This window comes from Castanea sativa, chromosome 6 (assembly GCF_040712315.1).
Source record: "Castanea sativa cultivar Marrone di Chiusa Pesio chromosome 6, ASM4071231v1".
Lineage (NCBI taxonomy): Eukaryota > Viridiplantae > Streptophyta > Magnoliopsida > Fagales > Fagaceae > Castanea > Castanea sativa.
Window position 1 is genome coordinate 3,845,750 of NC_134018.1, and position 60,948 is coordinate 3,906,697.

The 60,948-nt window shown below is 34.1% G+C and overlaps 2 protein-coding genes and 1 pseudogene across 3 annotated transcripts; 2 read left to right on the plus strand and 1 right to left on the minus strand.

The window, feature by feature from the left end:
* Window positions 1–14,811: 14,811 nt before the first annotated feature.
* On the plus strand, window positions 14,812–27,453 carry LOC142638170 (cellulose synthase-like protein E1). Its single transcript, XM_075812179.1, has 8 exons — window positions 14,812–15,154; window positions 17,240–17,558; window positions 23,153–23,293; window positions 23,554–23,685; window positions 24,090–24,302; window positions 24,392–24,616; window positions 25,147–25,494; window positions 26,685–27,453. The coding sequence occupies exons 1-8, from the start codon at window positions 14,883–14,885 to the stop codon at window positions 27,237–27,239; spliced, it is 2,205 nt and encodes a 734-aa protein (XP_075668294.1). The 5' UTR covers window positions 14,812–14,882; the 3' UTR covers window positions 27,240–27,453.
* An 8,129-nt stretch (window positions 27,454–35,582) lies between these two features.
* LOC142640518 (cellulose synthase-like protein E1) lies at window positions 35,583–50,618 on the plus strand (annotated as a pseudogene).
* A 2,576-nt stretch (window positions 50,619–53,194) lies between these two features.
* Window positions 53,195–57,132, minus strand: LOC142640482 (protein NOI4). Of its 2 annotated transcripts, none has more exons than XM_075814606.1 (3): window positions 56,956–57,132; window positions 54,255–54,440; window positions 53,195–53,578 (listed from the first exon to the last, which is right to left on the minus strand). In XM_075814606.1, exons 1-3 carry the CDS (start codon window positions 56,959–56,961, stop codon window positions 53,534–53,536), a joined length of 237 nt encoding a protein of 78 aa, XP_075670721.1. In that variant the 5' UTR covers window positions 56,962–57,132; the 3' UTR covers window positions 53,195–53,533. The 2 variants fall into 2 exon arrangements, with proteins under 2 accessions (XP_075670721.1, XP_075670722.1); XM_075814607.1 differs by having other exon boundaries at window positions 54,255–54,437; window positions 56,956–57,127.
* Between the last annotated feature and the right edge of the window lie 3,816 nt (window positions 57,133–60,948).

A 60,948-nucleotide genomic window follows, 5' to 3' on the forward strand; every position in this document is an offset into this window, starting at 1 on the left:
GTAACTGCTAATGCACCTCGCATCCATCTAATAAGGCCTGGTCCTAGCTGGATGGATTCGATCATATCTTTTCTTAAAAATGACATTCTTCCCGAAGACAGGGTTGAAGCAGAAAAGGTACGTCGAAAGGCGCCGCGTTTTTGGTTGTTCGAGGATCAGAAGCTCTACAAACGATCCTTTTCAGGACCGTATTTGTTGTGCGTACACCCTGAATCAACAGAAGCATTACTGGAGGAATTGCATGAGGGAATTTGTGGGAGCCACACTGGGGGAAGGTCCTTAGCCCATAGAGCCCTGACTCAGGGTTATTGGTGGCCTAATATGCAGAGGGAGGCTCAGGACTATGCCAGAAAATGTGATCAATGTCAGAGGTTCGCCCCTAATATCCACCAATCTGGAGGGGTTCTTAACCCTCTCTCCAGCCCTTGGCCTTTTGCACAATGGGGCCTGGACATTGTAGGGCCATTTCCGAGAGCTGCTGGCAACAAAAGATGGCTGCTCGTAGGGACAGACTACTTCACTAAATGGGTTGAAGCTGAGCCCTTAGCCAATATCCGAGATGTTGATTCCAAGAAATTTATATGGAAAAATATTGTTACTAGATTTGGTATACCGCATACACTTATCTCGGACAATAGCGTTCAATTTGACAGCAACGCCTTTAGGCAATATTGTGGTGACATGGGTATCACAAATAGATATTCTACCCCAGCTTATCCTCGAGGGAATGGGCAGGCCGAGGCCGTTAACAAGGTCATAGTCAACGGGCTCAAGAAGAGGTTGGATGATGCGAAAGGCAGATGGGTAGAAGAGCTCCCTCATGTCTGTGGACGTATCGGACCACTCGCGCGGAGTCCACTGGAGAAACGCCATTCTCTATGACTTATGGAGCCGAGGCGGTGATACCATTGGAATCTGGTTTTCCTACTCTAAAGACAAGTTCTTTTAGCCCAGAGAATAACAAGGAACTTCTAGAGAGAGATCTTGATTTACTTGAGGAACGGCGTGAGGCAGCTATGGTCCAAATGGCTTATTATCAGCAGAAGCTAAAACAAGGATATGATGCCCACGTGAAGCTAAGGCCACTTGCACCTGGTGATCTTGTATTAAGGAAAGTTGTAGGCACTTCTAAGAACCCAGCATGGGGTAAGCTAGGACCTAACTGGGAAGGCCCCTATCGCATTGTTTCAATAGCAGGCATAGGGTCGTATAGGCTAGCTGACCTAGACGAACGAATTGTACCACGTCCATGGAATGTAAATAATCTTAGAAGGTATTATTATTAATCAAATGAGCTTTTGTCAATTAATGCTTCAAAGTTATGGCTAGCTCTGACATTTGAAGTTACTGTTCTAAAGAATCAAACAGAAACTTGGTTAAGTGTAGTCCTCGGACCACAAACCTTGTGGAAATTGATGTCTTATCATTTGTTAAACAGAACCTTAGTTATGCCGGGTCCTCGGACCTCCTACTTTGGGAAAATTAACATTTGAAGTTACTGTTCTAAAGAATCAAACAGAAACTTGGTTAAGTGTAGTCCTCGGACCACAAACCTTGTGGAAATTGATGTCTTGTCATTTGTTAAACAGAACCTTAGTTATGCCGGGTCCTCGGACCTCCTACTTTGGAAAAATTAACATTTGAAGTTACAATTTTTAAGAATCAAACAGAAACTTGGTTAAGTGCAGTCCTCGGACCACAAACCTTGTGGAAATTGATGTCTTGTCATTTGTTAAACAGAACCTTAGTTATGCCGGGTCTTCGGACCTCCTACTTTGGGAAAATTAACATTTGAAGTTACAATTTTTAAGAATCAAACAGAAACTTGGTTAAGTGCAGTCCTCGGACCACAAACCTTGTGGAAATTGATGTCTTGTCATTTGTTAAACAGAACCTTAGTTATGCCGGGTCTTCGGACCTCCTACTTTGGAAAAATTAACATTTGAAGTTACAATTTTTAAGAATCAAACAGAAACTTGGTTAAGTGCAGTCCTCGGACCACAAACCTTGTGGAAATTGATGTCTTGTCATTTGTTAAACAGAACCTTAGTTATGCCGGGTCTTCGGACCTCCTACTTTGGGAAAATTAACATTTGAAGTTACAATTTTTAAGAATCGACCAGTTTCGTGGTTAAGTGCAGTCCTCGGACCACAAACCTTGTGGAAATTGATGTCTTGTCATTTGTTAAACAGAACCTTAGTTATGCCGGGTCTTCGGACCTCCTACTTTGGGAAAATTAACATTTGAAGTTACAATTTTTAAGAGTCAAACAGAAACTTGGTTAAGTGCAGTCCTCGGACCACAAACCTTGTGGAAATTGATGTTTTGTCATTTGTTAAAACAGAACCTTAGTTATGCCGGGTCCTCGGACCTCCTACTTTGGGAAAATTAACATTTGAAGCTATAAATTTTAAGAATTAAACGTAAAATTGGTTAAGTCTTATCTTCGGACCACCATTTTGATCAAGGTTATCTCCTTATTATGTCTGGATGTTAATGCGTTACTGTTTATTAAACTCGGACCATAAGTTTCATATCTTTAAGTATTAAGCAATTTTGTGTAAGGAATGGTCCTCGGATCTTACATCCTACTAGAAACAGTGTTATGCATTATAAGGGTTTAATCGTTATATGAATTCTTCTTCTCTTTTTAATCAAGGCATTGTTTAGATATATTAACCATGTCACCTTTTATTAAATCTTTAATGATGCGTATAAGATTATGTGAAAGTTATGATTGTGCAATCCTTGGAGTTAGATTTGTTTACTCTGAGAAATTTTGGTTATGTGCTAATGGCAATCTTTATAACAAATACAAAAAAAAGTAAGGTAAATTATAACAGATACAACCCAAGTGAAAAGCAAATGAAATTGTTCTTCATTAATCAGTTAAATATGCATTACATAGATAGTTCAAAAATAGAAAAAGAGAAGCCCTAAGCTAAGTCCTAAGCTGTTGGAGGAGGATCTTGCTGAGAGGTACTAGTGCCCTCGGTCTTTCTCAACTCCAGCTCAAAAGGAGTCATAACCTGCTTTCCTTTATCCGCTGTCTTTATTGGAAGGACGTTGGGTTCCACTGTCTGGATCAAGTCCTTCTCTGCATCCACTCCTCCTTCCTTCTCTTTATTGGAACCAGAAGGTTCTGTGGGGTCGAATTTATGTCTGGGACTCTTGGAGGTAGCAGCAGAAGAGTTGTCTGGGGGTAGGAGTGGCGGGAGCCTCTTCCATCTCCTGTATTTCTAGGGGAAGCCATACGTTCTCGGACTTCCTCGAATCCGAAGATTGGGGAACTCCTACTACGTTTAAAGCTTCTCCCCGTACTTTGCCGGTATTCGCGGCATAAAGCCGCGAACTCCTGCTCGCTGCTCCTCGGTGGTTACTACCCCTTCATCGAAACTTGCCTGCTTGGCAGCTTGAAGAGAGAGTTGGAAGGAGCTGGCTTCTTCCTTCATCAGCGCCAGTTGCTTCTTCAGATCCGAGCACTCCCTTTGAGCTTGGGAGAGCTCTTCATCTCTTTCACGAAGGAGCTTGCGCTGTCCTTCTATCTGGGTCTTCATAGTCTTCAAGTTTGACTCGACCCCGTTTTTCTCTCTCCTCAGATCTGCTACCTCTGAGGTCAGCTTTTCGTTCTCGGTAAGGGCTGTACCCAAGGACTTCTCAGTCTCCACCCTAATTTCGAGCTCAGCTCTGGCTATTTTCCGAGTGTCTTCAATAAACTTTTCAGCTACAAAGACCTCCTGAATAGCCTGTAACAAAGTATGATGGAGTTAGGAATAACAAAAACAAACTTACTTATAAATATTGTTAAAAGGAGAAACACTTACCAGCGCTAAGTCTCTTTTTAGGGAGAGAAATAGTTGTGGCTGGCCCATTTTTTCCAAGGTCTCCATGTCCTTGGGCAGCAGGAGAGGGCGTTCCAGGACCTCGGCCAGGTGGTGGGCATGGCCTTGTTGAACCGCCCTTATACTGGACTGGCAGGAGATGGGAGCGCCGTCCAGCCTTAGATCGGGGGACCAGGTGGTCGGTGCTCGGCGCACTTCAGCCTCGTCCCTGATTTCTCCGATTTCAACCGAGCGGGCTCTACCCTTGCCCTTGTCTAGCTTCTGCTGCTGGGCCGGTGGGAGTTGTTGGCGTTGTTTCTTGGGGTCTTTATTAATTGTCCCCTCATTATCCCCCTTCCTCTTCTTCTTGGGATCCTCGGCTGGCAGTTTTGGCTCAGCTGGAGGAGGAGGAGGAGGTAAAGCTGGGGGAACTTGGGACGTCCCCGTTCTCTTTTTTTCTGCAACCTTGGCAGCCCTGTTGGTGAGGAGACCCTCCATCCTTCCCATGTCTTCTTTAAGTTCGTCCTCGGGAAGGGCAACTACAAACCCTGCAATTCCAGAGGCCTCGGTGGCTTCTTCCTCCTCGTCGGAAAGTACCACAAACTGGTTCCCGTGAGGTCTCTCGGTGTCTTCGAGATGGAATTGGTCTATTTCGTCGTCAAGTGTGTGTGAAGAAGACACCTGCTCTTCTGGAACGACAGTTGCTTGTGAGTGCACGGCAAGGGGGACTGCTGCTATCTTCCGGTTGTACAAAATGGTGTTAGGAGCGTCCGGGAGGTCACGGTCGTCCAAAAAGTGGGGCTGAGCTACGTTTATCCTCTTTCGTCTTCGGTCGCCTGCAATTATGGCGTCCTCTATCTCCTGGAAGTCTTTGGAAAGGGGGGTGTACCCTAGAATAAGGTGAGCAGCCCGGAGTTGTAGGTCTTCACTAACGAACACCTCGGAGCGAAGTACCCGGTTTAGATCTGCAATGTTACAGTGACTCAGACGAGGACGCACGTGTTGCTTATCTGCAAAAAAGACATCAAAACAAACAAACTTGGTCAGATTTACATAGATGTTTAACAAATTTAAGCAAGTACGAATATGCATTTCTGTGTGTACTAGAAGAAGTTGTGTTGTGGGAAGATTAATCCTACGGCGTCGCACCTGGATCCCCCCACTGAACTGGGCAGTGGAGGCCGTCGTGCCAGTTCCCAGACACGATCAAGTAGTCGTCCTTCATGCCTTTGTTTGATTTGGGCAGACAGGAAATTAGCCTAACGGTGCTGGACCGAGATTTAATATAATAACCTACCTTAGAAAGTTTATGGGACTCATATAGGAACACGACATCGTGCCATGTGAGGTTTAAACCCATCTGCTCGTTTAGAGCATCTACACTACCTAGAACTCTAAAAACGTTTGGGAGGCATTGATCGGGACACAACCGATGGTTGCGGAGGTACTCCCTAGTTACAGGTTTCATTGGTAGGGTCATCCCACCCTCTATAAAGGCTATCATAGGAATGATAACCTCTCCCTCTTTCCTAGAACCGGCCACGCTGATGGAAGGTATTTTAACCCTACGTCGCTGGGAATATGGTATTTAGCCCTAAAGCCCTCCATCCCAGCGGCGGTATCTACTAGACACTTAAATTTACCCATTAGAAAAGAACGAAAAGTTAAACTTTAAAGGGGAGGGTGTTTACGAAGACAGCCGAGGACTGTATCCGAGGAGAAAAGGTTAAAAATAGAGAGAGCAAGAACTTACAAAGTTGAAGGTACAGGTTTCCACGGTTTTCTGCTGGTAAAGAATGATTGTTGTTGTTTTGATGGGATTGATCCCTGATGACTTAAATGAAGGCGCAGGTTCCCGAAGCGTCACGACGTGCGAAAAGGCGGCCTCGAAATTATATTTGTCCCGCCTAAAATTTCGTGGAGTAACGAGGACCGTTGGATGCCCATCTCACCGTTGAACATGGGAGACAAAGAGTTACTTACAGTAATAAATACGCGCGTTGTTCAAAATAAAACCGCCAAATGGCATTTTCTGGGACGCGAAACGATTTCCACACGTGCCATTACTCGCAAAGTGAGTAGAGTAGGTTCTCGTCGGATCAAAACCCTATTTTTCTCCTCGGATGTCGAAAATTAGAGTTTTGAGGAGCTATTGTGGGGAGTAAAAAGATCTTGATAGGAATATGGGCCGTTGGGTCTTGCTAAGGAAGGCCGACCTGCTCTTGAGTTTAGGGCTTGTTAGTACTTTAGGTCGGCCCATACGCCGAGGATCCGAGGATCCAGCCGAGGATGTTTTCCCCTCGGAAGCTGACACCGAACCCGGGACTTCATGGTAAAGGTTAGGGAATGACACGGTCAAGACCAATGGTTAAAGGGGGTGAACCCTTGAATGTCCTAGAAGCACCAATGTTGGAAGAATGTCAAAGGTAAAGGCTGCTACCTCCACATTAAAGACCCTGCACCTACCACCCTGGCCGCATTAATGGGGAAGTGACACTTGAACGAGTGGAAGGGAAACTTCTAGTTCCTATTTTCAAAGACACTAAGAAAAGAAATATCTAGGCTAAGGGAGGAATTGGGGCAACACGTGTATAAAGTATTAAAAAGAGGAGTATTTAAGGGGGGACCTAGAACAGAAACGGGACGGACTTTTTGTAACCTAAAAAAGAAAAAAGACAAAGGGAAAGAGATAATATAAGAACAGCTCTCGGCTTACGTCCGAGGAGGCCTATTTACAATATTCCTTGTTGTTTCCAAGTACTGGCAATCTTTAGTTTGTCATTTAATCCCCATACACTTCTAACCTAGGTTGAAAGCCCACACTCTACAAATTCATATTGTTTAAGGCTCATTGGGCCTGAGCCCATAACTGTTCTTGGGTCCAGGTGCAATTGTGCACTTACAATATTTATAGTTGCCAAAACATGAATCATATCATAAATCAATTGTTTATTGTATTGTAATTTGTATCGTGTATCGAACATAGACAGACACTTTATAAAATTTTAGAAAAATTAATGATATATAGATATTAAAGGAATATTTATTATAAATTTGGAACATATTCAACTAATGATTAATTTAATTCTCACTTGTGCAAAATGTAATAATATTTAACAAAGTTAACTAAATAAAGCAAATTAAAATATATATATATATATATGTATATATAACTTATTCATTCAAATTGGTCAATCTCAAAAGTGATGATACGTAATATATAAGCTAAAATAATGTTTTCTTTCTCATCATAATCATATTCATCAATTTGTCTAATTAACTTCACCTCCATAGTCCAAGTCAATGTTATCATCATCTTCTAAAATCACTTCATCAGTGACATCTTCTTTTTTGTCATCTCAAACATTTATTATCTTGTTGCTCTATTTCAATGTCTTTTTCTTTAAAGAAAAGAGAAGACACTAACTAGCTGTTCATTAATATATTTCAACTCAATCATATATGATCTATCAAATCTAAACTCAAGGTTTTTTTAAAATCTTGAAAATCATATGTGATTGATTTTATATTGAGCTACCTAGCAATTTCTCTTTAATTTACAAAATTAGAAAATAACTTCCATTTGTTGCATGGCCTAGTTTTGACAATATCCATGGTTGAAAGTGAAAGTTCGTTTAGACCCTTTAAACAGATTGTTTAACCTAATTTATTAACCAAGTGATTACTTAGATTAATTATTCAAATTTAGGTTAAACACAAATAAATCATATCATGCAAAGATGCGGAAAAGTACGTAAATAACACTACGATATAATGACCTAGGAAAACCAATGAAACTAAACATTTCAAGATAAAAACCTAGAAAGAATTTGACCTAACTATTTTCAAGGTAAACCAAATCCACTAGAAGATAATTGAAATTTTACAAAAGATTTAACCTTAAATCTAATGCTACCTCCAGTAGTAACTTACTGATACGACTACATGCAAGCTCCAAATTCACAAACTCCTTCTTTTCTTGGATTTCCAACAACACAAGCCTCTTTACTTGTGACTTTGAGATCCCACTCAAAGGTTTCAGATCACCTTTACTTGTTGATCTTGATGCAGCAATTGATTCTACCAATCCTTGATTGTAGTTTTAGCTATGGTAAATTTCTATGTAATTAGAAGGTATAGAACTTTTCAAATCTCATAAAGAGTAACACACAAGTCTTCTTCAACCTCCCAAAACGTGGCTAGGGTTTTTCTTTTATATGTAGAGAAGTTTAAGTGAAAACCTAAACATTTTCACGGGCTTGAGCTTGTTTAAAATTCTGTAGAAAAAACTGGACCTGCGATTTTCGATCGGTCGAGCCTAATTTTCGATCGGTCAAGTCTAATTCTCGATCAGTCGAGAAGGCAAAACCTCACTTTTCTTTTCAGCAAACAGCTGGACTTCAAAACTTGAAACACCCTTATTTAAGTATTGCCTAAACACTTAGACTAGACATGTTTTGATCTCAATTTGCCAACACAATACAATGATGATTCTAAATATTTAATTCTAAAACTTTAAAACTTAACAGAAAGTACTCAAGTTGTTAGGGGCGTACAGAAAACCCACCAACCCGCCAAACCCGACCCGACCCAACCCAACCCAACCCGTCGGATTGGGTCGATTTTTAAGGCTTGGTGGGTTGGGTTGGGTTATAAAAAAAAAAAAATTATTGTAGCGTGTCAGGTTGGGTTTGGGTCATTAAATTACAAACCTGCCAAACCCGACCCAACCCACCCATATTTTAATATATATTTAATAAATATTTTTTTTAAGTTAAAACCCAGAGCACTTCATCAATTCTTACAAACATATATAATATAAAATCCTATTACTTTCTGTAATATATGTTTAAATATATTATATAATTAATAATAAAAAATATATGGGTTCAATTTAATAATAATAATAATAATAATAATAATAATAATAATAATAATAATAATAATAATAATAATAATAAAATGTCTAACCCATGGGTTCAACCCGACCTATGTGGGTTGGGTTGGGTTGGACATATGTAATGGGTTGGGTTGGGTTGGGTCACATTTTTTTTGACCCACCATGGTGGGTTGGGTCAAAATATTCCCTCAACCCGACCTAACCCGACCCATGCACACCCCTACAAGTCGTAGTTGCAGTAGAAATTGGAAGAGAAAATATAAGTATTACCACTCTACAAACAAGTTGGTAGGATATTGTTTTTATGATCATTCCTAGATGAAGTTAAACTAAGAACTCTAGATCCTAATCCCACTCACTAAAGGGCCGATTTAATTCTTGTAACTGAGAGTCATACGTCATATGCATTATAAAAAATAAAAAGCCAAACACGTTGCTGTCTTAGCCACCGACACAGTCATTTAAATATTAAAAAAAAAAGTCAAACATTTGATATAGGAATAGTTAAACACAGTCAAGTATAACTGTATAAGATTTGTTTTGTTTTGTTGGTAAAAGAAATTGGCTTTTGTTAACGGGTGCTGGACAACACCCGTTAAGTGCCTATTTGTTTCAACGTTTTCAACTCAAAAAGCACGTTTTGAAAAAGCAAACCCAAAAAGCCCGTTTGGTTAGTTATAAAACGCAACTTTTTGGAAAAATTTGCATTTTGAGTTTGTGAAGAGAACGCGCATTCTGCGAAGGGAGCTCTGAGGTGCATTTTACAAAAGCTTTGCGCATTGATGAATCTATCCATTGGCTTTATTGGTTCAGTTACCAAATTACCCTCACTTTGACTTAAAACTTATCATCTTCTTCTTCCTCTGATACACACAAATACACCCACACAGAACTTTCAAGAACACCACCACCAAAACGCAGATCCCACCATCCACCCAACATCGTCCAACCATCACCACCCAACCACCACCACCATCACTCGTTAAAACCACCCCGCACCAAAACCCATTAAAACAACGGAAACCCAAAATACAATGAAAATCAAACATAATCTACCCAAAATCCACAAAAAATCAACTTAAAATTAAACCATCAACTAAAAACTCATAACCCAAACCCAAAATCAAAATCAATATACATACTCAATGGTAGCAGAACACTTGAAATCAAATGAGATAGATTCAACCATGCAAGCTTCGACAGAGAAAAAAATATCTTCAGATCTATGAGATCAGTGCTTTGTGGTGGAGATTGGTTCTTGTGATGGAGAGTTGATCTGACCATGAGACAAAGTGCTAAGAAAAAGGGAAAAAAAAAAAAAAGGAAGAAGGAGAGCTCTGAAGATTGGAACGTTCTAGAGTTTGGACTTTAGAGGAATGGTAGAGAGAAAAAGGAGGAAAGAAGGGGAAAAAAAAAGTGTAAGAGTACGTGTGTGGAGGAGAAAAAAAGAGGGGGGAAAAAAGGAAAAAAAAAAAAAGATAGAAATGCCATGTGTGGAGGATAAAAAAAAGAAATGTTATCACAATATTTTCACAATACTTTTACAATAAATTTTAAGTGATAGGTTATTATTAGCTAATGAGAAAAAAAATTTAGAAAGAGAAAAAAATAATTTTAATAGTGCGTTAAAATTAAAATCAGTATCAATTTTTATCACAATATATTCACAATACTTTCACAATAAATCTTAAGTGGTAGGTTATTATTAGCTAATATTGGTAAGAAAAAATTAATTTTTTTAGAAAGAGAAAAATATAAGGCAAAAATACAAAACTGACCCTCTAACTTTTAGTTTTTGTCATTTCAGTCCTCTAACTTTCAGTTTTGTCATTTCAGTCCTCTAACTTTCAATTTTTGTCAATGTAGTATTCTATTAGTTCTCAGTTACTGCTGCCGTTAAATTTGACATTTAAAAAAAATTGTAATTAAAAGAAAATAAAATAAAATAAAAAAGCTGTAAAAAAAAGAGGAAACAAAAGCAAAGGAAAACAGGGAAGGTCCCTTGCTTCAATCTTCATCCTCAGGCCTCCCCGTTCTCTGCTCTCTCTCTCTGTAGCATACCAAAAATACCCGAGACCAAAACCGAGTAAACTTTAACCTGATAAAACTTAAACCGGCTCTAATTAAACCCACGGCAAAATCATATCCTCACTCCTCAGCCAAAAAGCCCTAAACTACCGAAGCTTCTTGAATCCAGCCTCTCACATCGGCAACACTGGCGGGGTTTTTTCCGGCTGGACTGTAGATGGTTTTGGGCTGGGTCGAGGTTAGGCAAAAAAACTAAGTTGGTTTTTTGTTTTTGGTCGGGTCTGGGTTTTGTTTTTAAGATGGGTCGATTAGGATCATCTTCTTAAGCTAAAGAAGGTGGGTAACTTAGATGGAGTTGTATTAGGTTACATTTTGCGAGCATGGGTCGATGGGCTTGGTGGTGCTGTGCCAGATCGCGACCATCGATGGGATTGCGGCTCTCTTTGGTGTGGTGTTTGCTTTGGGTTTGTTTGTGCGTTATGGGTTGGTTTGTTGAAATATTGAGGTTTGGTGGTTGTCTGCTTTAAAGCATTGCATATATAATGGTGGATTTGAGAGAGAGAGACTGATCTTGAGAGAGAGATCGAGATGGACTTTTCCGTTTTCCAATTTTGATTTCAAGGAAGGGGCACAACGTTGTTCCCCTTACATTTTTTTTTTACAGTTTTTTTTAATTTTCTTTTAATTACAAAAATTATTTATAAAAAAAAAAGTCAAACTTAACGGGAGGACTAACTGACACCCTAACAGAATATTACAGTGACAAAAATTGAAATTTAGAGAACTAAAATGACAAAACTCAAAATCAGAGGACTGAAATGATAAAAGTTAAAAGTTAGAGGGTCAGTTTTTCCAAAATATAATTTTAATAGTACGTTCAAATTAAAATCAGTATAAATTTTTATCACAATATTTTCACAATACTTTCACAATAAATCTTAAGTGGTAGGTTATAATTAGCTAATATTGGTGAGAAAAAAATAATTGTAATAGTACATTCAAATTAAAATCAGTATTAATTATCACAATAAATCTTAAGTGCTAGGTTATTATTAGCTAATATGGATAAGAAAAAAATAATTTGGAAAGACTGTTGGAAAGTGTATTTGAAAAAGTAAGTAGGCAAAAGGTAAAATGTATTGTTCACTCTCCAAACAGTACAAAAATTTGGAGAGGTTGTTGGAGATGCTCTTATAACTTCATTTTCATAACTGTGATGTTATAGAGTATGTGGTGGAGAAAAAATTGTGGGTACTAGAACAACTCAGTTAAAATATAACTATTAATAAAATTTTATTTTACAAAGATTAATTTAAATTAGTATTGTGAAAATATTGTGATATTTTATTATATTTCTAAACTTTTTAAGTTAGTACTATTTTTCTTTAGAAAAAAAATAGTACTATTGACAGAATATTTTTATAACAATTTCATAATAAAGTTTACATAGTAAGTTATTATTAGTTCTCATCTAGACCTACTAGTGACATTTTTTTTTCCTACCATTAACAACTTGTTATATAGACTTTATTGTGAAATTTTTGTGAAAATATTGTGTCCATAGCTTGCATTAAAAGAAGTAATTAAAACAAATAATTCTCTTTATATAGACATTGTCATTTTTAGTAATTTACCTCTCAAGCTACCACTTTTATGAGTGCTAGCCAAACACTCAGCTTTTTCAAAAAACACTTTTTAATAGTTTTTACCAAACACTCAGTTCAAAACACTTTTTCATACTGCACTTTTTGAAAACTCCACTTTTTCAAAAAGCCCAGTTTCAAAAAGTTGAAATAAACTCACCCTAAGTCTGCATGATTTTACTAAATTAGCCCTACTTTAATTAGGAAATCAAGAAAAACAACATCACATTAATGGTGCGTGTCAAGTGGTATAAAAAACAACAAATATTGCATGCTTTTACTTAAATACCCTTTCACCGATTTTTTTCCATCTCCTTTCTCTCATCCCACTAATTAAAATATCTCATCTTCTCTCTCTGTCACTCTCTATCTCTTCCCTCTCAGTCCTCCATGCTCAAGATCTCACTCATCTTTGCTCAAGATCTCTCGCCGCCTCACCTCACCGCTAACCTCCTTAGCCCAAGCTGCCGACCTCACCTTGTCGCCAGGTCTCTCACTTCTTCTCTCTCTGTCACTCTCTATCTCTTCCCTCTCATCCCTGCTCAAGATCTCTCGCCGCCTCACCTCACCACCAACCTCCACAACCCTCGTCGTCGACTTCCACAACCCTTGCCGCTGACCTTCAAATCTCTTAATCTGGGTCGTGAGTATTTGGGATGGGTTCCGATGTGTGGGTTTTGGGTCATTGATTGATCGATTGGGTTGGGATTTTGGGCCGGTGGTGGTGTCGTGATTGTGGCAGTGGTTGGTTGAGTTTTAGGGCGGCGATGTTTGTGGCTGTAATGGGCCGGAGGTGTTTGTTAAAGATTTTGAGTTTTTTTTTTTTTAGGTTTTTGGATTTGGAATTTGTTGTGGGTATTTGGTTGTATTTTTTTTTTTTTTTTTTGAGTTGTATTTTAGGTGGTAGAGGAAGCTCTTGGTTGTGGCGGTGGTTGTTGGTGGCGACTGTCACTGGGTGTGTGTTTGTATATTGGCTGGTTTTGAGTAAATATATTATTTAATGTGGTTTATATATTGGTGGTAGAGCTGATGGTGATGCCCCAAAGCTAATCGGTTTTAGATGAAGGTATTGGAAAAAATTAAAGGGTATTTTGGTCTGGTTACAAAATAACTTGATTTTTTCAATAAAAAGCTGTCACAGGCTTAAACATAGTCAACTTTTTCCTACTATCCATAAAAATTGAGTATTTTATTGTATTTTATACCACGTTAATAGGTGCTGTGCAGCACCCGTTAACAGAATCCAAATAAATTTAACAATTATTTTGGGATGGGACCACTGGCCACAGATATGGGCCAAGTAACCATTGTATTTTTGGGTTCAGAAGCCAACTTTCAAATTCAGATGGGGGATTTCAATTTTTGGAGGGTAGGTATAAAATTTTTGAACATAAACTCCCAAATATTATAAATTTATATGTAGTATTAAGGACAAAGTTTAGCTACAAAATTGATTGTAGCTTTAGGCTAGAAACTCACTTAATAAAATAAATATTACTGCATATTTTGAAAATCTAACCGTTGAATTGCATGTTCTTTATACTCTTAATACACATGTCAAATTTTATGTCAATCGGATATTATTTACTATATAATTTATATACTTATATTTTATGTATAATTTTAAATTACAAAAACTTGCAATTTAAAAATTTATTGATGACATAACTATTGGTCTTTAATTTTTTTAAAATTTTGCAAACATGAAAGATATAAAAAGAAGATGTTATCCAATAGTGGATTTGTCAAAATTCACCTCTAATAAAAAGATATTGAGTGAGTTTATAGCCTAAGGCTACAATCAATTTTGTAGCTAATCTTTGTCCTAATATTAAAAGAAAATTAGATTTGAGGGGGCCATGACCCTACTTCCTCCTCAAGTGGTACCCGCCATACTTGTAGTTCTATGTTATTGCTTGATCTTTCCATAAGTAGAATCAAGTTCAAATTCCCCACCCCTATTTGTTGTTAACCCAAAAAAATTAAAAATAAATATAGACTTGGCTCCATTATAATCAAATTGGCAAGGAATCCTCACGTAAATGTTTGGACTAGAGCCCTGGTTCCCCTGGCTACAACATATCCACAATTAATATTTAGAAAAATCACTGTTCACATTGAGCCCAGTCTACTTTGCATGGGCCTGCCATATATGGTTAGTATTATATTATTGCTGTAGACATCATTAATTGTTGAACAAGTACCAGGCATACCGTGTGCCCTATAAAGTTTCCTTGCATTGAACCTTTTTAAATACCATAGACAGTAGTAACTGAAGAGAGAGAGGGGGACAGAGACGGGAAGTAATGAGTATCTTGCATTGTTCGAGACAAGGACAGCTAAGGGTCGATAAAGACTCCTTTATTGAACGTGTACCAGGCATAAGAATTACAGATAAAGACTCCTTTAATTTAATCCACTTCAAAAATACATACAAGTACAATAATAGTAGGTGAAAAGCCTAACTGCAGAGAAACACACAGCCAAAGATGGGAAGTGATGGGTATCTTCCATTGTTTGAAACAAGGAGAGCTAGGGGTAGAGTCCTCTATAGGCTCTTTGTGGTCTCTGTGTTTGTGGGCATATGCTTGATTTGGATTTATAGAGTGAGTCATATACCAAGAAAAGGTGAAGATGGGAAATGGGGTTGGATTGGTTTGCTTGGAGCTGAGTTCTGGTTTGGTCTTTACTGGGTCCTAACTCAAGCCCTCCGGTGGAACCAAGTCTATAGGTGCACCTTCAAGGACAGGCTCTCTCAGAGGTTTGTTTTTGCCTCCATCTGATTTTAACCTAATATATTTAGACCACTCGTATCAAAGTTTTCAAAATGCTATAAAATGCTATTTTTTAGCATTACAAACAATTTAAATGCATCTACATCAATGATGCTAAAGCTGATTATCAAAAAAAAAAAAATCAATGATGTTAAAGCCAAAACATTTACCATCCTAAGTTACAATGAGATGTCTTCTTTGACAGCTCACTGTAACAACAATCTTTAAAAAAAAATTATTCCATTCTCTCTCTTCTCCTCTTGAATAATATTTGGTTCTCTTTCTTCTAAAAACTTCTTTATTTACTGGCTTCTTCTCCTCCATTCTTTTCCGTTTGTCTTTTTCTTAACTCTTTTTGCTCTTTCTTCTTCTCCTCTTGCTCAAGCTCTCTAAAAAAAATGCGATGGTGGTAAATGGTTTTGGGTCGTGGTTTGCTGTGCTATGGTGGTGGTGGTGGATTTTGGGTCATGGGTTCGGCGTGTTGTGGTGGTGGTGCTGTGGTGGGTCATGGTGGTAATGGTGGGTCACGGTGGCCGGTGGGTTTGCTCTCTCTCCAGGTCATGGTAGGCAATGGTGGGTTTTTTAATGGTTTTTCTTTTTCTTTTTCCGATGGTGGTGGTCTAGGTGGATTTTTTTTTTTTTTTTGGAGGTGGCTTGTGATTGTGATGGCAGTTGTTGTGGTTGGTGATATTGGTCTATTTTAATGGATTTTGTGGTGAGTTATTGATGATGGTGATTGTTGTTGTGTTCATGGTGTTGGTTTTGTTTTGAGTTTTTTTTTTTTTTTTTCCCGGTAAGTTGTGGCTGCCATGGTGGTGAAAGTGGTCGTGGGATGCTATGAACATTTTTTTTGGAAGTTTATTTTAATAAGTTGTTTATATTATTTTAATAAAATGAAGGTAAAAATAGAACTATTTTATTAAATAAATATTTTTAATTTTTAAATAATATTTAATAAATTTTTATACATTTTTTCACTCAAACATATTTTGAAAAAAATTAATAACAGTTGATTAAATACACGTATCATGTCCTAAATTTTTGGAAGTTTTGATGGGATGCCCTTACCAATATTTCTACTTAAAAAGCATAGTATTCTATGTATTTGTTAGTTGAGGGCGAACTTTATTTTGAAGAAATAGTTGAGGATGAACTTGTTTCATATGGCCCTATGAAATTCTTGCTCAACCTTAAATGGACTGTACTTTAGGGCAATGTACAAGCAGTAAACTTTCTTTCTACTTTTCTTGATGAAATAGTTATGATAAAGCAATTAGTGGTAAATGATTGAGGATACTTTATTGAAAAGGTACAATCCCTCCTCTATATATGTATTTGTCGTCACTCTGTTTTTTAATTTTCAAACATTCTAGCCATGACAAGTGACAACCATGCATAAAACCAATTTATTGGCGGTGCTAAATTTGCAGTGAGAACTACCAAAAACAAAATAGGTGAGTCTAAAAACTTTGTAACCATTAAAAGTTCCCTTCATCGTCTATATATACATGGAACTCCATTGCCATACTTTCATATCACTTACCTAGATGAAGTAAAAGTTACGAGCAAAAGGAGAAATATATATAGTGCAAGGGGAAAAAAGTTCCAGGACAAGATAAAAGATTTAAACTTCACCAACCAAAAGGTGATAATTAGAGGAAGATTTTGTAAGCCTTATCTCAAAGTTCATTTCTATATTTTATATTAAAGTAAGTCCAATGTCTTTGAGATTTATTATATTTATTAAGTAAACTATAAACCAAACTTGGAAGGAATTTATTGATCTTTTATTACTGAGTAATGTTACCTTACTTACACGTCAGTGACATCACACAATCCCACCACAAATATAATGTGTCATCTAATCAATAATGAACATTTTTTAGAGAGAGTTTCAACAAACAAACTTGTTAGTCCCAAAATTGTCCTTTTCAAAGCAATCAAAACTGTTGTCGCTGAACTTGTTGATCTCAAAATTGTCCATTTCATAACAATCAAAATTGCTCATGTCATAACAATCTGCGTAAAATTTATCTCACCTTTATTATAATTATGAATGTTTTGCAAAACAGGCATGAAAAAGAATTGCCCAAGGTGGACGTATTTGTGTGCACTGCGGATCCAGTGATCGAGCCACCAGTGATGGTGATCAATACTGTTCTATCAGTAATGGCATATGACTATCCACCAGAGAAGCTAAGTGTGTATCTTTCAGATGATGGTGGATCAGATCTTACCTTCTATGCTCTCTTAGAAGCCTCTCACTTTGCTAAGCATTGGCTACCATATTGCAAGAAATTCAAGGTGGAGCCAAGGTCACCAGCTGAATATTTCAACTCAAGTGATGACCCACTTGATGCTAATCAGTCCAAAGAGTTGGTGTTTATAAAGGTAAATTAGATTATGGCAAATGAATTTTCTTTTCTTTTTTGTTTTAAAATGAAGGCAGTGGTAGTTCAGATGCAAAGATTAGATTATATATATATACACACACACACAGGGAATGGTCCCAAGCCCATTGAGCCTTGAGGCCAAATCTTATGGTACTGCACATGATCCCATTCATATTGATCCTTAATCTTGGGCCGAACGCGCTTTAAGGCCCAAGTTGAGCTCGAGTACCATGATAAGCCCCTCCTGTCCTAAGTGTATCAGAAACAAGCTCCTACCGGTCATTTGTAGTTTGATCGGGAACGTGCTCACCGAGAATAGCATGTGTTCTTGGCTGCCCAATATTGCCTTGGGGAGTATTGCTACCAAGCAGTCTAGTGGAGGTTGGAACCAGTTTCAATGCCATTAACCACTGTTCCTAACAAAGCATCATTTTATGAGAAATGATGGGATTGGACCCCATCCACACGAGTGAGATTAAGAAATAATTATAACACCTCCACTCATCTTAAGCTATAAATAGGAGAATAGAATGAGAAGTGGGGGTGGACATTTCAAAAGAGAAAACATAGAGTAAAAGAGTGATAGTATCACCAGCAATGGAGGGAGAGCAACATGCAGAGGAAAAAGAAAGGGAATTTGTGAGATAGAGGCTGTCATTGAGTTGCTTGGTCAGGGATTACCCATAGTAGGAAACTCTTAACCCACTATACAAATAAGTTGTGAACTCAATCCTAAGCCCAGCCCATCTAGGAAAGTTTGGGTACGCACAATATATATATATTAAGAAGTGGTATCCAAGAATTTGGTTAAAATACTATACTTCGCATCTACGAAATTCTTTGAAAAGCCTATAAATCAATAGTCTAATAAATGAAATTTGAAACCTTCGAATTTATGACACGTTTTCCAAATCTATTGAGCTGACATCGCAAAAACCTCATTTTCCTTGTGACAATATTATAATAGTCACAATTTTAATGCTTCCTAAGATAATAGTGTAGTCCAAATATTTTTATTATTATAGCAATGGAGTCATCCATGACGCATAGGGCTGTCCACAGGTTAGGTCGGATCGGGTTTGGGTCTAACCTGCAACTGACCTGATTAAGTCGGGTGAACGAAAAATGGACCCATGGCCAACCGAACGTTCAGGTCGAGTCTGACGGCACGTGTCATCGGTTGAGCGGGTCGGACTGATTGGGTGATTTCAAGTCTCAAGCACAACATAGATTTCAGAACCCAGAACAAAGAAAGCAAAATCCAAACCAAAAACCCAGACTAAAATGAAATCAAAACTAGAACAATCTTTTCAAAAAAAAACCTAAAACAAAGAAATCAAATTCATACCCAAAATCCAGATCTATGACTAAAAGTCTAAAACGAAATCAAAACCCAAAAGAATCTTAAAAAAAAAAAAAAACAGAACAAAGAAATCAAAATCCAAACCAAAAACTCATCTATGACTATAAGACTAAAACAAAATATAGAGAGAAGATTAAATCAACACCAACACCGCCACTCCCTCCCCACCACCAACACATCCATCACAACATCAGTACATTTTTTTTTTTAAAAGAAACTTTTTTAACTAACCCACCATCAAACTGCACAGATCAAAGTCTCAAGAGGAAACTTCAAGTAGATCAAAGGAGGCTTGTGGGGTTTGAGACACAGTGAGTGCAATGTAAACTTTGAATCAGCGAGGCACAGTAGGGCCAACTGGACAACGTCGGCAAGGAGGCTAGGATTCGGGGCGGCGACGAGGCTCACCTTGGTGACAGCGGTAGCAAGGATGCTAGGGTTAGGGATTTGAGAGACATATCAGAGAAAGGGAGAGTGAGAGATTAGAGAAAGTGGAAGAAGATTCTGGAACCAGTGAGCGAGAACCTATGTTTTTTTCCATTTAAAAATTATGGGTCGGACGGGTTGGTTTACACGGGTTAGAAGCCAAGGGACCCGAAACCGACTCATAAAACCAAATTTTAAGATTAATTGCCCTGCATCCGACCCATATGAACAATTGGATTCGCCCATTGGCCTTCGGGTTGAGCAGGTGGGTCAGGCCATACGAGTTGATGGACAACCCTAATGACGCATTGTGAACAAGTTGATCAAGGGCAAAGATTTGACTCACACTTTTTTTCTTTTTTGGGATAATGATCGTGTTGACAACTATATATGCTTGTTATTAAAATATTATTATAATGGTAATTAAGTATTATTACTATCATAGCAATGGAGTCATCCATAAAGGCATTGCGATGAAACTCATTAAGCTCGGTTTAGAAAGTATATATAGTTTTAAGCTTGAACCGTACATTTTAAATAAATATAAATAAAAACGAGATGGGTTCAAGTTACGTGTAACTCTAAAGAATTACACATTTTTTAAACCATTGGATTTAAGTAGATCCAACGGTTAAAAAAATACTCTTATTAATGCTAATATTCTGATTAGGATCTTGTTAATTATCCCTCATTTATTATCTTTTATATCTATATCTAAACCCAAAAAAAGTGTTATATTTGATTCTTTCTCTATGTTTCTCTCTCTATCTCTTTTGCCTCCACCGTTGCTCCACCTTGATCCATGGATAGATTGCCCGGCAGAAGGTTGTGAAGCAATGGTCTCTCATCCTTGCAAATCATACATTGAAAAAAGAAATATACATGATGAATAGACTTTTCAACACAAACAAGCAATAGCCGCTAACCATTAACGCAAGAAAGTATAAAAACATCATAAAAAAAAATGTAGACTCCACCTAAAACCGTTACCCAAGGCTTGCAACAAATAATTTGTTGAGTTAGCAAAATCTCTGACACTAGATTGTTGAACAAATGACTGAACAAGAGAGATTTTATTAAGAACTTGACACTTTGAATTACAACACTTTACAAGCACTAATGTTTTTACAAGACACACACTAACTCTCTAGACACCTACACACTTCACCTTACATACAACTTCACTTGGTGCTTTATGACACTCACTCACTTCACACCTCTAGGAGTCTCACACACTCCACTTCACCTTACACTCTACTTCACTTCTCTAGGAGTCTCTCATTCCACTTCTCTAGGAGTCTCTCACTCCACTTCATTACACTCTCTACTTCTTCACTTCACACATCACCTCATCTATTTATACTAGGTGTACGTTGGTTAGGGAACCAACTTGAAGCTTCTAGATCTTCCTTTTTATTGGCATTAAACTAATGCCATTCTCCAACCTTCTAGACTATTCTATAAACATGTGACTATAATTCTCTAATGCAAGGAAGCTTCTAGAGAAAATATGAGAACTACCTTGGAGAGAATTCCGGAAAGAGAACAAGAGAGAAATTTCTGGAATTAGAGAGAAGTTTCTAGAGAGAGATATTGTGTGAGAAGTTCTAGAAATTTCTAGAGAATTCCGGAGAGAAGCAAATTAAGTGGAACTCTAGAAATTTCTAGAGACAAGAGAGTTAGTGTTGATTTCTAACATAATTTACAAGTAAATGATCAAAAACCGTCTATCGTTTTAGCTCCAAAAAAAAAAAAGATCAAAACCGAAAAGTCTATAGAATATGTCAAAATATTACAATAGGTATAACAAATCCACAACTCTATCAATTCATAGTATTTATAGGCTATCGGGAGAAGAGAGTGACATAGTCTGGACTCAAACTGGTACACAACTTCCTTATAAAAATATAAAATATAAAATATATTTTAGAAAAACAATTGATAGATTCAATTCAAATATCTATCAAACCTCTAAAGCACAAGTTGTGTTGAAGAACTGTTTGGCAACATTCTAGGCATGAAAATATAAGGAATCTTCAAAGGTTCCAAGGGAAAAATCATGAAAAGTTACACATTTGTCAGAATCTATTGAAACTTTTCTATTGATTAATGCAAGTTCTTGCTTTTGGTTTGCATTTACTTGTTTTCCTTCTCTATCTCTTTCTCTTCGTTTTCATTTTTGTTTTCCTTCTCACAAACCTCTAATGTTAGTGTTTTGCAGTTTTTTTTTAATTATTTTTTTTTCCTTCTTCTGCCGGCAATCTATCCATGGAGGTGGAACAACGGTGGAGAAGAAAGAGATAGAGAGAAACGTAGAGAGAGAGTTAAATATAACAATTTTTTTGGTTTAGAAATAGATATAACAATTTTTTAGGTTTAGAATAGAGAGTGAGTCAAATATAACAGTTTTTTAGGTTCTGCAGGTGTAACTTGAACCTATCTCAATAAAAACACTTGAACTGTAAATCCCTAAAATAAAATTTTGAAGTTTAAAATTTTAATAAAATTTTTAGATATAAAAAGTTTTTATTTAAAAGTTGTTAGTGCTCGACAAAACTATAATTAGATGTTTTAATGCTTTTACGTTAAATATATGATAACCAAATTGATTTAAAGCTTTTAAATGTAATGAATAACAATAGATAATATTATAAAAGTGTGTTATCGTCTTATTAATTTGTGAGTACTTATTTTAATACCTGAATCCAATTAGATCAATCAAAGGTCTAGGTGTAGAGAGGTGTTCGGTATCAACAGTACTTCAAATTCCCACTAGAACTTTTTTGGGCCCTAGAGCTCTTTAAGAGACATTTAAGTTTTAACACAGCCAACACACTCTAAAGCATACATTTATCTGTATTGTTGAGAGTCCATAATTTCACGAGTGATGTCTACTTTTTTTATTTTATATATATATATATATATATATATATATATATATATAAAAGATAAAATTTTTACTTTAGCCTAATTTAAGAGTATATGTGTGTGAAACTCCCTCCTGGAGACTTGAATCCCGACTTTTGCCCCCCACATCTCATAAGCATTTATACTTGTGGAGGTCACTGCACTAATGGATACTCGGTGGTATGTCTACTATTTTTTAGATGTCCATATTTTATGAAAACGTAATTGGGTGATGTGTGTGGACAATGTGTATAAAGAGCGTGCAATAGACAATGGCCTATATTTATTTTACATCTCTTGAAATAGAAAATGATTTATTATTTATCCTTATTCATTTGTTTAGGAGATAGTATTTGGATGTGAGGATTTAAAATCAAGGAATTTAAAGAAGAAATATTAGTATAAATTTCTGTAGTTAATATGGATTTTAAAAAAATTAGAGTGAATTTGAATTTTGAAAATTTTTCTCTAATGATATTTAATCACCATATTAATGGTTTCTCAAAAATAAAAAACTAAAAAGAATCCTCATATTAAAAATTTAAATATATTCATGAATATCAAGTCATCAGTAGAATATATATTATATAAGAGATTTGCAGTTCAATTTCTGTCTACACTAAAAACCAATCGATATCTTGGTCTAATAATAAAGAGCTATTATCAGAAACGAGCGTCATAGGTTGAAACTGTCTCAAAAAAAAGAATATATATACGTTTCATACTTTATTTAAACCATTTAAACTATTTCTGAAATTTAAGTCTATCTTTTTAATTACTTCCTTTCAAATCAATTATAAAGAATTTTACCCATCAAGATTTTACTTGTCTTTCAACTGTTGACACATTATTAATTGAAATTAATAGTCACTGCTATATCCATGTTCATGTTGTAGAAATTATATGACGAAATGGAGAATCGAATAAAAAATGCAGCCAAGCTAGCTCGAATCCCAGAAGAATTACGCTCAAAACACAGAGGATTTTCTCAATGGTATTCATATTCTTCTCAACGAAACCATGACACAATTCTTCAAGTAAGTTATTACTATCTCGTTAATTCTAAAGACCAATGTGTATTATTATTATTATTTCAAAAAAAAATGTAATATTATTTTTCTTTGGTCAGCATATAAAATTTGAACACATGTAGTTTTCTAGCTTTGCCAAACCAAAATTCTATCTTTTTTCATAGAGCACGAAAATCAAGTACACTATACACCTATGAATTATAAGCACTTTCAAGCAAATCATTTTTGCTTTAAGTACTGTTAAAATTTTGAACCTTTTTTTTCAGATATTAATTGATGGGAGAGACCCCAATGCCAAAGATAAAGATGGGTTTGTGTTGCCAACTCTGGTTTATTTGGCTCGCGAGAAGAGACCCCAACATCACCACAACTTCAAAGCTGGAGCAATGAATGCATTGGTAATGTGCATTCTTGCAGACAAATGACACACATTGTATGAAAGTACAGTAATTTTCTCAGTGAAATAAGTTAGTTATATAACCATACAATTTAGTTACATAAGATATAGGCACAGAATTCTAGACCTACTAGGAATGGTACTGCTAATCCTATGACTAATAAGACTACTAAAACAAGAATAATGATAATAATGATAGCACAATGGGCAGGCAAATATAACAGTAATACTGACAATGTTTTCAATTCTGTAATCTTTAATATTTTCTTTCAGTGAAAGTACTCCCAAGTTTGGCACTAAACTTGAAGGCGTGTTATCTTTCTCTTGAATGCAGTCATCAACCTAAATTGTGGTGAACTTTCAAGTATCACTGATTTATTTTTCCTGTAATCTTTCACTGTGCAGATAAGAATGTCATCAGAGATTAGCAATGGACCAATCATTCTTAATGTGGACTGTGATATGTGCTCAAACAATTCACATTCTGTACGAGATGCATTATGCTTTTTCATGGATGAAGAGAAGGGCCACGAGATTGCTTTTGTGCAGTTTCCCCAGAATTTTAAGAATGTTACTAGGAATGAAATATATGATGCTTCATTGAGAGTACTAACTGAGGTAAGTAAATACTTGTGGAATCAAAGAATCATTTAGATCATATTGATTAAATTGCTAATCTGGCTAAATTCTAATGCTTGGTGATAAAGGTGGAATTCCATGGTTTAGATGGTTGTGGAGGCCCTTCATATGGTGGAACAGGATGCTTTCACAGAAGAGACACTCTATGTGGGAGGAAGTTCAGTAAGGAATATAAGACTGACTGGAGTAGTTTGAACGGCATAAGGAGAAAAGACAATGTTCATGAATTAGAAAAAAATTTGAAGGGTCTTGCCAGCTCTACCTATGACAAAAACACTCCATGGGGAAAAGAGGTCACTCTCTCTGTCAACCAGGGACAGACATACACTAAGGGGGGGGGTCCCATTGCCCCCCCCCCCTCAAAAAAAAAAAAAAAAAAACTAGTGTATATATCTGTGATGAAATTTTAAATTTTAGTCCAAATAGCCCCCTATTAAAAAAAAAAACTGGTATACATATGTAATTTGAAAAATTAAGATTTGTCCTTAAATATATATATTTTTGGATCTCCTCTGAAATAGCGTCGAGTTCCATTTTGATAAATGTGTTGACATGTTTAAGAAACACTTATTTTATATGTTATACTTTGTTGACATTTTTATAATATCAAATGTTGAAAAAACACTAATTTTATATGTAATATTTTGTTGAATATGAAATAAATGTTAGTTTTTATTTTCATAAAAAAAAAAAAAATGTTTTTAAGCTTTGGCCCCCCTCAGGTTCGAATCCTAGTTTCGTCCCTGCTGTCAACCACACACACACACACAACAAACACAAACAGACACATTCTTACTTTGCATATATTGATGTTTGATTGCAGATGGGCTTGCTATATGGATGTCCAGTAGAAGATGTGATAACTGGGTTATCAATCCAATGTCGGGGGTGGAAATCAGTCTACTTTAATCCATCAAAAAAGGCTTTCTTAGGAATAGCCCCAACTACACTCCCTAATGCACTTGTGCAGCATAAGAGATGGTCTGAAGGCGGTCTCCAGATTTTGTTTTCTAGGTACAGTCCAGCATGGTATGCACAAGGAAAGATTAGCTTGGCCCTTCAAATGGGATATTGCGCCTATTGTCTTTGGGCTCCTAATTGCTTGGCAACACTATATTACACTTTTATCCCTTCACTTTATCTCCTCAGAGGAATTTCCTTGTTTCCACAGGTCTGATTCCTTGCTTCTTATTTGTTACAATGTTTTGACTTTTTTTATTTGTTTTACATTATAGGGGGGAAACTGTGGGCAACAAATTCAACTCTTCCCCTGTTCTTAATAGTGCTATCTGAAAAATAAATGTAGGAACACCCCCCCCCCCCCCCAAAAAAAAAAAAGAGTACAATATAGAAGTATAAATATTGGAAATAATAATTTACAAGTGAACATAAGAATGATAAATGTAAGAGAAATGATATGTCCATAATATTTTTATAACAAATCCTAAGTTGTTACTGATTGTTATTGTTGGGGCAAAAAAGTAATCTCAGTGATGAGTTCAAATATGAACCAATAATAACTAACAACCTATAATTTGTTGTAAAAATGTTATAAACATAGCACTTCTCTAAATGTAAATGACAAAGTAAACTGCAAACCTCTACATTTCTTTTTTCATGCTTTTTATAAGTAAAAAAAAATGAAAAAAAAAATTATTTATATCCTTCTATCTATTCTTCTTCTTCTTTGGATAAATTACAAGCTATAAACTTTGACTCATTTTTATTTATCGTTTCAATCATTAACTCATATTTGTCTTTTAATTTAGTCATTGTGTCTAGTTCTACACAATCTAGTTATTAGTTTTAGTATTTTTCACTTTTCAAAATGACGATATTTTGGTGGACTTGTTGAAATTGAATAAAAAGGAGGCTATGAGAGAGAGAGAGAGAGAGAGAGAGAGAGAGAGAGAGAGAGAGAGAGAGAGAGAGAGAGAGAGAGAGAGAGAGAGAGAGAGAGAGAGAGAGAGAGAGAGAGAGAGAGTTGAAAATAAGTCAAGTTAGAGGGGCTAAATTGAAATTTAGCCTCTTTTTTCTTTTTCTGTTTTATATAACATTCAAATTTATTACGTGTAACACACTTGATCAAAAGTCTATTTCTTTTTCTTTTCTCTTTTTTTTTTTTTTTTGAGAAACCACTTGATCAAAATTCTAGTTAAATAAAAGGTAAATATGATAGGGGTGTAGTGGAATATTGAGGATCAGGCAAAATATCATCCAGGTCAAACTCAATGTATAGAAATTGCATATTTATATTTTTAGATGAATAAAATTTCATATTTTGGTTTTTTAGAAGATTATTTATAGTTCTCATTTTTATTTTTTAAATGTGTGTGATATAGTTTTGTGTTGTCAATTCAGATCTCAAGCCCATGGTTCATACCATTTGCATATGTGATATCTGCTAAACACATTTGTGGCTTAGCCGAGTTTCTGTGGTGTGGTGGTACAATCCTAGGGTGGTGGAATAGCCAAAGGATGTGGCTTTACAAGAGAACAAGTTCCTATCTCTTTGCCTTTATGGACACCATTTTAAAATTACTAGGCTTTGCTGAGTCAGGATTTGTAATCTCAACCAAGATAGCTAACGAAGATGTGTCCCAAAGATATGAGAAAGAAATAATGGAGTTTGGAACTTCCACTCCAATGTTCACAATATTATCAACACTTGCAATGATAAATTTGGTATGCTTTGTTGGGGTGTTGAAAGAAGCATTGATGGGTAAAGGAATCATAAGAGTTTACGAGACAATGAGTTTCCAATTTGTTCTTTGTAGGATTTTGGTTCTCATCAACTTTCCTTTGTACCAAGCCCTTTTCCTGAGGAAGGACCAGGGTAAGCTGCCAAGCTCCTTAGCAGCCAAATCAATTGTATTAGCTCTATTGGCTTGTATCAGTTTTACATTATTGTACTAATCTTCTCAGTTTCATATGTGAAATAAGGGCCATTTGGCTGTAAGTGTGTCTTGTCCTGTTTAGGACAGAGCACTCATTTAGATATTGATGATTTGATGTAAATTTACATGTATGGTTTTAGTTTTACACGTGGAGAATAATTCAAAAATATGTACAAGTCAAACCTGATATTTATAGAGGTACAATTTTTGCATATCAATGTTGCATAACACCACCCCTTGATTTATGCATGAACATATTCTGTTATTAGTGATTACCCCTATTCTCAAAAAAAAAAAAAAAGTTATTGCCCCTACAAACCCTTTTTCTTTTTCTTTTTTCTTTTAGGAATCATTACTCCCTACAAATTGATTGGCGAAGGAGACATCGATTTAGAGTATAAAGTGGTGAATGTATAAATTGGTAAACCATTGGTGTAGATGTCAGTAGGATAAACTGAACCTGAAAGACTCTAGTTGACTATCTATTTACGAACAAAGTGAATACCGAATTATAAATATTGTCACTGTTACTAACGCTATCACTTGAATTCTAACAAATAAGAAGACTTGAAGTAAGCGATAGTCTTGCGGTAATAGTATAATTTATGAAGCCTAATATGCTTGGAGCAAGGATTGATAACCAAGTCATGCGGTAATAGTATAATTGTCACTATTACTCATAGAGTAAGGATCAGTGACCAAGTCTTGCGGTAATAGTATAAATTGTCACTATTACTCATTATGTCTCTCAGAGAGATAGTCTTGCGGTAATAGTATAATTTATGAAGCCTAATATGCTTGGAGCAAGGATTGATAACCAAGTCATGCGGTAATAGTATAATTGTCACTATTACTCATAGAGTAAGGATCAGTGACCAAGTCTTGCGGTAATAGTATAAATTGTCACTATTACTCATTATGTCTCTCACAGAGAGAGAGAGAGAGAGAGAGAGAGAGAGAGAGAGAGAGAGAGAGAGAGAGAGAGAGAGAGAGAGAGTAAATTTTTAGTGTTCTGGGAATACAATATATGTGTACTCCTCTCATGTAATAGTGGATCCTACTAATTAAATTCATGATGGGGCTTATTATATGCTAAAGAAGGGAGTACACATTTGTTGTGAACCAAAAGCACTAAATAATTACACATATATAGTGAAGAGGGGGAGATGGGTTTGAATCACAAATATAAAATAGGGGCAATTATACTTTACCACCCTAAACTATACTCCAAATTACACTTTACACTCTCAACTTTTCTAATGCACATTCTGTACCTTAAACTATAACCATTGTTACACTTTGCACTCTAACATCAAGTTTACTATTAACTTGGACAGAAATCTAAAGTTTAAGGTGAAAAGTGTAATTAAGAGTATAGTTTAGGGTGGCAAAATGTAATTTTTCCTTTTTTTTTTTTTAAGAGATTGATAAGAAGAGCAATTGAGCATTTTCATATGAAACCGTGCTTTTTCATCTAAGTTAACAGCAAACTTGACATAACGTGGGTTGTAAATTAGGGTGCAAAATGTATATTTGAAAAATTTATGATACAAAATATATTCATGAGAATAATTTTTAGTGGAAAATCATAATTTCACCTATAAAATACTAGAAATGATGCCATTACCTTAAACCTCAGCAACATTGATATTATTATCATAATATTTAGTAAATAATCTATTAAATATTCCTCAAGTCTTGTAACTCAAATGCTATTGAGTGGTATAATCAAAACAGCCAATCAAAACCGTCCAACACATAGACAATCATGTGAACCACAAGGCCATTCCATGCACCCCAAGTTCAGACAATCACAGCTTTTTTAAACATTTAGACATCGAACTAAACTCAAACAGTTCCTGTTCGAAATCTTTCAGGTTTGAAACACACAAACCTAGGATTTTTGTTTTGTAGCCCAAAAGGCAAACATAGGCCAAGGGGCAAAAAAATCCCACAAACCTGAGCTCAAGCTCTTGTCCCCTTTGAAACACTCTCGACCAGAGTGCTTATCTGATCGTTCAAATTTTGAATTTTTGTGCCTTTTACTTATTTTTCTCGTGATTCTTCTTATTTTCCTTCGTGTTCTCAGCCACCGTAATTGTGCATGAAATGAGAGCTAATTCTTGTGTTTTTAGTTTTATTATGAAAAAATTCTTTCTTTTGTTCATTTTGTGATTATATACTTTCTCATTGTTAATTGTGGGTTATTCTGGTTAAGCTCTTATATTCAACTGAATATCAAGGTAATAGATGGTTGTTTGTGGAATTTCTATTTGATTTTCTTGTGATTTTTTCAACTATTTGATTTTCTTGTGATTTTTTCAACTACTTTATGTTCATCATTGTGAACATGAAGTACGTTTTTATCAATAAAATTTCTATTACTTACCCAAAAAAAAAAAGATGGTTGTTTGTGAATTTTGGAGAAAATTATATGATGCACCTTAAGTTTGCTTGAAGAGTTAAAGTTAACATTTACTACTTATATTATGCATTGGGTACTAGATTTTCATTGATTAAATTTTGTTAGGTTCTAAGACCTTTAGGTTTAAATGTATTAGAACACTAATTTGTAATGTTGGCAAATCATGATCAAAACGTTTAAGTCTTGTTTAGACTGCTCAAAGTATGTGTCTTTTATATAAAGTTGAAATCGAGTTGCTGCAGAATTTACTGTGCAATTCAGCCCAAGCCCGTTTTATGCGTAGGGTTTTATGTTTTGCCCTAGGTATAAAAAGGAAAACCATAGCTACGTTTTATGGTTGTTTCTTATGCTGTGTGTGTGAATCTTTTGTGAGATCTAGAGATGTTTGCCTTCACACATACTTAGAGTTATCAAGAATCAAGACTATGTCAAGAACTTGATGATCATTCAGTTGCTGCATTAAGAGCTTAAAGATATACAAGCGGGAGTGCTTGTGCTTGCTGGGAATCCAAGAAGGAAGTAGTCCGTGAACTCGGAGCTATCATGGGGTCGTGGTAGTAAGTTCCCTACTCGAGGTAGCAATAGGATGTTAGTAGTCTAAGTCGCTATTGTATAAACTTCAATTCTTTCATAGTAGATTCAGTTTTACCTTAAGGATAGCTAGGTTAAATCCTCCTTAGGATTTTTACCGGTTTGGTTTTCCTGGGTCATCATATCATTGTGTTCTTTATATTTCTGCTGCTTTGCATGATATGATATATTTGTGTTAACCTAGATTTTCATAATTTACCTAAGCTAATAACTTGACTAAATAACTAGGTTATTCTGGTTGTTTTGAGGGATCTAAAAACGTACAAATTTTTTGTGTCATGGGCCTTGATTCTTTTTTATTTCATAAATTCTTTGAATTGTTAAGTTTTTTGTGTCTTAACCCCTTCCCCCTTTGCTATAGTGTTATCCTTTGTTATGACTTGGAAATCTCACTTTGTAATCTACAGATGACAATTGGGTTACCGGAATTTGTTGTGTTTGTGTTGTTGGCACTCTTGTCAAGCTTGCAAAATGTGTTTGGCAATAGGTTTGTGATTGATTGGGAAGAGTGCTTCTCTCACAATGTTCAACATGAAGTTGACGTAGGACAACCACACTATTTCAATGGAGCAATTAAACAACAATAGAACAAAAGATAAACCCTAGGAGTCAGCACCTAAGGGTTGCTTGGAGTCAGCACCAAGCAAAACTGGAGTCAGCACCAAACCAAAGAAAGACCAAACTGCCATTTTTTTCATTCATCAAAATATCAACTATCCTCAAGGAGTACAATAAGTTACTTATAAAGGATTACTAAACCCTAGTTCTAATTGACTAGGAAACCCTAATTGCCTTATTACGAAAATAACCTTGCTTCCAAATTAAAATGTTAATAGCCTAATAAACTACTAGGACCTAAAACATTAAAACACAATTGACTTGCAAACATAAATAATACTAAATAAAAATCTTCTTACGTCTCCTACATCATTCTCCTCTGATTGGAGAAAACTCGACCTCGAGTTTTAAAGCATTGAAGGATCAGGATGCTGACAAGTAATACTTGCTTCAAGTCTGCAATCACCTTAGGGAGCACAGGGAAAAGAAAAACCTTGAATTCCACCATGTCAAACTCTTCTGGAATAACAAAATCAATGTATGGAATCAACATAATCTTATCTAGCACCATTGGAAGCACTATGTTATCCACTTTCTCCACTTTAGCAAACTATTTGTCTTCATGCACCATGGAAGGCTGATCAAAAGCAGATTCATTAGCTTCCAATATCACATCATGTGCACCCTCTAACATAATACTCTCTTTAGAAACCATCCCTTCACCTTGCTGCTCTTCAATAGATTCATTTCCTTGCACGCATGTTAAAGCAACACTTGTCGAGGCATGTACGTCTGTGTTTACATTAGGCTTTGGTGTTGCTTGAGAATTCTCCACGACCAAGATATCATCATCAATGTTGTCTTCTATGAGGGCAGCAATAAGTTCATTGTGATCAATTATCCTTGGTTTCCCAATTGAATCGGTTTGAGTCTTCATTTGCTTCATCCGAACAATTTTGTCTTAAACATCTTTCATGAGCTTTACAAATAATTCATTTAATTCCTTGGTAGATAATTCCTTGATAAATTGTTCAAAAGTTCACTAAGAACATGAAATGGAATGAGAATTCATCGTATTTGCTTCAACTTGAAAAGTACCACGCTAAGATTAGGCTAGATACTTAGCTCGAAAGTATGGTGATAAATACTCATCACAAAGCTTTTTTTTTTCATATCTTCCCACACACTAATGACAGGTTCATAGTTTAGATAGCGGAAATATTCAAGCTTCTCCCAAAATATTTGTGCTCCACCTCTTAACTTCAACTTTGCATACCTAACCTCTTTGTTATCTGCCCAATTTGCTTGTTCAAAGAATTGCTCCATCTCATTCATCCAATAGACAAAATCTCATGGATTAGTTTTACAACCGTCAAAATAGGGTGCTTCTGGTATTACCATGATTCTCTGAAATAGTGCTTCAACAAATAGTTGGAACAAGAACCTAGGTTGCTGTGATGTTCTCTAGACAGCTCGTTGGAATAGGCTTTTAAGACTATTCTCTCAAATAAATGTTGGGACTGGGTTGGTTGACAGGTTTTGATTTTGTGGGATGGGTCGAGTATTTCTTTTTTTTTAAAAGAAAACTAATGTTGTAAAAAGTGGGCTGGGGGCTTGTTAAAAAAATGGGTTGAGTCTTCTTTTTTTAAAAAAAAGGCAGGAAACTGGTTTGGTTAAAAGCTATCCCTTTTTTTGTGGCAATTGTTCTTTCAATTTTTTTTTTTTTTAATGGCAAGTTGGGTTGGTATTTCTTTTATGGGCTGAAATAAGTGCGTATTGAGAGTGAAACAGGACTCTAGTGCTGCAAGGAAGAAAGAACTCAGATAGGACTATCGGGTTACCTCTGATATGGGGGTCGATGGACTGGCTATTTGTTGCGACAATGGCGGATGGCTGTTGGCGGTGACTTTGGGACAACAGGTTGAGATCGACATTAACGAGTTCTTGTGGTACTGATCTTGTGGAGTGGGTTGGCGATGCGGTACTCTGAGACAGCAAGATGGAGCGGCGTTGCACTAAGACAGAAGAGGAACTCTAAGTGGACTGGGATAGGTTAGCGCTTTAATCATTTATTGGGATGGTAGCGTTGGCTTTCCAATGGGTGGTGGCGTGCGAAGAAACTTTTGAAAGAACCTGACCAAGTTGGGTTGTGGGGTTTGTTGGGTGTTGGGTCAAAGGGCTTGGGTTGATGAGTAAACTTTTGGTGGCTTGATACGTGTGGGTATTGACAAAAGGTTTTTTTTTTATGTTGGTTTGGTAGAGATGTGGCAAAGGGATTTTTGAAGGTGGTATGGTGGCTAGATTTCTGGCAGTGGAAAAAATACAGTGAATGTTTTTTTTTTTTTATCCGGTTCTGGATTGACTGTGATAATGCTTCAAACAGATCAGTGTTTGCTCTGATCCCAAAATTGACGTAGGACAACCACACTATTTCAATGGAGCAATTAAACAAAAATAGAATAAAGGATAAACCTTAGGAGCAAGTACCTAAGGGTTGCTTGGAGTCAGCACCAAGCAAAACTGGAGTCAACACCAAACCAAAGAAAGACTAAATGGCCATTTTTTTTTCATTCATCAAAATATCAACTATCCTCAAGGAGTACAATAGGTTGCTTATAAAGGATTACTAAACCCTAGTTCTAATTGGCTAGGAAATCCTAATTGCCTTATTATTGCTCCCAAATTAAAATATTAATAGCCTAATAAACTACTAGAACCTAAAACATAAAAATACAATTGACTTGCAACATAAACAATACTTAATAAAAATCTTCTTGCATCTCTTACATCAGAAGTAGATACGGAGCATCTTTCTTTTGTTGTAATTAAGGTCAATGGAGCTTGGCATTATACTCAAGATGGAGTTGATCTTGTGGTAATCTCCATGTTTCTTTGCTCAAATTTGTTGGTTTTGTTAAGTTCTTCAGTTTTTGTGCCCCTTATTTACACTTATTTACTTCAAAATATTATTAGTACAAATCGGGTGTATGATGGTGTTGATCTTGTGGTAATGTTCCACGTTTCCTTGCTCAAATTTGTTGGTTTTGTTAAGTTCTTTATTTTTTTTGCACCTCATTTACACTTATTTACTTCAAAATATTATTAGTACAAATCAGGTGTATAATGGATAGGGAAAAACTTAACTATAATTCCTTAGTTGTATTTATAGTTGCCAAAACATGAATCATATTGTAAATCAATTGTTTATTGTATTGTGTATCATAACATAGACAAACACTTTATAAAATTTATAGAAAAATTAATGATATATAGATATTAAGGAATATTTATTATAAATTTGGAACATATTCAACTAATGATTAATTTAATCACCACTTATGCAATAATATTTAACAAAGTTAACTAAATAAAGCAAATTAAAGTATATTTATAACTTATACATTCAAATTGGTCAATCTCAATAGTGATGATACATGATATATAAGCTAAAATAATGTTTTCTTTCTCATCATAATCATATTCATCAATTTGTCTAATTAACCTCATCTCCATAGTCCAAGTCAATCTTATCATCATCTTCTAAAATCATTTCATAATTGACATCTTCTTCTTGTTCAACTTCTTCTTTGTCATCTCAAACATTTATTATCTTGTTGCTCTATTTCAATAACTTTTTCTTTAAAGAAAAGAGAAGCACTAACTAACTATTTATTAATATATTTCAACTCAATCATATCTGTTCTATCAAAACTAAACTCAAGGTTTTCCTGAAATCATATATGATTGATTTTATATTGAACTTCCTAGCAATTTCTCATTAATGTACAAAAGCAGAGAGTCCGTTAGAAACTATCTTCCACTTGTTGCAAGGCCTAGTTTTGACAATATCCACGGTTGAAAGTACTCATGTCATAGTTGCAGTAGAAATTGGAAGAGTAAGTATAAGTACAACCACTCTACAAACAAGTTGGTAGGATATTATTTTTATGATCATTACTAAATAAAGTTAAACTAAGAACTCCAAATCCTAATCGCACTCACTAAACTGACGATTTAATTCTTATAAATGAGAGTCAAAAGTCATATGCATTATAAAAATATAAACCCAAACACTTTGCTGTCTTAGCCACAGATACAGTCATTTGAATATAAAAAAGTCAAACATTTGATATTGGAATAATTAAACACACTCAAGTATAAGATTTGTTTTGTTTTGTTAGTAAAAGAAATTTAACAATTTTTTTTTGGGATGAGACCACCGACCGCAGAAATGGACCAAGTAGATTGTATTTTTGGGTTCTAAAGCCGACTTTCAAATTTGGATGGGGGGATTCCAATTTTTGGAGGGTAGGTATAAAATTTTTGAACATAAACTCCCAAATATTATAGAAAATTAGATTTGAGGGGGGCCATGACCCCACTTCCTCCTCAAGTGGTACCATCCCTGCTTGTAGTTCTATGGTAATATGGTATTGCTTGATTCTTTCCATGAGTAGAATCAAGTTCAAATTCCCCTCCCCTATTTGTTAACCAAAAAGACAAAAATTAATATTGACTTGGCTCCATTACAATCAATTGGCAAGAAATTCTCACCTAAATGTTTGGACTAGATCCCTGATTCCGCTGGCTAAAAAATATTTACAATTTAGAAAATCCACCGTTCACATTGTAGCCCAATATACTATGCATGGGCCTGCCATATATGGTTAGTATTATATTATTGCTGTAGACATCATTAATTGTTGAACAAGTAACAGGCATAATATGTTAATGATAAATTTCCTTGCATTGAACCTGTTTAAATACCATAGACAATAGTAACTGAAGAGAGGCAGGGGGGCAGAGATGGGAAGTGATGAGTATCTTCCATTGCTTGAGACAAGGAGAGCTAAGGGTAGAGTCCAATACAGGCTCCTTGTGGTCTCTGTGTTTGTGGGCATTTGCTTGATTTGGATTCATAGAGTGAGTCATATACCAAGAAAAGGTGAAGATGGGAGATGGGGTTGGATTGGTTTGCTTGGTGCTGAGCTCTGGTTTGGTCTTTACTGGTTGCTTACTCAAGCCCACCGGTGGAACCCAGTCTATAGGTGCACCTTCAAGGATAGGCTCTCTCAGAGGTTTGTTTGTCCCTCTCCTCTCTCTCCATCTCACCAATGAATATGCACGTGATATAAATTTATATTTGTGCATATTTGTACTTAAAAAGTTCATTTTATGTATTTGTTAGTAGAGGATGAACTTATTTCGTATGTCCCTGTGCATTTCGTGAAATTCTTGCTTACTTTAATGGTCTATTTGGATTGAAAAGAAAGAAGGAGGAGTAAAGTAGAGTTACTGGAATATACTTTAGTGTAAGGTGTACAAGTAGTAAGCATTTTCGTTGTACTTTCTTTAATAATAAGGTTATAATCAAGCAATTACTTTTCTTTAATAGCTATTAAACGTCAGGGCCGGCCCAATGAAATTTGAGGCCTAAGGCAGCGGAAATTTTATATAAGGCCTTTTTATATGAAACATTAATTAAATAAATATATATAATACTAATTAAATTAAGACTAATTTGATGTAAATACAAAAATTGATGAATAATAATAATTAAACTAAGGTTAATTTCATACAAAGGATTGAATATCATAGTTGAACCATAAATTTAAACAAAAAGAACTAGAAATTTTTTTTTTTTTTTTTTAAAGAAACTTACTTTAACTTGGATATATAACTATGCATAGTTAAGTACAGTTGTAACCTAAATTTTAATTTATATATTCTTTTTAAGAGAAAGAGATAGATAAATATTATTTGGTGCGTGGCTTTGTAGAATATTAGTTTACGAATATTAAGATCTCAAACTATTAGAGGAGATTAGTCATCATTAATGATCTATCACATTTGCAGCATTTTTTTTGAAACATTTTAAGGTTTCAATTGATTTTAATTTCTATTTGTCTCTTATTTTGGAAGCCTTGTTAGAAATGAAAAAGAAAAATAGTAAAGATACTGCAAAATGTTCACAATATAATGTGATAATGACTGTAATTAATAAAATTCAACAACTTAATTTATTTGTGTTTGAATTAATTTTTTATGTGATTGGTGACATGTTAATTAAATTTAAACTTTAATTTATAGTAAAATTTGTGGTATCTTTAACATCACTTTAAAAAAAAAGTACTAATTATTTAAAAAAATGTTATATTTTTATAAAATTTTGGGCCTTTACAAATAGAAATAGGGCCTTTTTTTAGTAGGGAATTTTTTTTTTTGGTTGTTGGGCCTTAGGCCTTGAGCCGGCACTGTTAAAGGTAAATAACTGAGGGGTCCTTTATTGAAAAAGTTATACATTTATAAGGAAGTAGGGCTGTCCAAGGACCCACTAGAGCCGACCCATCCGTTGCCGCTGACCGAACCCGACCCACCCCCAATTAAACTAACTGCTTCGGCGGTCGGCGATGGATTTCATTCTCCAAAATCTGAGATCAGTAGGTCGGATATCAAATCTCCTCCTTTCAAATCCGAGAAACCCAATCCGACCGACTCATCTATTTTTATGATGAGAAGGTATAGATCTAGCATATTTTGGGATTTTTTTGGGAAGATTTAGGCTAGATCCGAAAATCTCTAGCCAAGATCTTGCCAAAATTGGCTGAGATCTCGCAAGATCCGGTGAGATTTAGCCGAATTTCTGCCGTTTTTCATCTTTTCTTGGTTGGATTCTTGCCGTTTTCCAGATATTCAACCCTGACCAATCCGCCCAACATCCATGGAAGCTCCAACCCACCCGATCCGTTCAACCACTCCGATCCAACCCATGGACAGGCCTATAAGGAAGCAAAATAGGTTTAGAATTCCATGTCCACCTCTATATCTGTATTTGGCGTCACTCGTTTACCGTGACAAGTGAGAACTATGCATAGAAACAGTTTTTTTTTTTTTTTTTTTTGGAGTGGAGAAACAGTTTGATGGTAGTGCTATATATAAAAGATCTTCTATTGGTAGTGCTATATTTATAGTGAGAACTACCCAAAAAATAGGTGAAGTTAAAAACTTTTTAACCGTTAAAAGTGCCAATCATCTATCCATGAAATCCATTATTCGTATTTTTATATTTTTACAGCTAAAGCTAAGTGGACTACATCTTCAGTGAATCAAACCTGCACTCAACAGGAGTACCATCCAACTATTATACTTAGTGATTTCATATCTAAATTTAGTAAAAGTTAACTAGAAAAAAAGTGAAATTTTTGCTGAAAGAAAAAAATTTAAAGATGACCTAAAAGATTGAAACTTTCTTAACCAAAAGCTGGAAATAAGAGATGCTGTAAACCTTTAAGTTGGCATCTTATCCTAAAGTTCATTTCTTTATTTATAATATCAAATTATTTCCAATAACTTATATTTATTTATTTATTTGAAATAGTTGACCAAATCCATTAATCTCAGAATTCAGAAAAGCAATACTAAGCATACACCATTTTTCATAAATTATTTCACAAATTGTTTTTTTTTTTTTTTTTTGAGAAACTATTTCACAAATTGTTGATATGTCAAGTTTTGAGTGATGCTAATTTTCACACGATCTCACTGCAAATATCACATTGAAAAAATAATGTTAAAATTTTGTGTCACTAAATTTATTGATCTCAAAAATATTATTGTTATGATATTTTACATAGCAGGTATGAAACGGACTTGCCCAAGGTGGACATATTTGTGTGCACAGCGGACCCTATCATTGAGCCACCAGTGATGGTGATCAATACCGTTCTATCAGTAATGTCATATGACTATCCACCAGAGAAGCTAAGCGTGTATCTTTCAGATGATGGTGGGTCAGATCTTACCTACTATGCTCTCTTAGAGGCCTCTCACTTTGCTAAGCATTGGCTACCATTTTGCAAGAAATTCAAGGTGGAGCCAAGGTCACCAGCAGCATATTTCAACTCAAGTGATGACCCACTTGATGCTAATCAGTCCAAAGAGTTGGTGCTTATCAAGGTAAAATTAAATTCCTTTAGTGAAAAAGAATTAATATTTTTATTCTAAAATGAGGGACGGTTGGACGCTAGACACATTCAAAGAGTTGTGAGTTGTGACACATTCAAATAGTTGAAACATAAGATTGTAACAATATTATAATGGCTTTTCAAAAAAATATATATATATATATATATATATTATAATGGTAAATATTGTTTTGCTTCTTACAATATTATAATGGCAACTATTTTATTATAGTAGCAATATATAAAGTCATCCATTACACATTGTGGACAGGCTGATTATGTGCAAAGAGTTGACTTGTATTATTATAATGGCAACTGTTCTTATTATAATACTTCGGTTAATTGTAATAAAATAGGGTAGTTTTGTACCTTTTTATATAAAAGAAAATGCGTTAAATAATGTTCTTAAAAATTTAGATTTTCTATACGGGCCTATCAATATAGGACGAAAAAGTACTTTTCATACTTTATTTAAACCATTTAAAGTATTTTTGAAATCTGAATCTTTCTTTTTAAATACTTCCATTCAAATCAATTATAAAGGATTTTACCTATCAAGATTTTACTTTAAAAACAATTCAATTGTTGCCACATTGGTAATTGCAGTAGTCACAGCTCTGTCATATGTTCATGTTGTAGAAATTATATGAAGAAATGGAAAGTCGAATAGAAAATGCAACCAAGCTAGCTCGAATCCCAGAAGAAGCACGCTCAAAACACAAAGGTTTTTCTCAATGGGATTCATATTCTTCTCAACGAGACCATGGCACAATTCTTCAGGTATGTCAGCACTATCACATATTCATTTATAAAGACCATATTGTAATATTATTTTTTCTTTGGTCAGCTTAAAAAATTTGGACACATTTTGTTTTCTAGCTTTGCCAAACCAAAACTTTGTCTATTTTCATAGAGCATGCAAATCAAGTACAATGTACACCTATGAATTATAAGCACATTCAAGCAAGTCATTTTTGTTCTGAGTGTTTTCATTTTGAACTTCTTTTTCAGATAATAATTGATGGGAGAGACAGCAATGTCACAGATAAAGATGGGTTTGTGTTGCCAACTCTGGTTTATTTGGCTAGAGAGAAGAGACCCCATCATCACCACAATTTCAAAGCTGGAGCTATGAATACATTGGTAATGTGTATTCTTGCAGACAAAATGACACGCATTTTTTGAAAGTATATTTAGTTATTTTCTCGGGGAAAATAAGTTGGTTATTTAAGTTATAACCATCCAATTTAGTTATATAAGTATAGGAAACAGAATTCTACACCTACTAGGAATAGCACTCCTAATCCTATGACTAATAAGAATGGTACAACTAGCATAATGATAATAATAATAATAATAATAGCGCAATGGGTGGGCTAATATAACTGTAATGCTGAGTGTTTTTAATTCTGCAGTCTTTATTTTATTTTATTTTTTCTGTGAAAGTATTCCCAAGTTTGGCACAAAACTAGAGTGTGTGTTATCTTTCTCTTGAATATACAGTCATCAACTTAAATTGGGGTAAACTTTAAGGTATCATTGATTTATTTTTCCGCTAATGTTTCATTGTGCAGATAAGAGTGTCATCAGAGATTAGCAATGCGCCAATCATTCTTAATGTGGACTGTGATACGTACTCAAACAATTCACATTCTGTACGAGATGCATTATGCTTTTTCATGGATGAAAAGAAGGGTCATGATGTTGCTTTTGTGCAGTTTCCACAGAATTTTAAGAATGTTACTAGGAATGAATTATATGATGCTGTTTTGAGAGTAAGCTCTGAGGTGAGTAAAGATTTATAGAATCAAAGAATTATTTTTTTACCATATGAGTTTATTTGATTTCTTTATTGGTAAAATTTGGTACTATATCAATTAAATTTTCTAATCTAGTTAGATTCAATTGCTTGGTGATGAAGTTGGAATTCCATGGTTTGGACGGTTGTGGAGGCCCTCTATATATTGGAACTGGATGCTTTCACAGAAGAGACATTCTATGTGGGAGGAAGTTCAGTAAGGAATATAAGGGTGACTGGAAAAGTGTGAAACATATAAAGAGAGAAGAAAGTGTTCTTGAATTCGAAAAAAAATTGAAGGGTCTGGCAAGCTCTACCTCTGACAAAAACACTCAATGGGGAAAAGAGGTTTCTCTCTCTCCCTCTCTCTCGCACAAACGTGTGCATTTACCAATAAATTTTTCTTTTGAATTTTAGCTTATTTGCTTATGTAGAACTTTTTAAATTCTCACTTTTTCTAGGAACAATTATACTCGAACCACCTTCAGCAAAAGCTGCATCCAAATAGACCAAACACAAACACATTCTTAATTTTCATATATCAATGTTTGATTGCAGATGGGATTGCTATATGGGTGTCCGGTAGAAGACGTGATAACAGGGTTATCAATCCAATGTCGGGGATGGAAATCAGTTTACTTCAACCCATTAAGGAAAGCTTTCTTAGGAGTAGCTCCAAACACACTCCCTGATATACTTTTGCAGCATAAGAGATGGTCTGAAGGCGATCTCCAGATTTTTTTTTCTAGGTATAGTCCTGCATGGTATGCATATGGAAAGATTAGCTTGGTCCTTCAAATGGGATATTCTGCCTATTGCCTTTGGGCTCCTAATTCCTTGGCAACACTATATTACTCTGTTATCCCATCACTTTATCTCCTCAGAGGCATTCCCTTATTTCCATAGGTTTGAATCCTTGCTTCGTATATATTTGTCACAATGTATTTATATTTGTTTGTTTGCTTTACATTACAGTTGGAAATTATAGGCTACAAATTCAACTTTTCCTTTGTTCCTTATGTTTCTAAAGAATACAATACAGAAGCATAATAATTGGAAATAATATTTTACAAGGGAACACAAGGGGAAAAAAATGTAGATGAATGTATTAATGATATGCTAAGCCATAGTTTTCTTCTCAGTTATCAGTTTGAAGGATTTTTGTTTTCGTAATATAATTTTTCTACTTTCTTACTTATCAAAAAAAAACATGTATATAAATTTTCTACATTTTGGTGTTGTCAAGGTTTGTCTCCTAAAAGAAACGAAAACAAAAAGGAAAGGAAAGGAAAAACTAACTTCTTACTTAACAAGTGACAAAGTAAACGCTCAATTTTTTCTTACATTTTGCACCTAAACTTTCAAAATGCACAATTAGCACCCTAAACTATAACTCTTATTACACTTTGCACTCCAACATCAATTCTACTATTATTTTGGACGAAAAATCCAATCACATGCGAATCATGTGACTCATTTGGATCTTTTGACTTTGTGCCACTTAAGCAAGAGTCACATGTGAATGTGATTGGGTTTTTCGTCCAAGATAACAACATAATTAACAACGGGTTGCTAAGTGTAACACGAGTTGCTAGGTGTAACACGGGTGCTAACCATGCATTAGGAAAGTTAAGACTAGAAAGTGTAATCTAGGATATGGTTTAGTGTAATTTCCCTTATTTAACATGGTTTTCAATGATGTAAAAAGAAAATTTTAAAACTTAGTTATAACCTTCAATCTACTCTCTTTTCTATTTCCTAAAAAACTTGTCAGTTGTAACACATGTGAAAAACTAGCATTAAATCAAAATTAAATACAGTAGGGGCATTGTGGTACATCTAGGATCAGCCTACACATCATTTGGTCAAATTCAATGTGTACAAATTGCATATTTATCTTTTGAAGATGAATGAAATTGTTTTTTTTTAAAGATTATTCATGGTTCTTAGTTTTATTTTTTTGAATGTATGTGATAAAGTTTTATGTTTTCAATTCAGAACTCAAGCCCATGGTTCATACCATTTGCATATGTGATAACTGCTAAACACATTTGTGGCTTAGCCGAGTTTCTGTGGTGTGGTGGTACAATCCTAGGTTGGTGGAATAGCCAAAGGATGTGGCTTTACAAGAGAACAAGTTCCTATCTCTTTGCCTTTATGGACACCATTTTAAAGTTACTAGGCTTTGCTGAGTCAGGATTTGTAATCTCAACCAAAATAGCTGACCAAGATGTGTCCCAAAGATATGAGAAAGAAATAATGGAGTTTGGAACCTCCACTCCAATGTTCACAATATTATCAACACTTGCATTGATCAACTTAGTATGCTTTGTTGGGGTGTTGATAGAAGCATTAACGGGTAAAGGCATCATGAGAGTTTATGAGACAATGAGTTTGCAATTTGTTCTATGTGGGATACTGGTTCTCATCAATTTGCCTTTGTACCAAGCCCTTTTCCTGAGGAAGGACAAGGGTAAGCTGCCAAGCTCTTTAGCAGCCAAATCAATTGCATTAGCTCTATTTGCCTGTGTCGGTTTTACATTATTGTATTAATCTTCTCAGTTTCTTATATGAAATAAGGGCTATTTGGCTGTAAGTGTGTCATATTCTGATTAGAACAGAGCACATAGTTTATATATTGATGATTTTGATGTAAATTTATAATTATGGTTTTTACGTGGAGAATAATTCTAAACTATACAAAAGTCAAATCTCATATTTATAGGCATAACATCTAGAGGTATAATTTTGCATATCAATGTTACATATCACCATCCCTTGATCTAAGCATGCACATTTCTGTTAAAGTGCTTTTTTTTTAATATGACTTAAAAGGACTTTCGTTCACAATCTATTTTTTTATTACTTTCATTGATATTAGTTAAATATTTTTTTATATTACATTTTTTTTATATAATCCATGAATCATATGATCATATTTATATAATATCTAAAAACTGAAGCATAACATTTATTATTACTACACTTTTGCTAAACATTTAAATCACATCAATGTAGTTTTAGGTTCATTTCGGTCCACTTTGATCCATTTAGTCCAATTCGGTCTAATTCAATTTATTTTAATCCACTTTGGTCCATTCGGTTTATTTTGGACTAATTAGGCCTTTTTTTTTTTTTTTTTTTTCTTTTGTAAGTGGCCTTTTCGATTTTGGGCTCAAATTTTCAAATTTTTTTCTCTTAACTTTTGAGTTAAAAGGTATGAAATTTTATACCCTTTGAACCAAACTTTTTAGTTTTGGACTAAAAAATACAAACAATATAGGCATTAAAAAATAGAGATATGGGCCCTAAAAAAAATTATAAATATTCACTGTAGGTGGAAAGGACTTTGTGTATGTGCAAATACTTGGGCCCTCAACTTATTTGTTAGTGGGCTGAATCTCAATCCTACCTACGGGGCTCCAACTTAGACCTTGTTATCCTCCCTTAAACTCTACTCTCACCCTTTTTCTTATCTTCTCCCTCTTTTTCCCAATTTCTCTCTTATCACTTTCCTTCCCCCACTTTTTCCAACTCCTTGAACTATGGCCTAGATCTCCTTTTATACCCCTCCGTAAGTGGGATGGCCATCATTTTTATTCCCACTCACTCATGTATTCCCACATCTCTCAGAATCCCAAGGAATCCTCACGAATTTAGAGGATTCCCTTGGAACTTGTTCTAGACGCCGATTAAGGTTCGGTAGTGGATTCTTTTTATAATCATCGGCTCTCCATTACTGGCCTCCTTCGAACCGCATATAGAATTCCTTTATGACTGTTTCAGATCCCCCATTCCAAGAGGACCCCTTAGGTAGGGCCATGCTGAACTCTCAATGCTTGGCTAGTGGTCGGATTAAATATGAGAAAGCTCGAGGCAGTCTTTTCGTTGTATCCCGGACTCACTACATTCAATGGGTCTTGGGCTTCGTATCGAGCTTTGCTTGTACGGTCGGCCCAGTCCATCAGGCCCAATTCACCCATATTCACAAGATTACCTTAAAATTCAAGTTTCAATAATATAGACATTATACTTATATTGGAAAGAAAAAAGAATGTTACAATTTTAAACTTGTATAATAATTTAAATTTAATATGACATGTCACATGTGTTCCATATAATGAGAGTGTACACTTTTTTTTAATATTCTTGGATATGTTCAAATTAGTCAACTAATTATAATATATTTTTTTTAAAAATTAATCACATTATTCTCCATTTATATAAAACAATATTATAATTATGTAATTTAAATATTTTTATTATATTACATTTTTCATATATATATATATATATATATATATATATATAATACATTATGTTGAACGCGCAAAATACATTATATCTTTCATTATAAAAAATATGTGAAAATATAGAAAACATTTTTAAATAACACATGCACTATTTAACCAACAAATTTTACATTATATTTTTATAAAAATAATTATATTACATTTTCTCACACATCGCGTAGGTTTGCAACTAATATATGTGAAACATAAGATGTTTGACTTTTGATTGACCTCACAATATTGTGCCACATAAACTTTTAAGGCCTCACAATTTTCACAACATCATTCGAATTTATATTTTAATTAAATTTAAATTATAAACTATATTTAAATCCTTAATTAAAATTTTAGAACGACATATTTTATTTAAATGATTAACATATAATTTCATATACAAACACAAACATAATATTTGCCTAATACTAAAAGAGTCTGAATTTGATAAGGACAGGGTTTGAAATTCATATTTTATACCATTTAAAAAAAGATTATCACATCAGCTCTTTAGTAAAGTTTGATTTTCAAATGAATATTAAGATTAATTAATTAAGGTTATATCTATTATTTAGTATGTAATATGATGATGTGGCATATTGAAACTAGAAACATAAAACTTAGTTTTTATTCTACATTTTTACAGAATTTAATCTCATACTAAAATATATAATTCAATATACAAACACAATAATAATAAAATAAATATCTATTAATAACTATTTTCAAATTTTATATTTAAAAAAGTAAATAAATATGAAAATAAAAATCAAATCATGTAAAAAAAAAATTATGTATCGCATGAGTTACCAACAAGTTTATACATCCCCCTCAAAAAAAAAAAACAAGTTTATACAATGAAAAATCTGATTAAAAATAATAATAATACAATGAAATTTTTTTTTTGATAAATAATATAATGAAAATTGATAAACCAAAAGGGAGCATCATGCACTTCTTTTAAGAATATTTAAACAACGTTGTTTGCTAATAAATTTGTATAGAAACAGCCATATTAACTCATTTTTATAAAGTAAATGACTAAATTAATAAAATTTAAAATTTAAAGATTAATTTAAAAACAATGCTAAAAATACAAACTATTTTATAAAAAGATTTACAAACTACTGTTGTAAATGAGTAATTATTGGTAAATAAAAAAAGTGATATTAATGATGAATTTAGATGAAAACTAATAGTTGGTCACATTAACTATTTTATAAAAAGTTGGTCACATTGATATTTTGTAAAAATATTCTAAAATAGTTTGTAACTGTAATATTACTCTTAATTTAATAATTAAAATAAAATTCTATATTAAATTGAATTCAATCCCCTTTTTTTTCTCTAATACAAACTGAATAATATTACAAATGAAAATTGGACAATACTACTAGGGTTTTTTGGGATAAACTTTATAAAAAAACAAGTTTTGGGGATAAACTTAGACAATGCTACTAGATTTGAACACTCTAGAATCTATACAACATAACATAACATAAGTACTCCTCAAAAAAAAAAAAAAAAAAAACATAAGTACATTTTTGGAAAGTAAAGACTAAAGAACATTGTACTTACGTGGCGAACTGATTCATCAAAACAGCCAATCAGAACCGTCCAACACGTAGACAATAAATATGGGGCCATAGAAACACCCATACATACAAACGAAGTTCATATAATCACAGCCTTTTTATTTAAACAGTTTCTGTTCGAAGTCTTTTAGGTTCGAAAAAAGACACAAACCTAAGCTCGAGAGCTCTTGTCCCCTTCGAGAGACTCTCAAAATCAGAGTGCTTCTCAGATCGTTCAAAATTTTCAATTTTTGTTGCCATTTCCTATCTGGGTTTCATCAGATTGGTCAAGTTTAAAGGTAAAGATTTCTAATTTTTCAATTTTTTTTAAAAAATTTTTTGTGATTAGTCTAGTATGATGGGAAATTTTTGAATATGATGTCTAATTGGGTGTTCTAAATTCTGAAAGATTGAATTTTTTTATCTGGGTTTTTTTTGTGTGGGGTTGAATTTTAAATGTTTCTGATGATTTCTCTTATTTTTCCCTTGTGTTCTCTGCAACCAAACGGTGTATGAAATGAGATCTAGTTCTTGTGCATTTGATTTTGTTATGAAAAATTGTTTCATTTGATCAGTTTTGTTTGTGATTAGGATTATATAATCTCTCGGTGTTAATTGTGGGTTATTCTGGTTAAGCTATTGTAGTCAATAGAATATAAGGTAATTGGGGAATCTGGTCTTTCTGTTCTCTGTTTGTTTTTGTTAAATTTTTCAAGAGAAGGGGGGAAATCTTCTTTGAAGGCTTCCTCTATGGCAATAGATAGCTTGTTGTGAAATGTTTAGAAAAAATCATGATGCACCTTAAGCATACATAGATGGATTGTTGTAAATTGTGTAGAAAATTATATGATGCACCTTAAGTTTGCTTAAATTTTACATTTACTACTTATCTTATGCATTGGGTAACAGACTTTCCTTGATAAAATTTTATGTTTTGTGAACTTTGATGCATTTTGATTTTACAAATCTTTGAATTTTTCATTTTTTTCATGCCTTAGATCCCCCGCCCCCCTCTTTCTTGCCATTAGTTTTATTCTTTTTTATGACTTGGAAATGTCACTTTGTAATCTACAGATGAAGATTGGGTTACAGAAATTTGCTGTGTTAGTATTGCTGGCACTCTTGTCAAGCCTGCAAAATGTGTTTGGCATTAGGTTTGTGATTGATAGGGAAGAGTGCTTCTCTCACAATATTGAATATGAAGGGGATACGCTGCATATTTCTTTTGTTGTAATTAAGGTTGATGGAGCTTGGCATTATACTCACGATGGTGTAGATCTTGTGGTAAGCTTCCATATCTCTTTGCTCAAATTTGTTGACTTGTTACCTATAAAATAAAATAAAAAAATGTTTTGTTAAGTTCTTTAATTTTTATTTTTTTTTTCCTCTTGTACACTTATCTACTTCAAAAATATCATTAGTGTATATCAGCCATATGATAGATAGGGCAAACTTCAATTCCTTAGTGTTGTATCCATAGTTGTCAAAATGTGAATCATATCATGAATTGATTTTTAATTTTCTTGTATTGTGTAAATGTATCATAACATACACTCACTGTATAAAATTTATAGAAAACTTATAGATATACTTATATGAAAGGAATATTTATTATTAAATTTAACTAATGATTAATTTAATCGTCAGTTATGCAATAATATTTAACGAAGTAACCTAAATAAATCAAATTAAACTATATGTATAACTTCTGCATTGAAATTGGTCAAAGTTAAAAGTGATGATACATTATACATAAGTTAATACAATATTTTCTTTCTTATCATTTTCATCATCTTACCTAATCAATTTCATCTCCATAGTACAAGTCAATTTTATCATCCTCTTCTAAAGTCATTTCATCATTGACATCCTCCTCTTATCTATATTCTTCTTCATCTCCAACATTTACAATCTTTTACTGTTGCTCTATTTTAATAATGTTTTCTTTATATTCTTGTTGCCATTCAATTTTTTTGAACTTATAACAAAAATAGCAATATGCGATATTTACTGGTCCAAGAGCACCCCCCACAAGTAAAAGTTTCCACAGATATTGTTCCTCCATTGATCAAGAATTTTTTACCTTTCCTACAATGATGTTGTCCATAGATCAAATTATTTCGTTGATTGGATTTAAAAAGTGATTATATTGTCATTAAATATGTTATTAATAGTATAGAAAAGAAATTTGTAAATGTGAAAGTGGAGTTTCAAATTTGTAGTCCAAATGTAGAAGAGGGAGAAGGGGGAAAAACTCATGGACATGGTATATTATTGGCCTCAACCAAGTAGCCCAATAATGTTTTGATAAAAACAAGTCCCACAACCTCTTGGACTTAAGTCACAGCACATTGTTATTAGTAAAAAGCCCAATTTAAACTCACATGTATATGCATTGTCCGATACATTCGATTGTACAATTCATGAGCATGGTCAATACGTACCAACAATACGATACCCTTTTTTTTTTTGGAAATGTATTGTGTATTGTTATGATACTAACATTTATGGTTGTACCATAGGTTTCCCAGTTCAATGCAACCACATGGTTGCATTGACTAATGAACCACTTGGTTGAATTTATTGTCCTTGAAGAAAGATAACATTGTCTGTGCCGCATTTGGCAAACAACTATGTAATTAATTTAATTGGGGAATTTAAGGTATAGCACAAAAGGAATTATACCTAAGTTTTAACTCGATAGATATCTTGGGGTAAGAAAGCGTTCATTTCACGTCTTTGTTTTATTCATAGCAGCAAGATGTTTGCCATAACAGATGTTAACCTGGCTACGCCTTATACATGTCAAGCTAAAAATTTCAATTTTTTTTATTTCCTATTACTTCTTATTCTTGCCATGAAAAACCACCATTGATTCTACAACCTTGTTGAAATTTTCAGGTGAAAGGACCTTCAGGTGAACAGTTACAAGATTTTCGTGACAGGACAAGTGAGAAGATTGAGTTTGTGGCTCATAATAAAGGAGTCCACCGTTTTTGCTTCACTAATAAATCTCCCTATCATGAGACAATAGACTTTGATGTACATGTTAGCCATTTTTCATACTACGACCAGCATGCAAAAGATGGTTAACCATTCTTCACCGTTCTTAGTCCTTTTCTGTTTTTATCAAACCCTTGAATTATGGATTTGGACTTACTGGCTTGCATATATGCAGAGCATTTTAATCCTTTGTTAGATCAAATATCAAAGTTGGAGGAAGCTCTTTACAACATTCAGTTCGAACAGCATTGGCTGGAGGCTCAGACTGAACGCCAGGCAATAGGTATCTGTTGATTATCTGAATTCCATCTATAGTAATGTTGAATAGAAGGAAAGCATGGTCCTTTAATGGTTTGATGCTTGTGTTTATTCCCCTCATTCAATCTCTTTGGATTTTGCTTCTTCCCTTAAACTTATCAATGCTATGTCCTCTTGGGTTCTAACCAATTAAGACATTTGTTCCAGATTCTGTTCTTCCAACTGATTAAGCCTTTATTATTTAGAGAGATGAACACTCCCCCGGCCACCTCCTCCCCTCTCTTGGCTTCCTTCTTCCTTCCCTGCCGTAGATAGTTTTGTGCTACAATAAGATTCTCTGAGTAGTCCAGTGATCTGATTATCATATCTACCTGGTGTTTTCATTTTTCAAGCTTGATTCTGTTGTGATATTGCATCATATATTTGGTGCTGCATAAAGAAGCCTTCTTATTTTTAATTTAAAAAAATGAATAAATAAAAATTGCTGATTTGATTAGACAAAATAGACTATAATATTGATCAAGAGTTCCTACACATGACAAAATACGCACATTAATGTGCACACATTGTCAGCACGACACTAATAATAACATTTACTGGCTAGGTAGACTTATAAATGAATTTAGTTTGTCAATCATTTCGTAATCTAATCTTTTCATTTGAAAATGCAGTAAATGATGCAATGGGTCGGAGGGCTGTTCACAAAGCCTTTTTTGAATCAGCAGCACTTGTTGGTGCCAGCGTTCTCCAAGTTTACCTTCTGCGCCGCCTCTTTGAACGGAAGCTTGGAATGTCCAGAGTTTAAATATGTAATTGCTTTTGAATATTTATCATAAGTTATCAGCTGTAGAATTTCAAAGTCAGACTCTTGCTTGAGGCTTTTGTTTTCCTTTTTCTGATTAACCAAGGAGAAAAAACATACATAGAAACCAATTTGCTAACTCTCTGGCAACCTTTCCTTCAAGTAATGATGTTCATGAGGCACAAATACATGCATTTCAGCCCAAACGTGGATCTATATAGATTAGCTGCCAATTTGACCAGCCTATGCACCAGAGGCCATCCTCAGCCACTGGATGCAACCATATTCATTGGCTACATTGTACTGTTCATTGTTGCACTGGGCTAGTATGTGCCTGGCAACAATGACGCATAGAAATAACATGGCAGTAGAAATGCATGGCTCATCATTTAGTAACATCAAATATTATGCGAATTTGAAGCAGTTTTAAGGGCATTAGAAAAGAACTCTCAACTCTTATGGCGTACATTTTTCTCCTAAATGTTGTCTTCTGAGTCAGTAACAACCATTCAAGTCCATCTGGTTTACCTAAAGCTTGCAATCTTGAACGTGACCCTATCAAAATAAACTTTATAACAATGGCAAAAAATCAATATTTCTGTGATCACATTCACTCTTGCCAAGAAATCTTAGGAGAATGGATTTTAAATCTTGCAATGAGATACTAGATGATGTTACTGTTCAAATGGTGCCCAGGTTTTGGCCCTCGATTATCAAGTTTTGTTTGTGTCCACAGTGGTTGCACCAATCACAACTTGTTGGGATGAAAAGTTGTGGAAAAAATAACCCTGAAAATTTTTGTTATCAGTATTGCTTATTCTATCGCTCTCATCTAAATCCTAGATTTCTTCTTCAACAAGAAGCGTCAATTTTACTTTTTAAGTTGCTTTTAAAGATCTTTGAACACATGACTATTTACTAAGTATGTATGTGTGGTTTATTCCTAAAATGTATATAAATTCAAGGAAATTCATTAGGATGACTCCAAAATACTAGTTAAAGGTTTCTCAAAAAAAAACCGAAATACTAGTTAAAAATTTTAATTCTAAGACCTCATGAATCTCATGAGCCTTTAGTGAGTTATTATTAGGTATTTTTGGAGTACAGTAGCGTAGTATTTTTTATTTTCACATTCACAATGGATCACAATAATTAAATTCATAATGGGATTTACTATGAATATGAAAAGGAGTATCATATCACCATTTCTTGAGAGTGTCTAATAATCTTCTGACTTTAGGAGCTAATAAACCAACACTTGGGGATTGGCTAGGTTTGTTTGAAAGTGTTCACTAAGGAGAGAATTTTAACCTTCTCTACGCTCTTGATTTTGCTCAATGGTACCAAGCTTGTTTGTGTGAAGGCCGTCAATATCCTTGTGAGCTATATTAGGAGAAACTTCAGAGAGTTTTTCACATGTATTATAAGTTATGAATTAGAAAAATATTACTTTGAGACTTTAAATTATGCCTTAATCATAAAACACCATGTTAACTGCAGTTTAGTAAAAAAGTTGTCACTAAATTTAATGATCTCATAGCAATACTAATGACAAAAAAAAAATTACAATTTTTTCTCACACCTTATTGAAATTTGAACCCACCACAATACTACTTCCATTTTTTTTTCAGGTAACTAGTTGTAATGAACCCAACACTATGCTTTTTATCAACACCAATCACTATTGTTAAAAATATAATGTGAAAAAAAAAAATTGGATCATTAAATCTATTTAAATGTTTTTTATATAATAGAGTTTTGTTTCCCCTCTCTGTCAGTCATATCACAGGCTTTTTAACGTTTGGGGAAAAGCAAAGCTCCCGCAGTTGGCCTTTGCATATGGGACAGGAGAGGCACTTCAATTCATCTTTACAGGTGATGAGACAATGAGAGGAACATACTAGAAAAGAATCATAATTTGAAGAGAACTGATTGATTAGCACATGGGCACACACTTTTATAATGTTATTTTTTTTTATTTGAGTAGCACGCTCTCTGTACTATGCTAGGATTTTCATCTTTGTCCTCTTCATTTCACTTCTAGGTCTTTACTAAAATGTCAAGACAAAGGTGTTTGCAAAATACTGGTATTCAATTCCCATACCTTGTCTATTCCTGTCTTGGAGTGTGACCGTATGAGGAAGGACTTGTATTTCAATTTTCCTCCTTTCCTTCATATGTAAGTCAACATATACAAAATAAGTGATAATTTTTTTCTAAAGATGTGTCCATGACATCAGAGGTTCAAATCCCTCCTTCCACTACAGTGTAACTATCGAATTTAAAAACAAAAAAAATTAAAAAAGAAGAAGAAGAAGAAGAAGAAGAAGAAGAAGGGCAAAGCAGTGCCAACGTACAAGTGATGTTTACTTAGATTGCAACTTCATACCTTAACTAACTATGAAAAAAATTTAACAAGGCAAAAACAAAAAATTGTTCCTAATTCACTTATCCTCTATTTCCCTTAGGAAAAAGTTTAGCTCCAAACCGATTTGAAGCTATTTTCTTAACCTACTATGTGGCAATTGAAGAAATCATCCGTGTATAGTTTTAGTCACGTAATTTTTTTTAATGAGTCATGTAACTTGTTTAAATAATATATATGAACCGTCTTATAAATCATCATTGAGTAAGTTGGAGGAGATAGTTTGAAGCTAAACTATCTTGTAATGTCAGAATTTTTGTTTTCTAGAAAAAAAAAAAGACATAACAAACTTTGAAAAAGAATAATATCATAAACGAGGCCAATTTGATAGGTAATACAATACAAATAAGAAGAGAAAAAGATGTCACAAGCAAAGCTCTACAGATCTAGAGTAATACAACGCCCAGATGGGAAGAAATAGCTCACATTTTAATAAATAAACCACAACATCAGTACATATAGATACAATAAGTGTTTGTCTTCTTTACCTATTCCCTCACAAGTTCTACAACAGCACACACTAAATTCCAGTAGAACCGATCATGGCTCTTCAACTCCCATCTTCCTTGGGGCAATATTGTGGAGCTAGTTACAGAAAACATGCCTCTTAAGTTGAAGCGCTGACCTTCTCAGGATTGTGTAGGTGGGTCTTGAATGCAGCAAAACCATTTTCTCTGAAAATCAGTGAATCATCCACATAATACAAATCAGCTTATGCAAAGTGTGTGGCTGTGGCAGAAATGACAGTCCAATCTCACACCACTTTTTTTCCCTATTCTAGGGATATAGAAAGCAAACACAATTGATTGGGGTGGGGGGAATGGAGTAAGAACAGCCAATTTATATAAACAACTACATAAATGATCCTCACAGGATAAAATTAGAGCTGTTATTCCCGAAACTCACAAAGAAAAAAGGAAGTGAGTTAGACAAAAAGAGAAGAAACTTGGACAAAAAGAAGAAGTAACTTGGACAAACACAGTCTTTCTAGATGTCTCATTTGGAAACACTAGGAGGTGCCAACCAGTTGAGCTACAATGTTGTTGTCTAGTCTTTCTATTTTGTTAATTGTACTCTTTTTTATTATCTGAACGGCATATGTAGACCTAAGAAAAATCCTTTGAGTGACCCTGAGGTTGTGATAATTGACCAAGATTCTTTTAGCGCTACAATTGTACTCTGTAAGAAAAAAATGCAAAGTTCTATCACAATTAATCAAACTTCTACTTATGACATAGCAAAAATAGATAGCAGTTGGCAACCTCGGGAATATATTCAATTGCGGAGAGAGAGAGAGAGAGAGAGAGAGAGAGAGAGAGAGAGAGAGAGAGAGGTGCAATAGCATCTTACAGCCTGAGGCTTGGCAGGATCAACTCCAGGCTTGATTTGAGAATCACCCTTTCCCGGTGACTCTGGTTTGCCACCTGTCTTCTTTTCATCCCTTGCCTTATTAAAAATCACAGTAAATCCTTCAGCTGAAGCAGGATCATTGACATCCCATTCACCAAATTTTGGTAGTGGTCGACCCTTGTCCTGCTGAAGAAACAGAGAAGTAAAAAGACCTAATTACATCTCTGATTGCTGTTTAAGGCAAAGGACAGCCACATAACAATAAATAAATAATCATGTTCACAAATGTCATTTAATTAATCACTAAAAAATATGGACCCCAAAGGGTAATACTAAAATCCTGATTGTCCTCCCCTGATGAACTTTAGAAATGGAACTATAATTAACCCCATCACAATTAGCAAGAAAAGTCATTTAATTCAAGCCAAAAACTTCTCATGTTCTCTGGTAGAACCGTACATAAGCACAAAATAATTCAAAATCTGGAGACAAGATAAAGAGATGTCATGGAGGACTCTCCATCCACCATGAAGTAGGATCAGCTTCGAAAAGGAATCAAACCCTTATGCAGTCATAAACAGAGTTTGAATATGTTTGTTAAAAAGCTGATTGCCACAATTCAAGTATGCAAATTCCCAAAGGCAAAGCATGATATAACAGAGCAAGGTACATATATTAATCATAAGTCATTACTAATCCCATCAAGTCTGCAACAGGCATCAAAGTGATCATTTCCAGGAAAGAAGCAGACTACTTAACACACTCATCCAAAAGCAAAAGTAAAAGCAAAAGCAAAGCATATGACAGATACCTTCATCAGTTTACCTAGGTTGATTGGCCAATCATAAGACTGAAATAAGTATTGATAATCCTTCCATAATGCTTTGGGATGCCTCAAACGAGAGGCATTCTTTTATTACATGACCTCAACATTATATTAGGCATCTCAGCCCCACTGAGCAATCATACAATGAATGGAGTAGCTACAGCTCTATACACCTTGCAAAGCATCCAACCAACACTAGCAAATTCACCTCATCCTAAGCATCCACCCCCTTGACTTGCTAAATTACTTTAATAGATTGTAACTTAAGTTTGAATCACTACAAAAATGTAATACCAAAATTGCACTGCCAGCCCATTCATTTTAGCTTTACATACACTTATGGTTGATTATTTTGGGTAAAGGTAGACTTGAAATGACCAGGTTAGTTCAGCTCTGTGAAATCTAGTGAAAGGTTTATACAAGATATTAAGTAATTTTCCGTTACTTTCCAGTGCCATAGGATTTCTTGCATACTCTATAGTTTTCGAATATGTGGCAATTTGTTGTTTTCCACACCTTAATTCAGCTTTGGGTCATTCCAATTCCGAAATATCAGTGGTGATTGCTCATGTGCATTAACGAAAAATCATTTTATGTTAAAAATTCCATGCAACACCAAACACATCTTGAAACTAAATAGATTATTCACTGGGCTCAAAACCAGCACAGCTAGTCATGGATATAAAATCATTCATTCATTCCCAGTTTACCAAAATTCATCATAAAGACCAAAGATAAGGAATTGCAGGATTAAGTAACAAACTTTGGTATCCACAAACAATCTAAAGGATTAACTGGGTCAGCCAAGTAACATATCCTCTTTTACTAAACTGTTTAGGGATGGGGGTTATGAGTGAAATGTTAGGGGATACACACATGTATAATCAAGAAATCCAACATACAAAACACTAGACTACTGCTTAACCATATAACAAAGCCTCAAAAACACTACTCATTAATAAGCATTCACTAAAACACACCAAAGCAATTCTGTCTAATTATCAGTAATTTACAAACCCAATGAGTTGCTCTTTGGACTCTCGCCCCAAGTCAATAAAACCCACGGGCAACTGACCCCACCCGCCAAAACTAGTTACCAGGTAATCCAAGGGCATTCAACCCTGACAAACCCATAACCTCACCCTCCACCCATCACCTTTGGAAGGGAGGAAGTGCCCATTTGAGCCAGAGCTCATCGACACAATACCAAGAGCAATTTACCAGCACAATATCACAGCCATATCATCATAGATCCACACAAAGCTCCTCTACATAGCAAACAGATTCTCAAATCAAGTCATAAACTTACTTAATCAGCACTTAACAACCAAACAACAAAAAGCATTTAGCTAAAACTAAAAAGCTTACTCACTTTGCAACAACCAAACACAAACTCAAAGCTCTTTCCTTTCCATTCTTTACTAAAACATTTAACATTCTAATTAATTCATTAACTTAATCTTTCTTCTTCTTTTTTCCTTTTTTTTGGTAATAATTCATCAAAAAAAAAAAACAGAAAATTGAAATACCCAACAAGTCAAAATTGAAATACCCAACAAGTCAAAATTGAAATACCCACAAACCATTGACTTATAAAAATTGTGAATTTCAGCCAAAGAAGCTAATATAACAAATAAAGATTCAGAAAAAAAAAATAAACTCAAATGTTGCTCAAAATTTTTTTTTTTTTTTTAAATAATAAGAAGAAAGATTATATATTTAAATTAAAATCCTAGCATAACCAAAAGGGTCAAATCAAAAATATTCAAACAAGAAACCAAAAAACTGAAGCTGAGGAATCGATCAAGAATTGTATCAAATCGAGCACAGAGAATCAAAGACACAAACTTTTAGAGAGAGAGAGAGAGAACATACCGACATGAATTCTAGAGAGAGAGAGAGAGCTTGTCTTTCTGGGAAAAGAAAAATGAGTACAGAGCAATAAAGCTAAAGGAAAAAAAAAACCCAGAGAGAGAGAGAGAGAGGTTTTTTAGTGAGAGAAAGGAAGAGTCTTTTAGAGAGAGAAGGGAATGTGAAGTTTGGGCCAGGAATGGGCCTGTACGGTTGTTATAAACGTTTTTGTAGTAAACGGAACGGCGTAGAGTGGGGTTTAGATAACGGCGTTATTTTTCATGGGCACGCCCGTTAATCCGGCGTAATTGGTGACGTGGGCAAGCACGCGAAAGAAAGAGTGTGCTAGAGCATTCGCATTAGATCGTGCAAAAGTTCCTATCTATTCTCAATGTAATGTCTGTTTGGAATTCGTTTATTTTGTTAAATTTAAAAATTTTTTGTTGAAAGTACTGTAGATAAAGATAAAAGTTAACTGAGGTAATATAGTGAACTCATGAATAATATCACAAAATACAATAGAAGTCATGAATAGTAACAAAAATAAACTGAATAGTAAAATAAGTTGACAAATATAATCTTTGTCAAACGGACTAGTAATACGTACACATATCTCAAAATACTTCACATTAAATTATCTATTTTAAACTATATTTTGTTAAAATATTTTTTTCTTAATTTTTTAATTATTTCTATTTCTTTACAAATAATACTCATCATTCACTTTTTTATATTAAATTATTTATTTTATACTATATTTTATCAAAATATTAATTATTTTTAATTATTTTTCTTTATATGCAGTTAACAATCATCATACACTTTTTTCTTTCATCATCAACATGCATCAAAATAAAATAAAAAAAATGAATAGTACCATCTTTCATTTCAGAACACATTAAAAAAAAATTGCAGTCTAAATATTTCCACTATACCAATTATTCTTTTTTAATTTTTAGTACCGTACCAAGTGCTCTAAATAGTAACGGAAATGGAGGGTGGTGAGCTGGCAAACGGAGTTAAGGGTGGAACTGTTAAGACTGTACTGGCGCACAGAAGAGTGTACGTTCTTGACTTGCTGGCAATGCTTTTTAAGTGTCTTTTGGCTTTTCCATGTATTAAATAAATAATTAATTGACTTCATTTATAAAGTTTTTTTTTTTTCTTTGCTTAGGCAAAAGATTCATTTATTAAAGTAAAATTAAATTAGGAAAATTCTTAGTTGAATATAGGTCAAATCCTCCACACTTGGCTAGACATCATTTTTTTTTCTTAGCTTAATCATTAAACATCATTTTCTTAAAATTTTATTTGCTCATCAATAATTTAAACCAATCAATGACTCATACAATGCATGGAAAGTTTAACAAATTGTGTTTTTTTTTTCTCTTTTGTTTTTGTATAAATAAGAAATTTGATAATTATTAAAACTATTAATAAAAATTTATTATGATTATGTTTGTATATAATACAATCAATTTTACCATTTAAAGAAAGAGTAATCATAGAAATACAAACTTTTTTACAAACGGCTGATGTGGTAAGTAACTATTAGTAAAAAAAATATTAAAAAAGTGATATTAATGATGGGTCTAGATAAAATATAGTAAAATAGTTTGTGTTTGAAAAAATATTGTAAAATAGTCTGTATTTGTAACATTACTCTTATGTGGTGTTTGGTACGGAGTAATATTTTATAATTCTCAGGAATGTTTGAAAATTTTCATGTTTGATTACAAATCACGCTAGGGAATCAGATATCAAGAGAATCTAAATTCCCCCCTTAAACTCCTCTCAATAAGAATGTGGATTTCCTTTAAAACATGTGAAAATCTAGATTCCCAAGCTTAAAAGCAATTATATTTTTATAAATTGACAATTTTAACATTTGTTCCTTATCATTTAATTAATTAAGATAAAATATAAAACAAATGGATTAAACTCTTTTAAAAATTATTATTAAGAATAAAAGTATTTGATAATTTAAATAGTTATTTTTATATTGTATCTGTCATTTTGAAATGTTAGACTATAATTTCAATGAATTTGTCATAATTAATAGTTTACATTTGGTTTTTCATTATTTATTTAGAGAAAGATTTTTTTTTAAAGGGCTTAGTAGTTCACATTCAAATCTAAGGATAGAATGAGAAAAATAAATAATTCATTTAAGATTCCTGGGAATAAAACAAACATTATTATTTCTTAGGAATCTCAAGAGATTTCTAATAAAACCAAACGTAGGAATAGTTACATTTCTAGGAATCTAGGTGCCAAGTATAATGTGGATTCTCTCGTACCAAACGCCACATTAAAGAAAAATATGGTATGTCAAGATTTTAACAAAGGGTTTATATATAGAATAATGACATGTAAAATTATGAGGCTTCAAAAGCTTATGTGACAAAATTCCTGAAGTCAGTCAAAAGTCAAATGTCGATGACAGATAATTCATTGTGTTAACTTTAACATTGGCCCTTCTAGGTATATGGTCAATTTGAACTTCATCAAACTCTGCAAAAAGAGTTTTTTTTCTTTTTTCTTTTTTCTTGAGAATAAAGAGTTTAGGGTTCTTTTGTGTGTATGGTTGCTACTTTGCTTCAATTACTTGATACTTAGCAATGGCTTGTCTCACTAGTAGTTGAATATCACCCTTATTAACATTAACATAGATGGATTGTGTGCTTCGCATTTGGGCAAGCAAGAGAAATAGATGAGCAAAAGGTGTCATGGCGTGGAGTAAGGAATAGCCTGAATCTTATGTAAGACAACTAAATGTACCTTGAGGTGCTACTAAGGAACTGGGAAACATTCTCGGGCACATGATAGGCAATTGAGAGATATTATAGATAAGTACCAAAACAATACTAATTAATTCTTACTTAAATAATAATTATGAGTAAAATTATAAAAAACTTATGAAAATTTGTTTTTCATGTTCGAAAAAAGTTTTGAGTTGTGTCAAACATTTGGAAATGCAGAAAATACCAGAAAATGTTTTATGTTGAAACGAATATAAACATTTCTTTAATAGTTTATAAGCATTTGAATCTTTAATTACGTGAATTTTAATTAGTTCAACTGATAAAATTAAAAATTATTAATTAATATGTATTAAAAAATATGGTGAATATTTAATTATTTTTTTTATTATTTGAGTATAAAATAGGTTATCCTCCTCTCACCTACTAGTAAATTCTTAAATATTTGGTATGGGGAATAATTTTATGATAACAATTAAGTTTGCCTACAATATTGTAGTTAAAGTTACTTAGGAGGATATAATTATGCTCTTGTTTGTTGGCCAAATTTTGATAAAGACAATCCATAGCCAAACTCAATGCAACTTGACAAAAGTAAGCTGTTGTGGGGACTTTTCCTACTTTCATGTCATATCTCCCATTTAATTGATAAGGATGTACAATCTTTTCGACTTTCCTATTGCTCCTCCCTTCCAACACCTGTTCACCACCTAACTTTAACGAAGTCAATGAATGAATGAATGGAGAATTATTGAATATTCTAAGAATACTAAAAATGCATACTCTCCCCTCTTATATGAATTATAAGTTTCACTATAAATTTAATTAGTAGAACTTATGATTATGTAAGAGAAAAGAGTACGCATTTATGATATTTCAGGAGTATTTAATAATTACTCATCAATAAAGAATACGTATTGCTTTCTTGGCATTTGTTATTAAGAGTTTTCTTTTTCCTTTTTTTTCTTTTTTCACACCAATTCATTGAGTGTTCTTTTTTTTTTTTTTCTTTTGTATGTAAAATGGGAGACTTATAAGTCACAACCATTACGATGGGTAGGTCAAAGGTTCAAATATCCAGGGAGATTGAAGAAAGAGTAGCCAAAAAAATTATGGAATGGAAAGAAAGATTGATATCCATGGGATAGAGAAGTATTAATCAAAGCAGTGACTCCAGATATTCCAACCTATGTAATCAGTGCTTCAAACTCCCGACTATTTCAACCTATGTAATGAGATAAAAGCCATGACATAA

Bases quoted from the DNA above. Each gene is read 5' to 3' on its own strand.
- LOC142640482 (XM_075814606.1), bottom strand. The intron at 53,579-54,254 runs GTAAGATGCTAT...ACTGATTTTCAG, and splicing joins ATCCTGCCAAGCCTCAGGCT to AGAAAATGGTTTTGCTGCAT.
- LOC142638170 (XM_075812179.1), top strand. From the start codon at position 14,883: ATGGGAAGTGATGGGTATCTTCCATTGTTTGAAACAAGGAGAGCTAGG. The intron at 15,155-17,239 runs GTTTGTTTTTGC...TTTGCAAAACAG, and splicing joins AAGGACAGGCTCTCTCAGAG to GCATGAAAAAGAATTGCCCA. The intron at 24,303-24,391 runs GTAAGTAAATAC...TTGGTGATAAAG, and splicing joins CATTGAGAGTACTAACTGAG to GTGGAATTCCATGGTTTAGA.